The sequence below is a fragment of the Culex quinquefasciatus genome, chromosome 2 (assembly GCF_015732765.1).
Source record: "Culex quinquefasciatus strain JHB chromosome 2, VPISU_Cqui_1.0_pri_paternal, whole genome shotgun sequence".
NCBI classification, from domain to species: domain Eukaryota; kingdom Metazoa; phylum Arthropoda; class Insecta; order Diptera; family Culicidae; genus Culex; species Culex quinquefasciatus.
Window position 1 is genome coordinate 158,219,565 of NC_051862.1, and position 55,426 is coordinate 158,274,990.

General features: G+C 38.0%; 1 protein-coding gene across 1 annotated transcript; it reads left to right on the plus strand.

Moving 5' to 3' along the window:
* The first annotated feature begins 9,511 nt into the window (after positions 1-9,511).
* Positions 9,512-50,043, plus strand: LOC6041488 (protein piccolo). The gene is made up of 12 exons (XM_038252296.1): positions 9,512-10,188; positions 35,765-36,008; positions 38,254-38,743; positions 38,812-39,773; positions 39,828-39,972; positions 40,032-40,365; positions 40,562-40,633; positions 43,590-43,813; positions 43,916-44,065; positions 45,135-45,194; positions 45,260-45,394; positions 46,124-50,043. Exons 1-12 carry the CDS (start codon positions 9,986-9,988, stop codon positions 49,624-49,626), a joined length of 6,522 nt encoding a protein of 2,173 aa, XP_038108224.1. The 5' UTR covers positions 9,512-9,985; the 3' UTR covers positions 49,627-50,043.
* The last annotated feature ends 5,383 nt before the right edge of the window (positions 50,044-55,426 follow it).

The following is a 55,426-nucleotide window of genomic DNA, read 5'->3' on the forward strand; positions in this document are numbered from 1 at the left end:
ACGAAACAAGCCGAAAGATGCTAAATATGTCTATAATTTTGGTCAATTTGACAATAACTGCTATTACTTATCTATCTATATATATAAAAAATTTCGACGGTTTTGTTCGAACGCAAATCAGTTTAATACGGAGCGTAGGATCGAGGTGCTCTTTGTTGCATTGGGTTCGTATAAGCCCAAGGAAGGTTCTTACGCCAAAAAGTTACAACTTTGGCCACTCTGGAACCGATTCCGGACAATCTGCAGATTGTATGGGAAAAGTTACGTAAAATAAAATTTTGATCACAGGAGGCTGAATAAGCAAAAAAGCAAAAAACGTCATCAAACGAAAAAAAGGCAGAACGAAGTTTGTCGGGTAAGGCTTGTTTAAAAAAAAAAATCTGTAGCCTCTGCAGCTTCCTGCGTTTCTCAATTACACAAAAAAAATTACAAACAGTCAAATTAGGACCAATTTTATCAATATTGACAGGTTTTGAAAACTTTCAAAAATTTGACCAATCAAAAGTATAACAATTCTCAGGAAATTTATTTAAAAAAAACCAAAACATAATAAAAACATTAATTTTATTTGATTCGATTTTTTTATTTTTGACCCGCATAGGAAACACATCAATTTCAAGGAAATATTTATAGTTGTTTTCAAATTGATGTGTTTACCAAGCGAGTCATGCGTTAAATCTAATTTGATAGAGTTTTTTTTATATTAAACAGTAAAGTTTCCACCCTGTCCTAGAAGAAATAAAGGATACGGATCAAGTCTTTCCATATTTCACCGCTATCGATATCATATTTTTCACCCAATAAATTCTGAAATTTGATTTACTTCTGTGTGACCCATAGATCTTGAAAAATAAAAAGTGCAGCAAAGAACGAAAATTCTTTACATTTCACCTGTTCAGCTTTCGCTACCAGGTCAACGATTGCCCCATTTTTCCCCCCTCCGTTTGGTGTATTTTGAGTGATGCGCCGCCGGGGCTGATGTAACGGACACACCGCAAAAATTGTACACTCAAAACAAATCAATCTTGCGCTTAAATTGCGCGCGCCCATTGCGTAAGTGACGATGGAACCGATGGCAAAACGTTTGACATTTTGTTTGGCGCTTGGCCGCCCAGAAAACCTCCGGCTCCACTCCACTGACACGCTCCTGTCAGCGCCGGAGTTGTCAATGGACGACAACCTAGGAAAGAAAGAAAAAAGTTAGTTATACGAAACGATTACCATCGCGAGTATTTTGGCGATTTTATTCTATTTGGTTCGCACCAGCGCAGCTGCCGGTGCCGTTTTGCGTGCTCTCATTTAAAAATACTTACTCTGGTGAAAAATTTCCGCTTTCTTCCTGGTCTTTTGTCTTTTTTTCATTTTTCTATTTTTTATTTCGTCACACGCGGGACGATTTTGGCGTATTTTTTTTCTTTCCTGTATTTATTTGCCAGATTTATTAGTTTTTATTCTTTTGTGACTTTTCTCGATTTATACCCGTGCAATATGTTTCAGTGTGTCGCAGCACGTCAACTTTTGATACAATGAATGCACTCGCGCCACAAGTGGGCAGTGGGATGAAACCGCATGCGCGAGTGGGTGAGATTTGCGTGGGCGCGCGCGAACGAGATGTTTATTCGGAAATTATAATACCGCCTTGTTCCGCGAAATTTCAAACATTTAAATGAACGTTTGTGTGATTTGTGCTAATCATGGATTTTTTTTCTTTATATGGGATGAATGCATTTTTGTGATATTCGTCATTGCATCATTTCGCAAAAAGGTTGTTTTTGCTATAGATTCGTTGTAATGTAGAGCAAAGATTTGTGTTACTAGATAACAAAGGTATGCCATTCTGTTACTTATCTTTGAATTTTATCACTGGAAAATTCTACTTGCAAGTTGAAACAAGATGACAAGTATGAAAGCTAGTGTTTTTACTGTTGGCCTCTTTGGCTATATTCATTCATGTGAGTTGTAACACGTTTTTAAATTTTGATCTATAAAATTGTACGGGTTTAAACTAGGTTTGCCGTTGAAATATGTTTTATCTCACCAGGGATATTATGAACTAGTTTCCGTTTTTGGTAAGAATCCATTAAATTGAACACCAGCCATAATAATTTGAAAAGAAGAACTTTTTTGAATTATAATTTGGTTAGGTATCCAAATTATATGCCTTCCCGTTTGTAATCATAGTAGCCAATGCTAAAAACGCTTATATACTAAGAATTTTGAAAATGTGTACCTTTTGTCCAATAAAATGCAAATTTCTCGGCTTTGCGTGGACATAAACTGAATGTTGAAAAAAGGAAAATGTTTTTCGTTATATTGCCTCCAAGCTGCATACATTACTTTCGGTTGCAAAAATGTTTGGCTCATTTTTGGGAGTGATTTTTGATTTATTTTTTTACACTGAGAAATACACTTTCCTACAACGCCCTGCCACCCTGCCTTTTTTGTGGGACGCCCTAATCTGCATTAACGTGGTTCACGGATATATGAAAAAGACAAAAGTTTTAATTTCGAACGCATCAACCGGAATTTTCAAGCACTCAATCTAAAGTAGAATTGAATTTCAATCAATCTAATTTATACGTTTTTTTTTAATTTTTTACTCTTTTTTAATCCTCCAACGGATAAAATTTTCACGTATTAGAGATTTCTTATAGGTTTTGATCCGAGGATCAACTATGTAGAACAACGCAAAGCGCTAGGATTTGATCCCGAATAGATACATGTTATTTTTTTGGGCATATTTTGAAATGCATTGCCGAAAAAGGTAAACTCCATAAAACATCATGTATCTTTTCAGGATTGTTGGAAGTCAACCCTAAGTGCGGCCCTGGTGATTAGTTTAGTTTTAGCTTTAGGCGCAGTAGGCTTTGCTACGCGCATACTTTTATATAAACATCACCCACTCTGTGTTAACTCTCTTTCCCGAATAAACGCCAACTCGTCAAGGATCAATTCAAAGCACTTTGCGATGTTCTACAAAGTTGTTCTCTGGATTAAAACCTATAGGAAACTTAAGAATAGGAAAATTTAAGGTCTGGGTTTTGAGAAATTTTCTCTAAGAAGATGTAAACATTTAAAACTCTCCATAATACATTGAATAATGTTCCAAACTAACTTCAGATCAAAACAGGAGCAACTAAACCTTAATCAAACAAGCTCAAATTATCAGGCTAGTTTCTAAGGTCATAGTACTTTGAAATTCCGCAATATTGCAAAATTGAACACATTTGTCTTTTTCATATATCCGTGAATCACACTAATCTGCTTGTTTTAGTGCATTTTGATTCATAAAATCTTTCATTATGCATTTTTTTTTGTGACAAAAACCAAATTTAGATGTTTGATTGTATTTGTAATGAATCGACATGCAAAAAAAAACTGTAACAGACCGAGGATTGAACCCGCAACTTCTGAGTTGGTAATCCAGTACATACAAGTTCTTTTCTTTTGTATCTTTTGTTTGATTGTGTAGTAAGTCCAGAATGGCAATTTCTATGAGTGCAACTAAAAACTATTATCAAAAGTTGTGACTTGGTTGTGACAATAATAATCTTAATCGGCTATACGATTAAAGGCGATAAATTAATCAATATAATTGTCTAATCATTAGTCATCTGGTGTACACTTTTCCGCATGCAAAACATGCCAACTTTCCCTACCGCCAAACCAACGTTTCCTAATTCAGAGGGAAAACGCCACAACGGAAGAGACCACATGGCCAAAGGGTGCAACCAGGCCACTGGGTATGTTCGAACCGCCACCAGCAGGGGATTTATCAAATTCATTAGCCGACAGAAAAGTGGTAATTTTGCGCAACACACAGCCTCTCCTTACTTGCTTCCTGATTATTTCTCAATCATGCCCGCGACATCGCATCGATGCAAAACAAGTTTTCCGATTTGCTGTGCAGTTGCGGTTTTGCCACCACGGTCGATTCGTTGAGGCGGCCAAAAACTGGATTTTTGAATAATAGTCTCCTGCATCCGACGCTAAACGGTGACGGTGTACTGGCGACTAGTTTCTACTTTGGCCACATTAGGAAAGCAACTTTTCCCGAAGGTGGCTTAACGCGTTAGTTGGTTATGGTGATAAGTTTGATGGGTTTGGCCCCTCTGTCAATGGGCAGCCGGACTCTTCCTGCTTCGAGGAAAAGTGTCCGGACGTAAAATGGAACCAGCTCTGCGAAAACGACTGCGAAGACTACGTAGCAGGTTAATGTTTGCTCAATGTATCGCTTAGAGAGAGGTGTTTAGATAGAGATCTTGGTGCTGTCCAATCCGGGCTTGTCACACGAGATAAAATATGGCATTGTTGTTGATGCAGCTTTTTGCCCCGAGGCCATAACGCACTATGGAGGAAACGGTGGAAGTTACGCTGAAGATGATGTCGTAACACGTGACTCAAGTGAGGTTATGTCAGGAGCTTTCTTTCGATCCTATAAGGATCTAAGTTGAGTTTGTGGGGAAGATGGTCTTGCAGAAACGCAGTTCCATACAAACTCATAAGAAAATTATAGAAATATTATTTTAGAATAAATCCATGGAGAAATAGATCTGTCGATTGGAACGGCTTCGTGGAGCTTAATTTTATTGAGCTGAGTAATTGAAATGTTATGAATACGTATATTTCCTGTATTTAAGTAAATGTATCAGAAAATGATAAAAACATGATTACAGTTATTTTAATTTGAAAAGAGAACTTAATTTCAAGTTATTCATAATTGTAAAAAAAAAACGAAACTATTGGCACTACGCCCCCCGGGGCATGGCCTTCCTCTAACGTGGGATTTCTGCTCCAGCGCCTCTGACGAGACAGGAGAAACCGGGACCGACGTTTTACTTCACCATCCGATAGAAGCTCAGTGGATAAGGCGGGAATCGAACCCGCGTCTCATTGCATCATCGGGATCGGCAGCCGAAGCCGCTACCCCTGCGCCACGAGACCCACCCATTCATAATTGTGTAAATTCGAATTTGAATTTTAAAAAAGGATGTGTTTCTAGGGACATCAAAATAGGGCCATTTTAAGCCTAATAAGCGGTCGTGTTTGAATGATGCTGGATAACCTGGAGTGTTCTTTGAAATTTACTAAAACCAAGTACACCAACAAGTAGAGCAACTTTTTGTGAACATTTCTGTTTATTTTCACTTTTACTAAAAGTTATTCTATTCCATTTACAAGCATTTAAGAAAATATTTCCCAAATGTATTCTAATCAATCGAGAATGCATTGGGCTACACCCATTTTCCTATTTTCAGCTTAGTTCTTTTTTCTTCTAGCGCTCTTTTTAATCTGCTAAGGGCTGCCAAAATTGATAAAATTTCAAGCGAACACTCACGAAAAGTAGCATTTATAGATAAAATTTCCTGGCATCACTGGCTCACTCCAACAGGCGCTGCTGGTGGTGTTGGTGGCCACTCTTTGTTCTTTATTTGCCTTCGCTTCTCGCTCGGTTTTCTTCATCCTTCGATTGGAATGGGTAGTCAAAATTCAAACGTCAAAAGACTTGGCGCGTTTGTTTTTTTGATGGCACTTGCTAATTATTTACATGTTTCGGGATTATTTTTCAAGTGAGCGACTAACTAATGTCCAAAAGAACATGTTGCCGGTAGTTGGAAGCAATTTTATATCTTAAGCGCTTTGAAAACGTTAGCGCAAGTGAAAAGATATTGATGGCGACTTTCGTTAAGCAGTTAAGCTCTCATCTTGCGTGTCGATGTGTGTGCCACCAAAATGATGAGAAATGGTCTCGCAAATTCAAATTATGATCAAAAGTGCATTAAATTTGATCTTTTGGCCAGTAAATGGCATAAATTTGCGTGCTTACTTGGACGGTGCTGTTGCTGGTAGGTTTATAGCCTAGATAGTATTTTTGGAGCTTCAATCGAGCATCAAACTCTCCATATGACGATGATAGGTGTTTGATTTGAAAGGGTATATTTCCCCTACATGCTACCACACGGCTCGTTTTTTTTTTTAAATATTTTGTTACATGGTAGTTTTAAACAACAAACTAATTATATTAACAAATAAGAAGAATCGGAAAATATCAAAAACCAAAAATTTTTCAATGATGATCACTCCACCCTACTCTTTTATGCTCTATATTTTGATAAAGTAAGGTTTAAACCTTTTCAATGTACTGTTTTCCATTTCAGTACCTAAACTTAGAGTTGATGTCATGTCCCAAAAATAGAGTCACTGGGCCAATCGGTTGCAATTACCTCTAGCATGCATGAATGATAGCATCGCAGACGACGCACACCGGGTCGGTTGCATCGCCTCCTATACCATGTGGAGGCCACACGCCGCCCGTCCGTCCGTCCGTTTTTCGTTGAGTAAACCGAACGAAAGTAAAGGTACAATCAACCTTGGCATTAGGCGACGCTATTTTAGGGCCTAGATCTTCGAGACGTTGCCTTGTAGGTTCGTCGTCGTCGTCCGTCCGTCGGTGATAGCAAAGTGAATGACATTAAGCCACTACTTCCCTATTTTTCTTTTTCGAGCAAACAAGGAAATTGAACCCAGGGCTGGTCGATCGACAAGGATCCCAAACATTGTAAACGATAGCATTTGGCAGGAATGCGAAGAGGGGCGAGCAGTGAAAATAGGTTTGAAAGTGAATTAGCGATTTATAATTTTTGCAACAATTTTCAGACTGCTTCAACTACACAACTTCAGAACCTCCTGAGCCGTTGCACCACTTTTTGCATTCTTCAGTTAAATGCCTCGAAATTGCGGCTCTTCTGCGTTGTTTTGCCTGTTTTGCTTCAGTTTCGCACACCTTCTCTTCCGATCTTCGAAAACCGTGAAGAAGTCGTAAATTGGCGGTCGGAAGAGGAAAAAAAGGCATATTTCTCACACTGCAGCGACGCAGAGCACTGACCATCACCGTCGATGGGCCTTTCTGCGTGTGCATCTGCAGCGAGTTTTGCTGGTGGGCAGTTTAAACCTGATTCAGTCTCGCGTGAAAAACGCAGCGGTGGAATTAGGCCAAAGTGTAGAACGAATGAAAGAACGAAAAAATCAATTTTTAGGATAGCTTTAGTACTGTTTTTGCATTAACAAATATTTTTTGAAGTTTTTTTCACTGTTTTTTTACAATCATTAGTTTCCAAAACATCTGTTCATCGAAGTTTTTTTGCGGCGCTGTAAATCCTAATTTTATAAAAAAAAAAAAAATAAACAGGCTAAAACCCAAGATAATCAATGCAGAAAACATAATTTTAAGTTGTTTTCAGTTTATTAGACTTTAATTTATAATAAAATTTAAAATAAAATTAAAAAAAAACATAAGTTATGGAACGTCCATTATCGAAGGGGAGATTTCACCAAATTAATAACACCGATGTGGTTAGTTAGATTGTCCAAAACGTTCTGATTTTATTGTGATCGAAAAGTCCCCCAGAACCTCACACACGAGGTACTGAGGTTTTGCTTACAGAGCATTAATCGAGCTACTTGCTTTAATCGCGGCGAGGTAAACGAAGTTTAGATTTGTTCGCAGTTTGGGTTACTGTTGTCGGCTGTGCTGACGATGTTGATGGCGTCGATCAATTATGCGGAAAGCAATTTCCGTAACTCATATATTATTGCAATTTGATTTTTGGACCAATTTTGACATAAACTTTTTTTAAATATGCGCAAAAGCCTTTGTAGTGTCAGACAAAACTTTCAAACCTATAATTAAAAACTTGAATCTGAGAAAATTATCTATCTATTATCTATCTATATATCTATATATATAAAAAATTTCGACGGTTTTGTTCGAACGCGAATCAGTACAATACGGAGCGTCGGATCGAGGTGCTTTTTGTTGCATTGGGTTCGTATAAGCCCAAGGAAGGTTCTTTCGCCAAAAAGTGACAACTTTGGCCACTCTGGAACAGATTCCGGAAAATCTGCAGATTGTATGGGAAAAGTTACGTAAAATCAAATTGGCTGAAGAAGCAAACTAGCAAGAAACGTCAGGAAACCAAAAAGGGCAGGACGAAGTTTGCCGGGAAGAGCTTGTATATATATAAAAAATTTCGACGGTTTTGTTTGAACGCGAATCAGTTCAATACGGAGCGTCGGATGGTGCTCTTTGTTGCGTTGGGTTCGTGTAAGCCCAAGGAAGGTTTATATGCTAATTAATTGACACTTTGGCCGCTCTGGAACCGATTCCGGAGCATCGGCAAATTGTATGGAGAAAGTTACGTAAAATCTAATTTTGATCACAGGAGGCTGAATAAGCAAAAAAGCAAAAAACGTCAACAAACGAAAAAAAAGGCAGAACGAAGTTTGTCGGGTAAGGGTTGTAGTTTATAAATTTCTGTTATTGAATATGTAATAATTCAGAAGGGTAATTGTTTCACAAATTTTTAATTCTAAAATGTTGTCTTTTTGTAACTTTGTTGGGATATTTTTCGCAGTGTTACAATGTTCTAGAAAATTGTGGACTAGACAATAAAATATGTAATTGAAACTTTAAAACTTTCTAGAAGAACTAATGGTGCTATTTTACTCCTGACAAAAGTTAAAGCGAGTTAAAAATTGATCAAAAACGTGATTTTTTAGCCAAATCGTTCTTACTTGAACCGGTTTGGTAGATTGGATGTGAGAAACAACTTGATCTACAAATCTACTAAAAAAGCTTGCAAAATCATCACACAGTCCAGACTCGATTATTCGAAGGCCTCGGAAAAATTTCACTTCAGATAATCGAATCACGATTTTTTTGTTTTTGTCTCATTTTGGATTGTCGTGCCTCTAAACTACTCTTAAATGATTTAGAATTTTTAAATCCAAGATGGCAGCCAAAATGGCGGTGAAAAGATATTAAAAAATGCATTTAATTATTTTAAGACATTCAACAATTTAAATTTTAAATCGAATATGATGTAAAAAGTAAGAAAATAAAAGAATACCTACGAAAAAAACATGTTTTGGTTCATGGTTTGAGTATCCAAATTGCCATACAAATCTTCGGATGATCGAAACTTCGGATATTCGAATCTTCGAATAATGGAGTCTAAACTGTAATTCGAACTACTTACTTTTGATACCTAAAATGTTATGTTAACGACCAACAAAAATCTCAGTCAATTGAAAACCAAAAATGTAAAAATCAATGTCAAAAGAATCTTGCAAAAAATCAAACAAGTCATGTTTTCTGTTTAAATCGACTAGGATGGAACTTGGATTAAAGTGGCAGACAACTCTATAAATTTAAAGAAATTTAAAAATGTTTAAAAATCTCCTTCCATCCTTGCGCTTTTTGCCCACCCCGAGCTGATTTCTTCCAGTTCCCATCATGAGACGTAGCAGAGACCATTCCACAGGAGACCATCCCCACATACCATACCATGCTCCACCATGGTTCGAATCGCTCAGAGTTGCCCACAACCGAACATGAGCCCACCCTTGGCTATAAGCGCCTTACGACCGATCGGCGACCCGACGACGACGACGACGACGGTGGGATATTTCTCATAACGCCGTAGTCTGGGGCGCACAAGACGCTATTCCTCCCCAGTCAGTACGAACTGTAACGTCTCGTCGAACAGTCGTCGTCCAATAATTACACCACCTTCGCTTCGCGACGCGATCAGTAGGAACACTTTTCAGAACCTCGACCTCCCCTTCTCGGTGAACTTTGGTTCCGCTAAAAAGGAAGTTCGGACGCGTGTGTGATTATCGTCAGAAGTGCTCAAATTCCTTGACCGCATGACGTAGTCCTCCCCGGTTGATGTCTCAAAACATATTGATATATTAGCTGACTGTGCGTAAACCGCGCTCCCAACGCTGACGACTGGCTTGTTTTCGTTAGGAAGCTACAGGCCAAGCTGGCCGGGTTTGTTGATTTTAAGTGCAAAATGGTGCAGCATAAGTGATTTGTGACGTGAGAAGCGGCCGGAACAGTTAATGACTGTCGTCATTTGAGTTGCGAAAAAAAAATATACACACTTTCAACGAGAGACACCACAATTACAGAGCACGAAAAATGGCCACCAAAGCGATCCCCTCGAGTGAGCGATCCGCTGGGGGCAGCACCAGCACCGGTGGGCCCAATCCCCAGCTCAAGAGTCTCGTGTACTCCAAGTACCGTGAACTGCTGGGGTCCTACAATGGGAAAGCCAACGAGATACTGCAGTCCTATCCGGCGTACATGGTCAAAGAGGACAAAGGATTCGACTTTGTGGACAAGTAAGTTGGGAGGTCGGGTTTAGAGTCGCGATGAGTCATCATCGGTCGTGGGTTTTAGGTGGACCCGCGAAAGTGGCGATGACTTAATTGACCACGTAATAGCCGAAGCATATATGCTAATATGGGCACTCACCAACGCCGTTTATCTTTGGAAGCAGCGCGCGGCCAACGCGTGTGAATCATGGGGCCCAATCATTACGGACACTTGAGAAGTTCGATTGAACTCTGTGCGGTTGTTTTTGGAGAGGCTTTAGAAGGGTTTTTTATTTCATTCTTTATAAAGCAATTTTGCAATTTTCACATAGTATTATTTACTCCTAAATCCAGTAACTATTCAAGCCATTACAAAGAACTGTGTTTTCATACGTCCTCCTAAAATCTTGAAATAAATTTTCTTAATATGCATAAAGTTATTTACAACTTAGTTAGACTACTTTTATAATAAAAATATTTCAGGATTGGTTCCGTAAATGCAACAAATATGAAAGAACGTGTACCAACCATTCGTAGAACTTGTTGTCTTCTTTTTCCATTCTATTTTTTTGCATTTACGAACCCAATCATAATAAAATAGATTTGAAAAATAGTCATATCTTGATATAAATCCTTTTTAGCCAATAAGCCAGGAGAGTAGATCTCTAAATTTTTGCAAATTATTTCGCGTTTTTTTAAATTTGTACTTCAATATTCAGAAGAAAAAAAAAGTTATATTACCAAAAAAAAATCCCATTTCTTTATTTCTCTTGTTTTTTGCTAAAAATTAGATTCCCGAAATACGTATTTTGAAATTGAAAAAAAAAATCTGGGACTTAAAAAACACCTTTAGAGCTTAGTTTAGAGCCATTCCATGGTACACAATCTGGTTCCAGAAATATTTTTTTTGAAAAAAAAGATTTTTGAAAAAAAAATCAAAAAAGCATAAAAAAAAGAAAAAAAAATTTAGAGCTAAAATAAATTTCCAACCGAAAAGTACTATACCGAATTGTTGATAAAGGCACCGATTTTGTAATAATGTCACTTTTAGGCTATAATATTCGGAATTTTCAGTTTTTTTTATTTTTTTTAAATGCTTAACAAAGGGAAGCAACCTCTGACATTTTTTTTTCTTCGAAAATGTTCTAAAATTGTCTCTCTAGACCTTGAAAATCAAAAAATTAGTTTCTGAGATTAACCATCCTACCTAATTCGAATCGATGAAAAAGTGTCATTGGTTTGATTTTTTATGACAAAAAAAATAAAATTTTGAGATTTTCAATAAAAATGTTATCAAAATTTTGGTTAAAATATGAAATGACGAAAATTATCTATTTGTAGACCTTATCAAAAGTTATGCTTGGTTTTTAAATTTCAAAATTATTTTTATTGAAAAGGTCAGAAAATTACACAAAAGTTTTTTTAAGCATTGAAAATCGAACCAATCCAGATATTGTCAGTTGAAAATTACAGGATAGTTAGCTGACACTCATTTTCATTGATTTGAATTCTTGGTAAGGTGTATCTCAGAATTCTGATCTTTTCGAAAAAATGTTTTAATTTTTTTTTAAATCAAGACTAACATTTCAAAAGGGCAAAACATTCAATACTAGAAAAAAATGATTGAAAATGTTTGAACCAAGACAATTTTCAATTCAATTCAATTCGGTTTTATTAGTGAATAATCATGTTACAATTAGTTCATTCGCAGTACATAACAGAGTTTTGGAGTTCCTTGCAGCTGTGTGTTAAATCTCAATCCATTTTGGAACGATTATTGCTTATGACTAAGAGATTACCAAAAGTAAGAAAAAAATAGAAAAAAACTTACTGAAATTGCAAAGGAAAGGGGATAGAAATAGAAAAAGCTTAAACTAGATCACAGTATTTTTTATCTATTGTAGATGTGCTTAATCATTAGCTCCCCGAGGGCCAGAAATTGCTCCGCCTTGTTACGGCAGGTCCGGAACCGCGTCATCATCTCACCCGCTAGAGCAAAAAACTCCGGCAAGGTGAAGAGATCTTCTCCGGTAACCTCTTGCTGGGCCGCATCGCCGCTACCGGCAGCGACCACGCTGGCGAACGATCGCCCCCATCCAGGAGGGAACGCTGAGTTGTCCGCTGGAGTTTGAACCAAGACTAACATTTCAAAATGGCAAAACTTTCAATACTAGAAAAAATGTTTGAACTACAATTTTCTCCCAAAAAACACCTAAAACATAACAAAAATTAAAAAAAGCGAAATTCCGGAATATTTTTTTGTAAAAAAAAGTTAATTAAAAAATCGGCAATTTTTTTCATTGTGTCCATTTTTCTGAATAGTCTTCATCAATACTTACAATTTGCCGAAAACACCAAATCGATCAGAAATTTCCTCCAAAAGATACAGATTTTGCAATATATGCACGGAGAAAAATAGGTTCCCAAAATCGTGAACATGCGTTCATGAAATTGGGAACTATGAACAAAGTGTTTTATGGAATTAATAATTTCGAGAAAATATAGAATCCTACGATCCAATTGATCGCTGCAGACAAATATCCTCGCAGTGCAATTTTTATATGTTGTCTATGGTAACAAAAAGTTGTTGTTTTTTTCTCCCGATACAAAAACACAAACACAGGTATTTGTTTACGTCTTGCACTGCGGCTGTCATGCGCTAATATTTCTATTTGATTTGGTTTTGATATGCGCAATACGTTTAAAAAAAAGTACCATAAAATTTCAACTCTAAAAAAACTAAAAAAACACTGTTCCTAGTTCAATTTTTTGAAATTAAATATGTCTTTATTGAACATTCTTATAATAATTACATTTCTTTTACATTATAAGTGGTATGGCCTAATGCTCTTCATCTTTGTTGTATTTTTTGTTTTATTATTAACTGATCACATTTATTTATTTGCTTCAAATTGTTTTACATTATTGCATTGAATTGAATACATTTGGGTAAAAAAGAAAAAAAATCACTTTAACAGCTAATCCTAACCTAAAACTAAAAAAAAAATAGATCCATTGAAATATTCAAAATCACTAGAACGAGTAAACTACGAACTGTATTTTAAGATGAATGCTCCAAGAGTTCTTACTTGTTCCTGGCGAGTTTTGCAACCACGCAGTGTTGTTGTCATCTCGATGAAAATGTTCAAAAGTTCTTGTGGTGAAAACAGGTCACTACTGCCTTCACCCGTTGATGTTGGTTGGTTTTCCCTCGGTTGCTGACTGAAGCCTGGAGGTGTTGTATGCTCTGCAACTCTTTGCCGCTGATTCAACGGCAATGGCTGCAGATTTGGAACCACTCGAGTAGATCCTGCTCCTGGTGACGCCAAAGCAGGAAAATCCACGTCCGTGTATGCTGGTGGTGTTTTGCGACGATTTGGTTGGTGCCTCGTCGTCGCTTGCTGTCGAATTTTTACAAACTCAGCTCGTTTTGGGCAGCTTCGATTCTTGGTAGAATGGTCGCCGCCGCAATTGAAGCATTTCGCTTCGATGTTCTCGTTGATTGTTTCGCAAGCTTGAGTTTTGTGCTCACCTCCGCAGGTTGCACAACGACTCTTGATGAAACAGTTCCTTCCACCATGTCCAAACTGCAAGCAATTCGAACATTGCGTCACGTCACGGTGCACTGGACGATAACGTTCCCAAGTCACGATGATGTTGAAAATTGCCCGAACTGCTTTCAGCTCAGACGGCGTTGTCGATCCTTTCTCGAGATGAACCAGGTACAGTTGATCACGATACTTGATGTCCTTGTTGTGTCTCGTCATCTTGAAGACTTCGATCACGTTCAACTTAAGAGTTTTGAGCTCTTCTTTCAGCACACTCACATCCATGTCGTACAGGCCTCGGAGGACCTGTTTCATGGGGCGTTTACCTGGATCGTCATGGCTGTAGTATTCAATCTTTGTGTTGTTCAGGAAATCCCGAACGTAGTTGTAATCCTTTCTGGTAGGTAGCAGAATTTTGAGTCCATCAGCACACAAGCGAATGGAAGCTCGTAAAGCACCAGATTTGATAAACCCGGTCAGCCACTTTCGCACCGAATCCGATGACGATGTTTTCACAAAAATGGGTGGCAACTTTTCCCGTCGTTCAAATTCTTCCTTCTCGCTCACGTCCACAGGGAGGGTAGCGAACTGGTTTCCAGACAATTTTAGAGCGTCCTTGCTCAAACTGCCTGGCTTTGCAGGTAGCGCTTCGGCATTCTTTAGCTTCTTCAAATCTGCCGATCCTGCTGGTGAGGACCGCCTCTTTTTCTTGCCCTGAGGCATTTTTGCACTTTTTAAGCACTTTTCAGGAGCTAAAATCCAGGAGTACCTCACTGAATGATGGTCCACAAAGGAATGATGTTCCTAGTTCAGATTTTTATGAACGCTTGTATTTTTATGAACGCTTGAAAAAGTTCCATATTCTGGGCACCCTACTGAACATTCTTTGGTCCCCACAAAGTTTGAGCCAAAAAAAAACAAAAGAAAGCACAAATCAGCCGATTTCGTAGAGAATTGCTCATTTGGTTATTTAATAGACAATGTACCATTTAAATTTGACTAAAATGGAGACGCAGAACTCGAATTTCAATGTTATTTCCTAGAAAAAAATCGAAGAATAAATATAAATAAAACAGATTTTTTTGCGCCATAGATAAGAAAAAGATGTCTATAAAAACCTTTTTTCCAGCTTTTTTTTTACAAAGTTTTGAATGCCAATGTTTTTTCTCATAATTCCAGCAATCGCAATATTTGTATGGAGACTTGTAAACAAGGGTGAAATAACACTTCTTAAAGTTTAAAAAGTATCCAAGATATCTGAAGGAGGAAAAATCAAGAGAAGAACAACAAATTCTGTAAAGTTGATCTGCAATGTTCACCGTTCAAGCCCCCGCAAAACCATTCATAAACTGTATTGCGCCAAGGTATAGGGGAACTATACCCTTTCTCAGCCTATTTCTATTTCCGGCCTATCAGTACTTTGATCATGGATTACAGCTTTCATAAAGTGTTTTTAACTGTTCCAAAGTAATAAATAGTTCAAATAAAAGTGAGCAAGCAACTCTCCATTGTTGATACATCTAAAAATGTTGATTTAATAGCGGAAAACGGCAAAAGTGATGAGAATTGGTCGAACGGCTTTGAGTGATTAAAATGGGTATATTTCCCCTACTTGCTGTTAATTGGACAATAACAGAAAACGTCATTACTCGTAGTGCTTTCAAAGGTACTACTCCTGCCGCTCAGCCAGACCCCACACTCAGTCGTCATTGGGGACGGGCCCATAAAAGGCATTTCATCAACGCTGCTGGTCCTGCTGGCTGGCGCCACACGTCGCCCAGGCCTACGACGCGGAAATCGCTTATTTCCTAGAGGTGTTCTAATGCCCTCACAATAACTGTGCTTTATGGCTCGACCGACCAGCTGGAAGCAGGCACAGGGACATCCACAGACAACGCAAATCTTCCCTCCGTGTATGAAAGTGTCATCTGCAGGTGCTGCGAAGATCTGCGCATACAATGTAGCTCAGCTTGCTTCAAGATAAAGTCATTACGTTGTGCGGTTTAATAAATCTTGTTTGTACAATGAACGATCATCTCGGGCAGGCTCATTGAGATCGGCGCTAAGCTTACCTCGTTATACCTGATTTCCCTTTCGTACAGAGCGCACTGGTACAGTTTGAGGGCAGCCCGGTGCCTCTCGAGTTGACGAGAGTCATCTTCTGTTCGTTCAGATGTGATCCAAGAACGTGCGATTATTTTATGACCGGTATTACGAGCTTACGCCAATCAGCGGAGAGTGGCAGCGCAGTGTGTGACACCAGTAGACTATATAATGCGTTCGCGGGATTTACCCATTTCTGCGTGTCATTCAGTGAGGAAGAAGTTTTAAACCTATTCAAGAAGATCAAATAAAACTGCCGCCACTCGTCTGGGTTGTTGGTGAAGACTTTATCATTAAATGCGATTTTTTTTTTGCGGCTTTGAATAACTTAAGAAATGTTCGAAACTTACTTCGAAATGTTAAAAGCAACCACAAATCATCTAATTGACACACGAGTCATCCACCAAGTTAAGTGACCTTTTACCGATCATCTTTCGAAAGCCTGACTCACAGCGTCTTTCGTAATCTCGGTCCAGCCCTGAAACGCATGGTCCGGTTCCGCAGCCGATACTGTTCCGGTTATCGAATCACAATCTGATGGGTCGAACTGATTTCACCTTTTTGTGGGCCAAACTTATAAAATCAAAGCCCCCTTCATAATCTGCGCACTTTCGCTGTCCGTTTTTGTGATCGCAACTCCCTTTCGCCAATCGCGCTGTCAATCATCGCACGTGAACTGAACAGCCTTCCTCCCGTTGGAACGTTCCAGTCGAACGAAACACTCTCCGTGGTGGGTCAATAAATCTACAGCGGTTGACCGGCCGGCCTAACCGTGTGAGGTGGAGGGAAGGGAGGCAGTAGACTAAAGTGTAAACAGGTTCCATACTTGGGTCATGAGTCACAGGGCAGTATGCCTTTTTTTTTTGGTCTTGTTCGATACGTAGGAATGTTCTATATTGCAACGGCGGCAGCCAGCGAATCGAGAAGAGAGAAAGAATCTTCATTGTGGGTTTGGGGGCATGACGGCATCGTGAGTAATAATTTACTGAGCTGTATACAGATTGGAGGCAAGAATGTGTATCAAATCGTTAAGAAGCTTGAGAGGATTTTTCACACTTTCAGCATTTCAAGTATTTCTTAATTAAGCGGTTTGTATAATCGAATAGTGAGCATTAAAGATTCTTATTTTTTAATTTCAAAATAATTTCTATTGGACAGATCAGAAAATTTGATAAAAGTTCATTTTTTTATATTGAAAATCGAACCAATAGTTTTCGAGATAACGTAGATTGAAAAAGTGGATCTAATTTAATGACCCTGCGAAAAACTTATTTTTTACAAAATATTTATAAACTTTGCTTCTTTTAGTGCCCTAAAACATATCTAGCATTTTTGAAAATGAATAAATTCTTGAAAAATTACAGACTTCGGAAATTTAAGTTTTGATGACAAAATGTCAAATAAAAAATAAAAAAAATTGTTTCCCATGACAACTGGGGCGAATCGAGACTATAATTTGAGTAGGAACAGCAGTTTTAAAAGCATGCACAGCAAAAAATCCGATGGTAAAATCGCATGCAAAAGCATGCACATCACCTTGGTCAAAATAAACACTTAATATTACACACTGCATGTACGATTTTTGCAAACACAAAAAAAAAGTTGCAACCGACGGGATTCAAACCCAGCACCAACAGTAAGGACTGACGCCTTAGCCCACTCGGCCATCAGAACGATGTAAAGCTGTAAGGATAAACGCATACGGTATGTAAAAAAAGTATTTACACCCCTTGGGCACTATGCACATTTTGTGATGAAACATGTAAAAAATTTAAAGTTTGACAGGAACCTAGTACTACGTTTTGTTCAGAAACTCATGCCAAACATTTTGCTACAAAAAGCTCATGAAAAGATGATTTCTATAAAAAGTTATATAACAAATACTATTACGAAAATAAAAAAGGTGCAAAAAAAGTATGTACACCTTTCGTAAAATTAACATAAATAATGTTATTTGTTGACAATTCACCATAAATCCAGTCTCCCAACTCCAAATAGGCATCCTTGACTGATTCAAAAAAGAATTTGGATTGAATATAAAGTTTACTAACTACTTAGTATAAAAGTTTATATAACTCTGGAAATTCTATATAAAACTTATCTAAACTTAATTTTGCAAACTTTTAATTCAACTAAATGTCAATATATTACCATATAATTGCTAAATAAACATTTTGGAGTGGGTATAACACCGTTTTGGGGGTATTTGTATCGATAGAATAGATTTTTCGTTGGAATTTCGTACCAACCCGGAATTACGTCGTAGGAATATCCGCTTGCATCCGAACCGGTCCACGATTCACAAGTCAACCTATGTGGAATCGGAAAGGGCATAAAATTTCCGATCTTTTGATACCCAAACATCTAAGTTTTCCTTAAAACCTACGTTTTTAAATACCTGGGCAAAAAGTAAGTTTGATCCACGAGAACAAAAATTACAAAATTCCATACATTTTTGGCAGGTTGCTCAAACGAAACCATAACAACGTTTTTGCTTAGGTATTTAAAAACGTAGGTTTTAAAGAAAACCTAGATGTTTGGGTATCAAAAGATCGGAAATTTTATGCCCTTTCCGATTCCACATAGGTTGACTTGTGAATCGTGGACCGGTTCGGATGCAAGCGGATATTCCTACGACGTAATTCCGGGTTGGTACGAAATTCCAACGAAAAATCTATTCTATCGATACAAATACCCCCAAAACGGTGTTATACCCACTCCAAAATGTTTATTTAGCAATTATATGGTAATATATTGACATTTAGTTGAATTAAAAGTTTGCAAATTTAAGTTTAGAAAAGTTTTATATAGAATTTCCAGAGTTATATAAACTTTTATACTAAGTAGTTAGTAAACTTTATATTCAATCCAAATTCTTTTTTGAATCAGTCAAGGATGCCTATTTGGAGTTGGGAGACTGGATTCATGGTGATTTGTCAACAAATAACATTATTTATGTTAATTTTTCGAAAGGTGTACAAACTTTTTTTGCACCTCTTTTATTTTCGTAATAGTATTTGTTATATAACTTTTTATAGAAATCATCTTTTCATGAGCTTTTTGTAGCAAAATGTTTGGCATGAGTTTCTGAACAAAACGTAGTACTAGGTTCCTGTCAAACTTTAAATTTTTTACATGTTTCATCACAAAATGTGCATAGTGCCCAAGGGGTGTAAATACTTTTTTTACATACTGTATATGAGCTTGACATTTCGGTCAAGTAGGTTTCCCATACTAATGGGCTACATATTTCAGGGTGTAAAATCACATAAGATTGCAGAAGATAATGCAATATTCATTTTACACCCAGGGCTTTTACACGCAGATGGATTACTACTTTTTTAGTTGTGTGGAATTCCAAAACCAATTAAAAAATATTCAAATATTGTATAGTAACAAAAACTTTTTAAAAATATAAGGAAAACTCTCCCTAGAATAAGATGTTTTTGCAAATTGAAGTTTTTTTTATTTGGAAATTTTGTGTGTACTTTTTTTTTGGCCAAATAAGCCATTTTTTATATAATTATGGCATCTGTCCATAAAAAAAGTTATAAGAATATTCGAAAATATAAGGAAAACTCTTCCTAGAATAAGATTTTTTTGCAAATTGAAGTTTTTTATTTATTTGGAAATTTTGTGTGTACTTTTTCTTCGGCCAAATAAGCCATTTTGTACATAATTTTAGCATCTGTGCATAAAAAAAGGTTAAAATATTCAAAAATCTGGAAATCGGAATTTCTAATTCATTGGGTGTAATCATCAAAGTTGAAAAAAATAGTTACGCTCTAATAAAAACAATAGCAAAATAATCATTTAAAAAAACTTATTTTTGGATATGTTTTCGATGACAAAAAATGGCATATTTTGAGCAATGGCACATTTGATTGGGCGAAATTTGCTGGCCCATTTTTTAAGAGAAAAAAATCCAAATTTATGGAAAACGTACACTGAAATAAAAAAAAGGACCAAAATTCTAAACTCTAGGAATTTTGCCTTCCAAGCAGCAATTGGGTTTTTTGGATTACTAAATAAGGAGAGGAGGCAAAATTCCAAGAATTTAGGAATTTGGTACTTTTTTTATTTGAGTATAGAAAAACTTACAAAAAAAACTTATTCAATTTTATTTAAAGAAGTAGAACTTTACAAAAAAAAATATATTGTACACCGTTTTCAAGTTGAAGCAATATATTTTTTTTTAACGTGAATTTTATAACCTGTAGAAGTTATGACCAAGCTTGACCACTATGGAAAAAATCGAAAAGATTTAAAAAAATTCCACAAATTTGTTCCAAAGATTGGACCAAAGGTTGCTGAGGTACAGCCTCTAAAGAAAAGCAAACAGGAAAAACTGACATTTGAAAAGGCATTGAAACGCTTAGTTTTGACCATATTAAATGTTAGAGTTGATTTACGAATTTTAAAAATATGTATTTTTTTGCAAGAACAGAAAATTTAACTTAAGTCTTATATTTTAATATTGAATATCGGACGCATATTTGGTGAGTTATCGTCACCTAAAAATTCAACGCTATTTTGGTAATATGTAAAAAAAACTTCATTGTTCCTGTTTGCTCTTCTTTCAGCGGTTGTGTTGGTCCAATCTTCAATGTCTTTGAAGCAAATTTGTAGGAAATTTTATGATCTCTTCGAAAAAAAAACCGGAGATGGTCAAGCTTGGTCATGACTTCTATAGAGGAAAAATGTCACGATTTTGACTAAAAATAAACTAATTTGATTTTCATAAAAAAATTAAATCAAAAAAAGTGTTTGACTTTTTTTCTACGTTTTTAAAAAATTATGATTTTTATGGACGAACTCATGATGCCAAATTACTTTTGTGGTACCGTCATCAGGGGTGACATTGGGTCTGGGGGGTGAGATTGGGTCATACAAATTTCAGCATTTTTGTTTGACCCAATCTCACCCCCCAGACCCAATGTCACCCCTGATAACGGTAATAAAAAAGTACACACAAATTTTCATACAAATAAAAAAAGCGTTGAAAATGATTGCAGCTTTTTATTTCGAATCGAATGGTTCAACAATTGTGACTTTTCGATTCGAGAATACTCTAAGACGTTATCCAACGTCAAAAGCTAACACGTGAAGAATCGCTTTAATCTCAATGATTTGCTCAACACCCAACTAAAATATTAAGTTCTCCTCTGTATAGTGTTCGCACTCACAAAGATCAGTAGTAATCTAAATAGTGGTCGTAAATCTCCCGCGACCGGGACCACGGACACAGCTCAACCTGTTGCCATATGGGCCGCCGGACTACGACAACCACCCTTTTCTCTGTATGCGGTTTGAAAAGGGCCTCCCAACGTAAAAGAGAGATGCACCATTTCAAACTTAAATTTAGCCCTGCTTACTCATGGGAAAAGTATTTTTAGTATACACGAATATTAAACACACACACACGCTCAATATTGAAATCCGGGCGCGCGCGGGCGGAGGTTGACCATAAAACACGTTGTTGCTGTTGTTTTTATTGTGGGATGTTTTTGTTTTTGTACGGTTCGATGGAATCGCGATCATCATCGTCGCGGCGTACATCAGCTCTATAAAACCCAAGCGTGGATAAATTTATTAAGTTTGAACTTGAACCTGCCCAATATGGTGCATGCAGAGCGGGTTTAATGGCAGCGATTGTTGCGGTTGATGAAACTGATTCATTCGCAGTACAGGTTTGGTAATTGCAATAATTGACCGCCCAATCTCACCGTACTCAGGATGTGGATGTATTCGTTGTGGCCCTTAAACCAGCTGCGTATTTTGTTGAACCGACAGTGAATCAGCCGGTGTAATTTACATAATCCCTCGTAGCTGACAACAAGTCACGAATGGTACGTACGAAGACCTTCACGCTGCGCAGAAAGGTCGCCGCGTCACTGCTACACTTTGTACAGCATCACTTCCGACGAATCTTGTCAGGGCCATGGCGAGCTGGCGACAGAACGTCCACTTGAGCAGTTGTCACGCAAATTATAGTAAATACAAGTTCTGCAAACATTTAGAACAACTTGGTCGAACCACGCGGTCAGTCGACTCGTTTATCTTAACAAACACGTGTTTAGCTGCGTAACGGTTCTCGCGAAATTCGCTAAGATCCATGCGAAACACGCGTGAACTTGAAAATTTTGTTTTCAAAAATAAAAACCATTCTTCACGCACACCTTTGCCCACAATACGTGCGTGGTGTCAGTTTAACGGTTGTTGTTATGAACTGGCGACTCCCACCAGGGTTACCAGGTCAAAATTTGAAAAATCTGGCAAAGTATCGAATAAAATCTGGCAAAATCTGGCAGACGGAAATCTAACAATTCGGAGTGGTGAAGGGGAGGGAGGGTATAAATCAATCCAAAAGTTTGTAGAATTCAGATGGTTTTACTGGTTGTATGGGCGTCAATATTTTTAAAAGATAGGCCCTGTTTATATACAACAACTTTCCAGAAGACACCATTTACCTAGGATGCACTTAAAACGAGTTAGAAATAAGTGTCCTACTCATATTAGGTAAATGTACTGCCAGTGTTGTCAGGAAATATAATTATTTTCTTATTTTCTTTCTTATTTTCCAATCGGACTTTTGAAAACGCTATATCTTTTTTCAGAAGAGAGATAGAACCATACTTTCTTCCAGAAAGTTTTAGAGGACAATCAGGGCTACACTCCTACGGTATTGGTTTTAAAATTGAGTGAAACCTGAAAATTATAAAAATCAAAATACCAGGGTGGCCACTCAAGTCGGGAAATCGGAAAAGTCGGGAAAAAGTCGGGAATTTATGATTTTTTGTCAAAAAGTCGGGAAAAGTCGGGAATTTTGAGCATACTTGTTTGAAAATTATTTTTTAACTCTTGAATTATTTTGTAATATTTTGTACAATTTTCAAATTGAATTCACTCATTTCTGCTTTAGTAACTTACTTTAAATTCAAGGTTCTTTTCACTATTTCAATAAATTTGAGGCATTCAAAATCTTAATGAATATTGGAGTCTTTGACACAGATTTTCATAATATTTTTTATGAATCAAATGATCGCTATTAATTTTTGTTCATCAAACAAGAGGTAAAGTTAATGAAAAACTGATATAAAAATAGAGCCTTAGAATTATGATTCTATTTAATTTTGTCACATAATTCAATATTTGAAAACAGATTCTAACTTGAGTTTGGCAATGGTTTTTTTGTAAATATTTTTAATTGTTTAACTAAATTCATTTAGTAATTTAAAATTTGTTTTTTTCCGAATGTTCTCATTGAACTTTTTTTTGTGAGTATGGGTAAATTACCTACCATAGATAAAGCTTATTTTCAGTTTTCGGAAAACTTAAATATCGAATAAAATCCAAAATTGAAAAACTTTTTTCGTTTTGAAAACATAAATAATATATTGAAATTGCAAAAAAAAATAACAATAATCCAAGAAATTTTCAGTTATTGCAATTTAAAAAAAATTGTCTTAAACATTTTGCTTAAAATAAGTGGGAAAATATAAAATCATATCAAACTGAATTATCATTGAAAAAAAAAACAGTTAAATACTGACCACTAGATAAATTAACATAAATTCAATATCAAAAATTACAAAATTAAAAAGGGAACTTGGCAAAAACGTTTTTTTATGCATTCCTTGACATTTTTCTAAATCCTTTGAATGAATAATAACAGCAGTCATGTTTTAAGCATTCTTTGTTTTAAAATAATGATGAAGTTTAAAAAAAAATTGGAACGCTATTTTAAGTTCAGTTATATTTAACTTTGTGTCATTTCCAGTTGAAACGAAGTATCAAAAACTATACGTTTGCCAATTTAAAAAATAACGTGGAAGTTATAAGTATTGTTGAACTTTCGATTATTTTTTCAAAGATTAATTGTTTGTGTTTCTACTCTGAATCATAAATAATGAAATTCAATTTTTGAAGTTTTTTTTATTTGTTGTTTAGTTTCTGTATTTACAAAAAATGCCTATGTTTTTTTTGCCTATGTTTGGATTTTTTTTTAAATCCATTGAGATTTTTTTTCGGTGGTTAATATTGACTGTTCTTATAGAAAGTTTTTTGTGTGAAATCATTCTTTAGATAAGAAATGCCTATTATTTGAGCATTCTGGAAAAGTCTGAAAAAAAAGTCTGGAAAAAGTCGGGAATTTGAAAATGAAATTTGAGTGGTCACCCTGAAATACTAAATCCCATACTAAATCCCATACAAAATTGAATCGCTTTGCGCAAAGTGTGGGCTGAACCAATCGCTCCCAAATTTTGGGGGTTGTTCAGGGACCCAAAAGGGACCGAAAAAACTTTGTTCTGAAAAATCGATCATGTCGAGCCATCCTAATAGGCACAAAAATTATAAGTTACATTATCTCTAAGGAAAACACAATCAATTTTATTTTATTTGCAATAAAATTCATTCATTTTAATCAAAAAGTTGTACAAAAATGGCTTAAAGTAAAAAATCTGCCAAAATCTGTCAATATCTGGCACAGAGAAGGGCGAATCTTTATTCTGGCAGACACTTGAAAAATCTGGCATTCCCAGATTTATCTGGCAACCTGGCAACCCTGACTCCCACCACTCACTCAACACTTATTCGCAGAATTTGACCGTCAAAAAAATGCTCCTGAACAGGCCTCTACACCAAAAACATCACGCAGCGTGAACGTGTAGTAATATGTTTTGGTTTGCAATATGTACTTATTTGAGTAGTTAACGTAAATGTTATCGCCTAAATTCAGCCTCGTTGTCATCGGCACAATAAAATAACAATAATTTTTTTATCATTCTTCATTTAATTTATTTAGGATGAGTACTCATAATCTGCTGATAATTAGAATAGGGTTTCCCACTAACGTTTTTACACATCTTTACACTCAACGATAATAAATTATGTTAAGCCAATACAATTTTATATGCAGAAAGTCACTTTTTCTGTTATGGAAATTTTTGAGCATGTTAGCCATTTTTGAAACTCATGTCAAAATCAGAGGATCGTACAGGGCAACTTCTTGCATTAAACATGATGTAGGGCAAAAGGAACAATGGAGCACCCGCAGTCGAGCAGTTTTTGACAGTTTGCTCCATAAGAAATAGGGGAAGGTGGGGCAAGACGACCATATGGGGCAAGAGGAACAATCGCTCGTACGGCCGTAATTTTTACAATTTTGATTATTTTCAGTATGAGGAATTGTTGCTAGCAATGCAATTAGCTGATTCTACTACCACATAACCGCCAAAACGACGTAAACGCCAAGGGGCATAAGATTTAATGAAGTTTTTTTCAAAACCTTTGTTTTCTTATAATATTTGGATGGTACAAAATAAGGCTCAGGGTTCGTTTTAAGGCTCATTTTATCAAAATGCAATTTTTACTAGATCAGTAGTGTCCCTACCAATGACTTGCACCTACTACAAAGTATGATTTAACGTTTAGTTATTTTTGTTGAGAGCTTTTAAAAAATCTTGTTCAAGTGGGGCAAGTGTACCAAATGGATTTTTTGTATGGAAAAAAATACGAATTGCTGCAAGAACATATTTTATTGAGAAATATATAAATAAAAGTACTTAAAAACTGATAAACAATTGTAAAAAAAATGTCAATTCAAAATATAATGATATTATGAAAATTTCCTTTTTTTCATCTAAGTAATATTTTTTTTCGGATAAACGATCAAATTTTTAGTAAAATATTATTATTCAATCTAAAAATGAAAGAAACGTTTCAAATACATTCTAATCTGATGTATCTAAGTGATAACAGTTTAATTGTTAGCAAATTAACATGTTTTTTCATGCATTGTTCCTCTTGCCCCAACGGGTTGTTCGTCTTGCCCCACTAGTTGAGAAGAACGTACGGAAAATCAAAATTTTTAAAATCATTTTTTTATATTAAAAAACAGATTTTTTTAAAAATTTGTTCTATCAAAGTCTTAGTCAAGACCTGGAATAAGATGATTATAAAAAAACATTGTAGAAAAAAAGCAAAAAATGCTCCATAGAGTTATCTACGTGCACTTGTATTGCGTGTACGTACACGAAAAAGATTGAGGTTAAATTTTGTACCAACTAGCAAAACAAATGGCGTGCTAGTGTGCGTGAGAGCGGGCTTAGATAACTCTATTGCCCATGTAACCTACACACACAAAAGTAATTGTTCCTCTTGCCCCATGTGGTCGTCTTGCATTTTCCACTCCACTTTCCCCTACATAAAATAGAAGTTTTGAGCTTTCTGGATCGACGTCAAAAAACGACAAAAAAAGAGTACAGGGAAAAAATAAGCAATTTTTTTTACTTTTTATGACTTAACTTAAATTAAAAAAAAAGAAGAATTACAAAAGGATTGTTTGCGCTAAAATTTAGGATCAATCAAAATCTGGTACTACTTGTCGATACTATTTTGGAGATTGACACTTATCTTAACGGCAAATAACTCGGTAAATCGATAAATGAACGTGTTGTGCTGACATTTTTTTTTTGTAATTTGTTGCATAAACTGAATGAGTCAGCAGTTTTTAAAGCATTTAAATGTTTTAAAATAGGAAATCGATGTACTAATACAGTTAATAATAGTTGGTCTGTATCAGTCCTACCAAGTAACCACAAGCACTTAATTGCAGTATTAATTCAGTACTAAATCAGCACTGGAATGTTTTGAAGTAGTAAATAAGCTTTGCGAATGCCTCAAAGTAGCAGGAACTTTGCAGCATTACAATTGGCATTAAACACTATTTACGACCTTGAAAATAAGCTTCAAAGCATTTGATGTTTATAAACAAAGTAACCCATCGGTATGCGAAACCTGCCTCAATGGCCTTCAATGGCATGCTGTTATTGACGTTAATCCTTCTCCCGTCATACCGTTCTGATAAGCGTGTGGGCTAAGGCGCAGCACTATGGGGTTTCAGGCGGCCATAAATCGAAAAACCGATATACTCTAATTATTTTTTTGGTATTTTTTTTTCGAAAATAAACATTCTAACTAAGAAAAATCCGGAGTTTGAAAGTTGTAGGTTCAAAATTCACTGAATTGCAAACCTTCAAAGGCGAAAATGGTAAGAAAAAACATGTTTTTTGACAAAAAAAATATTATTTTTCATAGTTGTACTGTGTAGCTGTTTATGTATTTTTTCCTGCATCATTATATATATTCAGAAAGGTAATTGATTTAACTTTTCAATAATATTTTACAAAACACACTTTTACAGGCTAAAAAAAATTATAAAAATAAAAAAGATGGATTTTTATTCAAAATTTAGTTTTTTCAACTTTGTTAATGGAGTACTTTTTTTGTGTGCATTTGTGCAATCTGAAAATTTTGTAGCTTAAAATTTGAACCATGTCCTAACTTGTCTCCAAATTTCAAAGTGCACTTATGTGCACTTTTTGAGTTATGCCATTTTGAACATTTTGATTCATGCAAGGAAATTAATGATTTCGCGTATACGCTTGGTTAAAATCACATTATTTACCTGCGGAGGCAGAAATGACGTACCTGTTATGTATGTTTTGAAATTGATTTGATATTCATGACTTTGTTGGTACTTAGGTACGTTTAATAAAATTAGAAATTCCTATTCTAAATATTTTACAGAAACGATTCGTCGAATATCCATATCAGTTCGTTGTTGTGTTCTTTTGAAAGTATGGATAATAATACCGTAGTGTCCCTGTACGATATAACGAAGCACTATTCTGAAAACGTGAGAACTGCTTTCAGTATATTTGTAAGAATTACAACATTGCAGAACCATCACATGATCAACTCAGGGAAAAACCACAGAGGAAAAACTACGCACGTTGTTCTGTAGCTTCAAAACGAGGTATACAAAAGCCCATAGAAGAAGTTCATATTTTAAGTAATCTAACGACAATCGGTTACATAGTGATTTTGATTTAGAAGAATTTATCGTGGAAAACGTGAATTTTGCAAGTGGATCAACCAAAAACGTGGACGAGAATCCATACAATGTTCCATAAAATAAACCGTCTAAAATTCTAAAACACCGCAAAAATCAAATTTTAATTGGAGGGGGAGGGGGTGTCTTCAAAGAGAGGTGGATTTTAACTCAAGAAAAAGGGGAGGGAGATTGAACGTAAATCTGAAACTTTAACATAGCATAAACCGCCATTCCGTGCATCAAATAGACAGAGCAAGAATATTAAAATTCACCACTTTAATGCATGTGGCCTCAAATATATGAAAAGATCGAAAATTAAACTTTTTTTTTGGAAAAATATCAAATTTTATTTGTTTTCATTATACTAAGTACAAACAACACAAAAAAGTCACAGAAAAGCAAAAAAATATTTTTGGCCGCTCGCTTATATGGAAATACCCCATAGTGCGCAGGTCCCCCTGTGAGTACCAGTTTTAATTTTGTGTGCACTGGGTTCAAAAAACACTGATTGAAAGGTTCCTTTTGTTTTTTTTTTTTTATTTAAATAAAAAACTGCAGCCTGTAATAATGCTCAATTTTTCAAAACATATAGCACAAAAGACATTATCAAAAGTGTAAATTTTATGACTTTTCTCACAATCAAAAAGCTAACAAGTTGCAAAAAGAAGATTTTTTCAGCACGAGTCGACATTTATCAACCGAGGTTTACCGAGTTGGATACATACGACGAGTGCTGAAAAAATCAAATTTAGCAATTGCGAGTTGCTTACAAAAATTTTTGCAACGCTTTTTGAATGGAATTTTATGTTAAACATCCATGTGTTAGGTAAATTCAACGTTTAAAACAAAAAAAACATTGAAAAATGTTTCTTTTGGATTCTAGTGCTGAAAAGTTCAACTTTTCATCACTCATTTCAGTGCTGAAAGTAGAATTTTTCAGCAGTGAAATTGAAAGATATTTATTTTCCATTTTGTTATTCTTGGTAGAAAAAAGTAGGCTGTTTCGTCGCTCAATAATAAAAGGAAAAGCAAGTCATTTCACGACGGAATTACAAAAAAAATATATTTTCAATACATTGACAAAGTCTCATAAAATAAGTACAGACATCTACTGCCCCTGATCGCATAAATGTCCCATATGCATTTTAAACATATGCATCTTGAGTTATTGATGGTGTTTCGTTCAACATCATATGCTCTTTCAGAAAAGCCTACAACATCCAGTAATTTGTTCTAGAAATCAGGAGGAATTCCAGTTTTTTCTCGAAAACTTAACACGTAGCCTTATGTGTGGGACAAACTTCAAATGCGATTTTCTCAGCTTGCTGTTTTTGCGTATGGGGCATTTATGCGAATATGTGCAGTCAAGAAGATTTAAATTAGTTTTTAAAAAGGATTTTAGACGAATTTTTAGAAAGAGGTTCGTTCAGAGATGAGGTTGGGTTTTAGAGGATAAAAAAAAAAGACTTTTGTGAAATTTTATGTTCCTAAAAAAACTCGATCAAGCCTTGCATTTTATAAACTAAAAACACTTATTGAAAACATTTTGAAATGTCCAAAAATTTTGCACTTTTTAAAAAGAATTAATCATTGTGATCATCTGGATCTGTCTCGAATATATGTTTAAATTCGCAAACACTATTCTGTACAATGCAACTCCTTTGAGGAGAACATTATAAATGACGTGTGGCGACAATGCACGGAGTTTTGTGATTTGTGGAAAACATCTCTAATTGGAAATCAATTTTAGGGATATGAAAAAAAACACATAGAGAAGCACTATTTGTGATAATTTTCTTAACTTATCACTTAAACGAAGAGTTATCAGTAAATCATAACAATTGCTTTTTTTGAAATACATTTTTAGGTGATTTAAGGAAAATCAAAGATATTATTTGATATGACGTTATAACGATAGAAGACATATTCATTTGAAAAATAAACTGCAAACTGCTTATGACTAATTGGATATATTTTTTTCTTAAAAATAGTTGGTAGATCTAGTAGCGTGCCCAGCTCCTCGAGGAAGGTGGGGCAATTATATGGACGTTTTGAAAATTTCGTCGTTTATGGACGCCCCCTGACTAAAATTAGAACAAATTTCTGAGGATGGTGGGGCAGTTGCCGCTAGTGGCAGTGCACGCTAGTGGGTAGATCTAAATCAATCAAAAAAAGTTCAATTATTTCACTGCATTATATATTAGGGTGGGTACGTTTTTCAAAAAGTTCTCGGATCAAGTTTTAGTATGGTCCCCCTTGTAGGGCATGCCCATAGGGACTTTCATACCAAATATCAGCTCATTTGGTTGTAAACTGGTTGCGCGCATCAGGGTTAAAGTTTACATGGGAATTACTATGGGAAATTGGAACTTTTGTTCAAACGCTCCTACAGGTCTGGGAAAATCACGCGCCAACTTCTGGTATGGTCAGGCCTATGAATGGTCTGGAGAACACTTTTCCCGAAGAGAGCATATCGATTCGTTGTCCTAGACCTGGCGCATCGGCAAACAATCCGACGTCTCCGGAATCAACGGTTTTCCTGAAAAAGCATCACATTTTCCTTAGCATGCTATGAAAGCTTGAGGCACACGGCGACGCCATACGTCAGGCAGCTACCACGTGGGTGAGAAACGGCTGGAATATTCAATTGCAAACCTTCTTTTAACTAGAAAATGATCATTTCGAGCGATCCTGATATTATTTAGTCGAATTCAGAATCTTTGCATAGCTAATTTGTATTTTTTTGCAAATATTTTAACCACGTGGTAGCTGCCTGACATATGGCGTCGCCGTGTGCATCAAGCTTTCATAGCATGCTAAGGAAAATGTGATGCTTTTTCAGGAAAAACCCTTGATTCCGGAGACGTCGGATTGTTTGCCGATGCGCCAGGTCTAGGGACAACGAATCCATATGCTCTCTTCGGGAAAAGTGTTCTCCAGACCATTCTCCTTAGGCCTGACCATACCAGAAGTTGCGCGCCTGATTTTCCCAGACCTGTAGGAGCGTTTGAACAAAAGTTCCAATTTCCATAGTAATTCCCATGTAAACTTTAACCCTGATGCGCGCAACCAGTTTACAACCAAATGAGCTGATATTTGGAATGAAAGTCCCTATGGGCATGCCCTACAAGGGGGACCATACTAAAACGTGATCCGAGAACTTTTTGAAAAACGTACCCACCCTATTATATATCTTTACCCGTCACTTAAAGTACATGCACCAGAAATACTTTGACCGAATTTTCAAACAAACAAATTTCGCAACAAAACGCGTTGTTTAGTACTTCATAAATTTAATCCCCTCGAGAGAAAATAATGGCTTCCTTATTCCTTGATGCAAAATCCTGTTTCTCAGATAATGTGGTTTGAACCCAGGAAGCAGCGAAAAAAAAAAATACATTATGAAAGTGGTGCATTCACCGATTCGCGGCGCGAAATGCTATTTTTACAAAACGAGTTGCAACCATCCGGTTGATCTGGTCAAGAAATGTGTCAAAACATTAGCGTGCAGCACGAGGTTTCGTACAAAGAACACACTTTGCCAGACGTAAACGAACGCGCGTTGTAGACAATTTAAGAGCCTGGTAAAAATTCGTGTTTTTTTGCGACACCCACACGCGGGACACAACGGGAGATGCATCGTGCCGTTTTTTTTACTTTTTTTTTTCTTCAGAAAGGTATATCCTGCAAAATATCAGAAACCGATTGAAACCGAAACGTGAAAGTGACGGCGCTGTCGCGGTGGCGCCTTTTATTGTTTTGGTTGTAAATTTTTCAGGAAAATTTGACCATACACTTAAATTTGGACTGACCTCGCCCACCCACACGTATTTCGAAACAAACACACGCGTAGCCTACTTAGCGCAATGACTGTTGATAGAGTAGAGTGTTTGGCACTTAATGGATTCTCAATGAAACAGTTATGATGATGAATGAGCTTTCGTTTCGAGCGGACAAATGTGTTGACAGGCCAGGGCCAGCGAGGCAGCATTGGAGCATTTTCCGGAAGTGAACCACTTACGAGGGTGGGTTCGTAACTTGATCTGGCGCACCGTGGCAGTATTTTTGAATCGAAGGATGTCCAATTCTTGAGTGAAAGTCGATTTGTTGATTTGGCAATGGGGTTCATGACCGCGAAAAAACAGATGCTAAAAATGCCAATGAAAAGTTAGAAAAGAAAATTTCAAAACACGCACAGGGGAAAAAAATGAAAATTATAGAACCGCGAGGAAATTTTTCGCACAACGTCGTTTAGTCTGCAAAGTGTGTGGCGCGGCCGTGGATTTACGATTCGTGCGGATTGTCTAGTTTTTCCTCCTCCTCCTGACTGGGGAAGGTTTGGTTGGTGGGAGAGCTTTGGGGGTGGCCAATTTGTGTTGTCTTTTCGCCGATTTTTGCCACCGAGATGTGATCGCGGGAGTGTTTGGTGGCGAGATTCGGAGCTGCGGATTGCATCATCGGTATTTTTAGCATTTTATTCAGAGAAAGTCCCAAACTCAGGATGCCGGCACTGGATGTATTTTTTTTAATGTAGTTTACACGATTATTTTTTTTTGTTTTTCCAAATTTTACTTCCTCTCAAACACGCCGAATTTCGCGGAATGGAAATAAAATCGATCGGAGTGCCAAATGGGCGCGTTCAGAGGTTGGCTGAAAGGAAAACAATTAGAGGCTTTCGTGGAAAAATGTGTTTTGCTTTATATTTGCTGTAAACATTTTAAGCAAAACTTCGACTACATTACAGTTTAGACACACTTTCGGTATTTGATTGTTTTTGTGATCATCCGAAATTTAAGATTTTTGGGATCCTGAAACAAATTAAAAAAAAAATACAAATCACCTATACTTGCTGGACTTTGATATGGAAATTCTTAATATATTTTTAAATGTAACTCCGGTTTAAAATCATTAATTATTCGTAAAAGGTTCATAAACCATCTTTTTGCCTTTCTTACTAAAGAAAGGTATAGGTTTTACTTTATGGCTGGACGTCATTTTCATATTCGAAAATACGTCGATTCAGCATGAATTTTAATCGGAAAAATCGTTAAAAAATCACACTGCATCGATTTTCGACGCTCTATCGATTCACCATGACAGAACTCGTCTATCTCCAACCCTCAACCCTCGAATTTTGAGAAAATAAATTCCGTGGAGGTCGAGTGATGTTCGTATGGGGTAAAATTTTGCAAAATTTTTTGTCGCGTCGTTCTCAGCTCCCATATATCCGATTTCGATTCTTCTGAATGCAGATGAAAGCTAGTGTGCTGAACCTGGGCGAGTTGCCGCGCAAATTTCGAAATATCCATCTGTTTTCGGATGCGGCCAGACTTTTCAACAAAATACACAGTTTTCAAATGAAAATATGGTCAATTTTTTTCATTTTCATATCTTTTATTTATCTCAAAAATTGCATTTTTCGAGCTCTACAACCTCCCAAATTTTCATCCAGATTCATAATATGGTTCTGGAGTTAAGGCCGTTTGATTGACCTACCATAAGAAAAAAAATTCCTAAAAAAAAGGTAAAAGCCTACCTGGTGACCTTCGCCAACATTTTTTATTTCTAATTTTATTCGAAATTTCGTTCTACATTCATAGTACAGACCATGAGTGAGCATCTGAAACAAATTCAACATCTATCGGCAATCCCGATCAATTTTTAGAACGATTTACTTTTTGCCTTTCTTACTAAAGACAGGTATAGGTTTTACATTAAGGCTGGACGTCATTTCCATCTTCGTAAATATGTCGATTCAGCATGAATTTTAATCGGAAAAATCGTGAAAAAATCACACTGCATCGATTTTCGACGCTTCGTCGCCAAGTCGTCAAGTTGAGCTTCGAATACTGGCGCGAGAATGCTGGCGCATTTATTTTGTGGCTCGACTTATACTCGTTTTGTAGTAGCTTGTCTACCGATGTTTCCTACAACATGTAAGATATCGTAGCTTTTCGATTTCTTTTGCCCTGTCCGTTTTTGCATAACTGTCCAATGTTTATGCAAAAAAATTTGTGACATAGGACATTCATCCGGCTACAATCAACTTTTTTCCCGTGCGCTCCTAAAATCGCCTAAATGTAAACTTCATTTTCGTAAGTTTATTTAACAGGGTTCATTGGATTCCAATAGGAGCTTTCTAAGCTTTTCATCGTTTATATCGTTTTCAAAGTTTTCAATGCTGGCGACGCCAATGGCTTCCTACCTAAGGTTCTCGCAATTGAGTTTGTAGTGGTGCGGTTGTTAAAAATAGCTATCTCTGACTCTGTCACTTTCGTAGAAGCTAAAGCTGAAAACCAAAACCGCGGTGTGCGTTGTCACTGGAGCATGGGAAGCTTGCTATGATCCCGTTTGTCATAAACGCTTGTTTGATTACAAACGTACAAACATTTTGTACGATTGAAAATATTCTTTTGGTGAAAATCATATCATTTATAATACATTACTTTCATCATAAGACTTTCTTTTGTGCTGACGTTATAAATAAACAAAGTCGATGTTATAAATTGAAAAAAGTTCTACCATTGTTATATTCTTTAGTAAGAAAGGCTCTATCTCACCCCAGGTGGGATTAAATCGGGTTTTTATATTTTTTTAATAGTGGGAGAGGTGGTAATATGTACTCTCTAAGCAAAATTCATGTTTTCTCAAATGTTAGACCTCTTTAAAAAATCACAGATGGCATCAATATAATGGTGTGTTTCATAGAACAGATTTAGGATAAAAAAAATCGGCAGGTCTGATATTTGGTACCATGAAAAAAGAGCTCAACAACTTTTAGAAGATTTTTTTCGATTTTAATGGATATTTCTTCCATTAAATTTCTTATGAATATGTCTTGAGAGACTTTAAATTACATATTTGAGAAATATTTGTCCTCCATCAGATTTTTAGCCTCATTTCAAATCACCCCAAAATCAAAGCCGGAAGAAACAATTGACGATCCAATTAAAACCTTTTCTTTGTACAACTTTTCATAAAAGCATAACAAAATACTGCCTGAATCAAATACATTCCAATTCCTTTAAAAATATCTCAAAATAAAAGGTGACTTTCTCCAAATTTCTGAATTTAATTCCCTTCTACATGATTGTTAATTTGTTAATTATGACAACTAAAAAATCGTGTTGCCATAAAGTTATTATTTTACGTAAATATAACAAGTCAGACTCATTATACGAAGTCTCGATTCTCCGAGGATTTTTTTTATTTTCTTACTTTTAACATCTAATTCAAGTTCTGGAACTCATTTTAGTCGAAATTGAATAATTCTCGATTAAATTTTCAAAAGGTCCTATCTGCATAGGAAACCCATGAGGGATAGGTTGTTTTGAAAATTTAATCTAGAATTGATTGCCTATTGAATTACATAACGCATTTTTTTATATTTCATCACCGCCATTTTGGACGCAATCTTGGACCTAAAAATTTTAAATTTCTTTAGCGTAGTCATACTTAATTTTTATGTGTTTCGATTATCCGAAGAAAAATGTTTCCGAGGCCTTCGAATAATCGAGCCTGGACTGTACAATAAAAAAATAAAAGACTTAAAATATTTTTTAAAAAAGTTACTGTAATTTTTCAATTTTTTTACTAAAAACGTTGAAAACAGCTCGAAATGTACCATGTATGTCAATGCCATTCAAATCTAACCCTGCTCGATGCGTAAAACACGCAAAATTTCGCTGCGTGTCGTCGCCACAGAAAATAGAATTGTGAACATTTCAAAAATATGTCAAAATTCAGGAAGCAAAAATACGCACCGCGTGACTTCATTACTGTGCACTCGCTCTATTGTCGATCCCCCCGAAATATAGGTCACGGATGCGCGCCGTAATCTGGGGCGTTTTGAACCAGCACAAAAAAAAACACTAATGATCGATTCCCACGCGCATCTGAAGCGCAGCTGGTGCGCGCCCCCCCAGCCAAAAACATCATCGCCGACCAGTCGTCCCCGATAATTTTTGATTTATTTATCTAGAGTCGCGCTAAGAATAGCCTAGAGCGGTTACTAAACGGACGTTTTCTCCCTCTTCTTTCCCTTCCCTCACAGTTACGGTGGCCCACCGCAGTCCACGATCGGCAGCTCGGCCCGCCGGATACAGGCCCAGTTGCCGGCGGAACCACCGGCCTGCGTGCAGAACGCCATGATGCGCCGCGACAAGCAACCCTTCACGTACACACCCGGTGGCATCGACCTGTCCCAGATCAAATCGCCCCGTATGGCCAAGCGGATATCGCGGAACGCCCAGTCGGAGGGCGTCTCGAACCAGCCCAAGGTGTCGCCACTAGCACAGGTTGGTTTGCGTTTGAGAGTGTCACGCTGTCGATCAATATCAGGGTTTTGGAAATCGACGGAATTCTTTCTTGCATCATGAAGCAGTGTTGTAGGTAGATGTCGTCCCTTCAAGATCAAGCGTAAAAACTTTTACCAGGCCTCTGAATATTTGAGGACCCAATTATTTATGAATATAATGCAGCTTTTCTATCGACCCTACTATTTTTAGGACCTTCATTTGGACATTCTCTTGCTATTTCACTAGTAAAAGTAGTACTTTTTCTTTTTTTTTAACAAAAACCCTCATTTTAAGACTATTTTATCCAGAGCAGCAAAACACACCCTCAAATTGCCTGTTCCATAATTGTGGGATGTTATTGTGCCTCCCACAATTTTAGCCTAACATTTCAAAAGGGCGCATAACTTTTGTAAACAATAGTGTATCCCTTTCACTCTAATGACAGTTTACATAAGGTGTGAAAGGGACACACTCTTGTCTAAAAAAGTGTTGTGCCCTAATGAAATGGCAAGCACGAATTGTGGAACACCTGAATTTAACTTATATTTTCACAAAAAAAGTTATCAGACCATGTATGAAACATCACTAAGCTTGAGTTTCATTGGTTTCAGTGTGTGAAGTCATTATTTTGTTAAAGATATGTGCTCCTGGAGAGAACCAAAGTTTGTTGGATTCCAAGGGTCAATGTTTTTCTTTTAAAAAAATAATATAAAACGTAAAAATTTACAATCGTTCGATACATCAATCGAAAGATCACAAGAAAAGCTTTCACATGAAAGTAAAAGCAAATCGTTATGTTCAACTATTGATTTTCTATGAATTTTTGAACATTGGCCGATCTGGAAACCGTTCCGAATATGTGGGATGACTGTACACGATGTATTTCGTAGAACAAACTTAAGATACATTTTTTGTCTGATATTTGGCACCATGAAAAAAGGGCCGATATTTTGCGAGTTCTTCGAAATATTACTTTGGGGGATTTAGAGCTATTCTTGAATCTTATAGCAGGGATGGAATAATCGCAAAAAAAATCAATTTCGTTAGCGAACTTTCTTCATCCGCAAATGAGAGAGGAGGCAAATCGCTCCCGAAATTCTTCAAGATAATCAAGCTGCTGATGATTTTTTTTTTTTTTTTGATTTCCCCCACCACTTAAAAATATTTATTTTACTTTGTTTACACACATTACCCATCTACAAAATGTGACAGGTTGTTTTTCGACGTGTAACGTTACACTTGCAAGTGTAGTGATGAAAAAGAGGTTCCGCCGAATAATCAAGATGATGATTTTTTTTAGATTCCTTTTACCGATCTTTCGTGCGCGAGAGAGGAGAGCCATGCTCCCTTCGGATTTTTTCTCTCGATGAACGCCCAATGATTTTCTTTTGATGATGATTATTCCATCGCTGAGCACTGGTATCTAAAAGTAATTTTTTTCGATATTTTTTGTTTTTTTTAATAATTTTGTTTTTTTAAGCTATTTGCTAAAATCACCGAAAATCTATAAAAAATGCTTCCATCATTGCCATGAATTTTCGTACAAACCCACTGAGAATTTCGGCTCGAGCCTCGACTCGATTTAGGCTCGATCTCGAGCCAGATCGACTCGAGGCTCGAGCCAAAATTCTCAGTGGGAAGATACACAGTAAATAATTGTGTAAATTTGTAAGGTTGAATATTACCTCTCTTATGATGTAATTTTACCTCGATTTAGACCGAAAAAGTCACATTACAACAGAAAAGAGGTAAAATTACATATTTTTGCTGACATAAAAGATGTACTCCTTCCTAGATGTAATATTACCATGTTTTTTTTATTGTACATACGTTTTATGTCGCTATCAATATTTTGACAAAATTCCTTCTACAAGTTGTTTAGAATAGTGCGTTATACCTGCTGATACTTTTTGGTAACGATTATTCCATTCCTTGCAAAGTTATGGAAATCGTCATTAATCAATGATTGCCAACTAGGACGTCAATGATTGTACCACAAAATTATATAAATTTTGAAACACAATTGATTTAGATCAAAATTAAATTGAATTCAATGATTACAAACAGTTGCAAACTTTTTATGGAGACTTTTATGAGAGTACCAATTCTGCAAAGAGGCTTATTAAATCACAGGAAAGACCTCTACAAAGGTTAACATTATACAAATAGAAATTAATTCCGGTTTTCCGAGAAAATTGATCAGGACATTAATTATGGGGATCCCTTTAAAATTCTTTTTCTCCAGAATAACTCCAACAGTAGCAGTAACGGCAACAGCCAACCAGCAGTATCACCCGCCGCAACGTTAGGGGCCGCCGCCATGGGCATGCCGTTCCAAGTATTTCCCACCGGGCCACCGGCACCGCCGCCACCACCTCCCCCCAACATGGCCAAGCGGCCCAGTGCACCGGTGCACAGCACAACAAACGGTAACAGTGTAACGGCACCTCCTCCACCGCCCCCGCCGGTGTTACCGCCACCGGCCAGCAAAGTTTCTCCAAAGCCACAAAGCTTCGAGCCACCTCCGATGGGATGCCGGCCGGAGATCAAAATTCCGCCCAATCCAATTGCGAACCTGCGGAAGGCTCCAAGGCCCCAGCCGAAGAATGACTTCTGGATCCAGGAGTACCGCAACGAGAAACTCAACGATCCGGTCGATCGGCCAAGTCTGCAGATTTCACAACCGCCGCAACTACCACCAGTACAGTACAGCAGCCGAGATGCCGACGATGAAGGTATGGAGGTTGCACGTGCGCACCTGAATGTTCTAGTGTCACTAATCCTCATTATTTCACCATTCCAGTCGCTAAGAATACTCAGAATCGCACACACGAACTTACCGTTAGGGATCAATCACCCAAGAAGCGATCACCAAGCCCATCCAATCTAACTAAACCGCTCGAAAACGGTTCACGGGTGTCCTCCATCAAGACACCGCCAGTCTATAGTCAGAGCCCAGTTCCAGCCAGTCTCCCACCACCCATCACACCAACCAAAGTGTCCCAAACATCACAAGACACGCCGACGAAAAGTACACTACAACAAGACCAGTCTTCTAAACCACGACAAAACTCTTCACCATCACCACCCAAAACGGCACCATCGTCACCCAACACTCCCAACAACAACAACAACAACTCAAACAACAGCAACCGTACATCACCGGTGAAGCCACCCACCGCGCAGAAACCTGCCCCACAAGCCTTAGGGTCCCTCTATATCCCTCCAGTTCATGAAGTGTTTGCGCACAGCAAGCAAGCCCTTCTCAATCAAGCTAGCCCACCATGGATGTCATCACGCCAAAACAGTGCTAAAGAACAACCCGAATGGGTGCACAAGGAGGACTCTGAGTCTCTCGGGTCCAAACAGCCCCAAGTGTCCAAGTCTAACGAATCTACCGCTAAATCAGCGGATCCTATCGCCACAGCTCCCGCGAGTCCGGCCAAACCTGCCCCCCAACAGAAACCACAACCTCAACAACAACAACAGCAACAACCTTCACCACCACCACCTCCACAACCCACCACTCCCGTGAGCCGGCCCCAACCGGTCGAGGCTCCTGCTCCCCAATATCAGCAACAACAACAACAGCAGCCGCCGACAATCTCACAGACACACTACATCCAACTGCAAAATCCTGCGGCGAATCGCCAACCGCAACTCCAGCAACAGCAGCCGGCGATGCCGGCTAACCGGAGCTATCCTCAGACTCCGGTTTACGCGCAGAATCAGGTGTACACTCCCCAACCGGCGCCGTCCCAAAAGGTTCGTGCAACGAGTCCGTTTTCTTGTCAAATTTTTGACGTGTTTCCTTTCCAGGAACGTATCATACCGATCCAGATGGAGGCCTCGCCCGTCAAGGCGCCGGTATCGGCACCCGCTTTTGCACCGCCACCCTACTACAGCCCAGGACCGCAGTACAACAACGTACAGTCACCCCTTACCGTGGGTTATCCGCACAGTGGTAAGAATCTATCAACCCGGTAGTCACAACAACCCACTACCAAACCGACCCTCTTCCAGGTTTCACAACACCGACGGCGATGTTCACCAACCCGAACCACTTCGTCAACCAGGGCTACAACAACATCACCTACCCGCCGACGTCTCCGCAGATCTACCAGCAACACCACTATCAACAACCGCCTTCAACGCCCCAGCAACAACAACAACAACAGCATGCCCACATGATGCATCAACAGCAGCAGCAACAACGCATGCAACAGCAGACCCCAACCCAGCAACAACAGTCGTCGGGAGGTGTCCGGATCATCCCGATCAAGGTTGAAGGCGGCGAAGCTGCTGCTGCGACCAACGTTCGGGGACCGCTCTCGCAGACGCCAGCGATCATTCAAAGGTAACCGAACCGAACCTGCGCGGAGTTGACCCCTGCTTGCAACACGCCGCTTCCCACCCCTTTTGATGCGCTCTAAAACATCCTGAAAATCTAAGCTCTGACCACCGCCCAGTTCAACAACTCGTCTAACCAGTGTTTTCTCTCTTATTCTTCCTCTATTTACTATTTACAACACGCAATTACCCCGAATGTACAGCGGTGACCATAGATATATCATTCACGACATCCCACTAGAAGCTAAGCTTCGTTTTCTTAAAAATAGACTCAGGTATACCGACTACCGGCGAGAAGAAGGCGGGCACAAACACGCGCGCGATCTTTCTCTTCTTGTTCTTTGTTTTTATTGCTGTTTTTCTTTATTTTTCACTGTTGATGGTTACTTTTTATCTGTTTTTCATTTTCGTTAAATTTTGCCGTTTCCGCGTTCACTTTCTTCGCATTCACTGTTCGCTGTGTTACTTTTTTTTTGTACTGTTCCTTCATGCGCCACATTTTTGGTATATGTTTGTCTATTTTGATTCTCAAAGCTGCAAATTTTGGTCGACCATGTTCATGTTTTCAATGCATTTCGGCACCTTGTTTAGCGGTTGTGGGTATTTTTAGTCAAAATATTCCGTAATTGTTCGATCAGCGTTGGGAATTTTTCGTTACAAAACTCCTTAATTAACTTTTAACCGAAACTTCGAATAATCCTAGATTAAATTTTCAAAACAACCTATCCCTCATGGGTTTCCTATGCAGATAGGACCTTTTGAAAATTTAATCGAGAATCGAAAAATGAGCAACATTTTTTTCGTATTTTTTTATATTTTCGCTTTTATCGTCAAAATCGAGCTCTGCGACCCCGCTTTAGTCAAATTTGAGTGGTTGATTACTCGATATATTATCAAATGTATTTTCTCAATATACAAGTTGGATTACATTTTCCAAATCTGATAAAAAAAAGCATTTTTTGGAGTAATATTTTGCCCCAAAACAAGATAACAGAAAAAAGACATTATTCAACAATTCGAGGTGAAATTTTCCGAGGTCTTCTGAAAGTCTAGTCTGAACTGTAAAACAAGGGTCCTAATTTTCGGTTCAAAGATCAGAAATCACTCACTCAACGCCGAACATCTTTGCCGACTGAAGCGCGCAACCATTCGTGAGCGAACACGACTCTCCAGCTGCCAGTGTTTTGGCCAATCGCTTCACTTAGTGATACATACAAATACTTTGTGAATTTCTTTGCCTACACAGCAAAAAATCCAATGGTAAAATCGCATGCAAAAGCATGCACATCACCTTCGTCAAAATAAACACTTAATATTACACACTTAATGTACAACTTTTGCAAACACAAAAAAAAGTTGCAACCGACGGGATTCAAACCAAGCACCAACTGAAGGACTGGCGCCTTAGTCCACTCGGCCATCAGACCGATTAAAAGCTGTAAGGATAAATGCATATATGAGCATAACATTTCGGTCAAGTAGGTTTCCCATACTGATGTGCTACATATTTCAGAGGGTAAAATTACATAAAATTGCATAAAATAATGCAATATTTATTTTACACCCAGGCCTTTTACACGCAGCTGGATTACTACTTTTTTAGCTGTGTACCCCGTCCGTCGACCCGAGTCACATACGAATATGTTCAGAGAGAAGAGAATCTAACAAAATACCAGCGCGGCGCGCTCTTTTGGCCTGCACCACTACAGTTTGTCAAAAAATTGTATTTGACAGCAAAATTGCAAAACATTGTTGATAACATTGATTTTGCATTTTAATAAATATGACCAAAACAAAGCCGATCGCAGACTATCAAATCTCAATCAGCCTCTCTGAGCCATTTGCTGTACAACCCGATTGGAGTGAGAGCGTGAGAGGGAAAGCAAAGTGAGTATTATGTAGCGATTGGTGTGGAAGTGACAAACGGTAGAAAACGGTCAGAGCAGTTTTTCGTCGCGTTCGATTTGTGATCACGAGTGAATGAGTCTTTTTAGAGCAATCAGAACCTTTGCTGTAAAAGCCAAATCAGAGATTTTTTTTTTTGGTTTTTTGAAATAAAAGTTACGCCGTTGCAAGTATTTTTCGAAGTTTATGGCGTCAATCTGTTTAAATTTCAATGTAAACAGTGATACTTTTGTAAAATGTTCGATTAAACACTATTCCTTCATGAAAAATTTAGTTTTTTTTATAGAGAAATTAGATTGACAATTTCGGGAACTATCCCCCAAAATGCTTCGGAAATCTTTCAACTTTTAAACCAGATAACTTTCTCTTCTGGAGTTTTTTTCAAGGCCGTTGCGAATATTTTTTTTTTAATTTATGTCCCTCGGCTCTGACCAAAATCGAGGGGGGGGGGGGCAAAAAAAAATAAAAAAATATGAAAATTGAAATTACAAGCCTAGGTTTCAACATTTGGATGAAAAAAGTGTTTTAAAAATATCGAGGTATTGACGGATTTTAAATGTTTAAATGAAAATTTTAAATGTTTTCAAAAGAGTTCAAACATGCTAAATATGATTATAAACACGGGAAATTCATTTTAACTGGTTTTCAGTTGATTAAACTTTAGTTTTCATTAAAATTTTGAAGTTTTTTCGAAAAAAAACGTTTTTAAATTCATCCCCTCATGTGTGAGCGAGAGCAGGGTATCACAGTCAGACGGACTTAGCGAAAACGAAAGACGAGCTCAGTCAACTGTCAAAAAAAATGTCGATTGATCACTAGCGTTACTCGCGAGCACAAATCGAACGCGACGCAAATTTACTTCGACCTACCGTTTGCAATTACCACACCAATCTCATTTCTCTTTTGCTCTCCATCTCACTCTGACCGCTTGGTATGCAATTGATTCAGACTCTTAAGGTGAAACGGGAAGACTGTCCTTATTCGAGTTTATGGAAGCACCTTGAGGGAGCTTTCTTTTATTACGTAATACAATTTTATTTTGTATGCGACATAAAAAAGTATATTTTATTCTTGCGCTTCATTCATTCATCGACATCGTGTTAAAATTTGGCACAGTTGATTGTTGAAAGTATTTTCATTGCTTGCCTCATTTTTTCCAGGATCTGCAACAATCTGTTTCATTTGTGAAAATTGTTACTTTTAATGCAACGTGAATCACGTTCATAAATCATAACGTGATAATTAATCAATAATTATTACGCATTTTCCAGTAAAGATTCAGCACGCTCTAATACTGTGTCCTTTCACCACCCCGTTCCAATCTAGTGACCCACGCAGCAGCAGCAACCCGCAGGTGTGCAACGGCAGCACCACGCCGAACCAGTCCCGCTCGTTCCGGGTGCTGCAGCAAATCACCGACACCATGGACCAGGAGGGCCAGGAAGCAAAGCCGGCCACACCCAAGCCCGGCGACGAGGCCGAGGGCCAACTGCGCCGGATGCAGCTCAGCAACGACGACAAAGCGCTCATGAACCGAGTCAAAAGCCAAGGTGAGTGTTGATTTAGAGTGCCACGTTAGTGCTAGGCGTTGCATTTTGTTTGAACACAAGTGACTGACTGACTTTCGTATAACCCCCGGAACGCGCGCACAGTCGACGGAGAGGTGTTTCTCCATAACGAGGAAGATCCTCGCTACCGGGGTGCGACCATACCGTCCAAGGCGTTTCGGTATCTGCAAAACATGACCGACGGCGCCGGGGCAAGTGCCGGTGGAAGTCAGCCGTCGAACTCGAGCAACACTGGTACGCGAAATGCTGGCGGAGTTTCCTTTCTTTTCACTTTTCGTTTGGCTGGTTCTTTATTATTTTGTTTTTTTGCATAAGGTGTTCGCTTCTGTTTGGTTCAGTTCAGTTTTTTGTTGGATCTGGTAGTTTGTTCAAAGGTGGAAGATTTTCCGGGAAAAGTTTGTAGATAAAAGAAATTGTTTTAAATTTGAATTTTTCAAAGTGTTGGAGAAACTGTCTCAAAATTTGATATTTGACTGAAAATTTAGAGGTATTTTTTCGTGACCGAAGAAGCCATTTTTCCTCAATTGTTCGTTCAAACAGTTTTGGCAGCTTTACACAAAAATGCTGCCAAAATATTGAAAATCTATATCTAGCGAAAGAATTTTTACTTTGGAATAAATGAAAAAAATACTTTGAATACTTTTTGAAAACTCTTCAAAAATACGAAAAAAAACTGTGGATTCTTAGCTCATATCATATTCTCAATTTAGGTCATGCAGTCATGTTGAAAAAACGATTTAAATCAAGAATATGCACGGAGAAAAAAGAGTTCCCAAGATCGTGAACAAGCGTTCATGAAAATGGGAACCACGAACAAAGTGTTCAAATTTCATGGTACGTTTTTCAAAATCGTACCATGGGATTTGAACACTTTGTTCGAGGTTCCAAAAACACAAAATTGTACTAAGATTTGTATGGACGAACAAATGATGCAAAATGGCTTCTTACCCCATAGACAAAATTCTTGCAAAGATTTTTTTCAATCTGGATGCAAAAATAGCTTGTTTGAAGTTCCAGGGAACTGCTTATTGTCTATTTATTTAGTATTGCATGTTTATAATTTGGAATAATTTAAATTGGTCTTTTTTTTTTTTTTGAATTTGGTAAAATGTTTGAATTTGGCACAAAACTTAAGGGAGATATTTTTTTATTAGTCAAAAAGTACGGAAACAATACTAATGCAATTATGTGAGCACTTGTTACGTTTCAGCGTTGATGCTATAATGCTATAAGATATAATTTGCGCAAATTTCAAAACCAAACCTCACATTGGCAAACTATCTAAAAGTTCCCTTCATTATAGGCTCAACGAACCGTACTAATCAAATGTTTGTGCGAAACCCTGGGAACACCAGTGAATCAGGTTGGTTCCGAAAACGTTGACAAAGTAACCCCAATCTAACGATTGTCCTCTCTCCAACCCCGCAGAGGAAGGATCGGCCCAGCAGTACGTCTCGCCCAGCGAGCAGCGGGTGGAGGAACCGAAAAAATACACCGGAAGTGCTATTCCGAGCCGATCGTTCAAAATGCTACAGGCCATGACGCAGTCGTCGGACGCTCCCGGTAAGTTACTTGGCGACTTTTTTTTAGTTCCACAGTCCGACACACAATCAAGTAGGAAACAGACAATCTCTCTCAATTACGTGGAGGAGGTTGAACAATTTTCCCTTTTTTGGTTTTCTTTCATAACTTCCCCGGGTGGACAAGTGGTGGGGCCCAATCGGGGACCAGTTTGATGTCCACTTTATTCTAGTATCATCATCTACATTTAATAACTGTACTAGCACAACATTTTCCTTAAAACACCAGAGATGGAAAGTGTTTCTATATTATTTATACAAAACATCTAACCTAGTAACTTGAATCTTGGTATTGAATTGAGATAAGGTTTCCTCTCACAGCTAATGACTGACGATAACCTGATAAACAACTATTATTTCAACTAGTAATGATTGATCAATTTACCATTAGGCTTGTGTTGAAAAAGTTGCTACCTTGATGTTTAGCATATCTGTACTGAGTATATCGAGAGAGATTCGATCTCTCGCAGAAAAAAAAAAACTATACATTCGTGATGTTGTGTACTTTCATTCCGTGTCCATCATCGTAAATTGACCGTTTTCGGCCGAGCTTCTTCCATAGCGAACGTTGAAAACCCTCAAACCATCATACCATTCTCGTTGTCGCTCTCAATCGTGATCGTTCCCTCATTCATTCATCTCGAACCAATTGGTGCATAGTTCCATAATCACGATGATTTTCTCTTTTTTCATTTATCGTTTCTTTCAACAGCCGATTCAAATTCCTCTGACCTTGAAGGTAATCAAAATTTACCATGCAACGGCGACATCCGATACTCACCCTACCCGTATCCCTTGCAACCACACTACTGCTGTAATCCCAACTGGCACTATTACGATCCTAACAATCCCCAATACTATCCCACCCATCATCCACCACCGCCACCACCACCACCCCCTCATCATGCACCCGGGTACTACTACCCACAACCTCCGCCCCCGCCACCGCCGCCACCCCACGGTCATTACGACCGCGGAAGTGCCGCTGCTGCGTACTACGCGGGTTACATGTCACCCCATCACTTCTACTACCCCCCACAAGAACCATGCTCACCCTGCACACCTCCACCATACTATCAACTCAGCCAGCAGCCACAGATCGCTTACTGCGAGAACGTCGTTCCGGAATCCCCAACCCACACTTACGTCATTACAACACCTCCGCCACGCATTGTGGTCACTCCGACACCCGAAGACTCCTCGGACGCCGACTCCATTCTGAACGAGTTCAACGCCATTGCCCATCCCCTAACGCGCTCCCAAAGTAGCCTAAAGCGCCTCTCGGAACGGCTTGCCGACTTTAGCACTTCACCGGACACAGATCAAAAGGTCGTGCGCTGTTCACCGATCAGCAGTCCCCTCAACGAGCGGTACCGTACGTACGAGGAGAGCACCTCCTCGGCACCTTCCTCTCAGTCTGAGTGCTCAGACTCGGAAGAGGAAGCTCACAAGAAGCAAGATCGTGCGGCGACAAGCCCGAAGGCTCCCCAGCAAAACGGAACAAACGGTCACCACTCCGACAATGAGGAGGACGAAAGCAGCGAAAGTGAAGACGAAGAAACCGTCGGCTACGACACTAACCCGCCGGAGCATCTACCGCACCAGTTGAGCGTAATCTTCGAGGAGGAAAGCAACTACTCGGGCTCGGCGAACCCAAGCCGTAGGGCTAGCGTATGCAGCAACAGCTCAACCCTGAGCGACTGTTCGTCAACGTTGGCCAACGACCTCGATGACGACGGCGGTCACGATCAGGCGCTCAAGAGCGGACACGGCAACCAAACCGACGACGATATCGATCACCTGGACGATGAAGAGTCACAGGAGTCGCAGGTGTCCGTGAAACCAGCGGCAGAAACCAACGGGCACAAAAGCGACGACGAAGATGAAACCGATGAAGAAAGCACGGAAGAGGAAAGCGAGGAAGAGTCGACAGACGAAGAGAACAAACAGGGTGTTAAAAAGCTCTCGAACCAGCAAAACAAAGAATCTTCCGAGGAAGAAGAGTGCAGTGAAACGGACGAAAGCGAACAAGAGTCGGATCGCGAACCGAGCAAGAAACAGCAGCTCGTGAAGCCGATCGTGGAAACCGTAGAGAACGGAGATCACACCGACGTAACGGTTACCATTACCATCCCTTCGATGAGCAGCAAATCGGTAAACGAAGGCAGCGTCAGCAAGCCGAAGCAAAGCGAAGATTCGAAGCCAAACTTCACCGTCGACTACGAGGAAGACTCGCACGTGTCGGTTTCCGTTTCACTGCCACTCAAGCTAAGACCAGCGCAAGTGGTCGAGCAGCCAGCTCCCGAACAGGAGAAACCCAAAGAGGACGAAACGCAGCAAGAGGACGACGAGGAGATCGATTTCTGGAGCCAAATTGGCGAAGAAGATGAAATGAGCCGACCGAGAAGTTCGTACTCGCGAGAATTTTGGAGCAGTCGCGAGGTCAGCATCGAGCGTGATGACGAGGAAGCGACGACCGCAGACGATGGAGACGTCGACTTTTGGAACAACGAAAATGGTCCGACGGAAGCGCTCGATCTGTGGAAGGCCGATCCGGCCATTGGAAGCTTCCTGGACCGCGAGAAGAATGAGATTTCGAGTGATTCGATACACTTTTGGCACAGCGAAAACGAAAGAATGTTCAGCGATCTGTATAAGGGTAAACGACGTGAGGAAGAAGCGGCGAGAGCAGATGAGAACAACAACGCAAGCAGCTGGAACAAGGTAGAGCCGAGTGTGGAGCCGCCGACTAAGAGCGGGAAAGAGAATGTAAGCGAGGTGAAGGTTGAAGACGTTGAAGCTGACAGTGACAGCTCGGAGGAAGAAAGTGAGGATGATAGTGAGGAGTATGAGACGACAAACACGTCGAAGGAAGAATCAGAAGCCGAGGAGAATGAGCCGAAAGGAGTGGAACAGAGGCCGCCGGTTGAGGAGCCGCGTATGCCTGAGATTGTCTTGAAGAAGGTACAGGCAACGGAGAAGGTAGACCACAAGTGTAACGAGATTCTGTCGGTGATCAAAACGATCGCCAAGGAGGACGATAAGACACTTTCGGTGCGCGATAGAATCTCGATATTTGAGCAAACGGCGAGCAGTCCGGTGCCGGGCAAGCAGACGAAAACGAACGAATCAAACCATCACCTGAGACCTCCCTCGGGCATGAAGCTATCCTGCGACGAGTCGGAAGCGGAAGACGACTCTGGCGTTACATCGGACATGAGCAAACACATATCGGAGGTGGAAACAGACTCGGAATGTTTCCCGGAGATGCGGAAGATGACACGTTACCAACGAGCAGCGACACATTCCAGGTTATTTAAGCTTTTGCAGGACGAAAGTAATAACGGTGATAGCGAAGACGAAGATGGCGCAGAAGACGCGATAACATCTGAAGAATGCAGCAAAACCATGCCCAACGGACACACTTATCAGAACGGATCGGAAAGCCCTCGACCCTCGGATATGACTAAATACAAAGGATCCTCGTACGAGGACAGCACTAGTTTAGTAGCTCCCAACACTGCCACCGATCGCAGAGATCGCCTTTCACTGCCAATCCGCCATCAGTCCTCCTCGGGCATCGAGAGCTTATCGTCCTCGACCTCATCTGCATCTCCTGTATCAGGAGTTACCAATGATAAGCTAGCGGAAGAACTAGTACAAAGCTTACTGATGAAGAAAAAGGGTAGACTGTTTCGTAACTTGCCGCTCGAAAAGCTGCACGCGGCCGCACTCAAGATCCTCCAGGAAGATCTGGAATCCAACGATACCATCAGTTCCACCGAAGATAACATCATGACGGTGGACTCGACACCGGCCCTAACTCCGCAGGAGTTCAAATCGGAGTGCCCCAACTCCTACTCCGAGTATTACGACACCTGGAGCGAGCTGAACGACGGCAGCCAACACGAGGCCAACATCCCCTCGAAGCATCCCACCGGCAGCCGGAAGTCCGTCAACGGGTGGTCTCCGCGGTGTCCCCGCGTGCTGAGCAACAAAAGCATATCCCGGCTGGCGGAAGTTCGCGAGACCGAAACCCCCGAACTGCCATCACCTGTCGGCACCACAATCTCCCGATCACGCCCACCATCACGTGCATCCAATCAGTCACCCTTTCCCGCACTGTCCGCCGGGCTGATCGAGGAAAGTCAGCTTCCCAGGTCCGGGTCGAGAAGCAGCGCCAGCTACAAGCATTTCAAGCTAAATAACCTTTGATTTCTGGCATCCCAGAGAGTTAAACCCTCAAGAGCTCAGAGCCGCACATAATCCCCATAGAGAAAAGAAAAAGAAGATGCAAAATTCGCAGTGCCGCTGGAGCACGATTACCGCGACGAATGTTCTATGTTGTTTGCAAGAGATTGTATTTGAAGCATAGTTGAGCATTTTGCGAACTGTATATTTATGAGAAATACAATAAGAAAGTTCAATTCACAAGAAAATGGTAGCAGAAAGCATTCATTACCTAAAGCATATCATCAAGATTTCAGAAAAGCAGGTATATTCAAAATTACTTCGTTTTTATTTACTTGATTGGCTGTAATATCATCTCACATCTATGTTTAATCGATTTCACCAGGGGTAGTATTTAAAGTAATATTTTTTCACGAGACAAATGAAAAACCGTGGAAGGTGGGTTCCACGCCCTGCGCAAAATTGAACTCAAAATTTCACTCTGTAGTGTGTCTTCTTCTTTTTTGTTTCAAAGCTCGAAATTCCCGCAACAAAAAAAAACATATTTACAGCCATCGCAGTGATAATTGCCCAGTCCTTTGTTCAAATATTACCTTAAATACTACTCGTCATGCCAAAAAAAAGTCAAATTTAGGTCACAAATGAAGAGAGCTAAAATCCTAAATTTATCTTTTTCGTTTGTTTTTATTTTTCTCCAAAAAAAAAGCAACAAGAGACAAACTTTCGAAGCTTCTTTGTATTGTTGATTTTTTTATTCTTTCTTAGAAACCAGCAACGGAGAGTTTGTTCATTACACTAGTTGTAATATTTATGTTTTTTTCTTTCTTTTATTTCCTTACGAACACAACACCACCGAGTAGTGCTTGACATTAATAACCAAAATTACTAAGAAAATTGCATCGAATTGTGCATTCGTCCAACACAGAAAAAAATAGAGTAAACTCCACCTTTGGCGTAACGTTTTGAATACTTAAAAAGAAGAAGAGCATACCGTTTTGATATATTTTTAATTCCTCAATTTCAAGGCGCAGTAACTTTTTTGAACTTCCTTCCGACCTGCATTCAACACAAGAGAGTTATGTTAAATTGATTACATCATGAACTAAGTTTGAACAAACGTTTGACTTTCGGTCCTCTTGTTCGACCCGAGTAGAACCATTTTTTAGTTTGAAAATAAAAACATATGCCCAGTGCTCATAATGTTTAATTATCAATCATTAAAATACTAAAACAAATGAGTTAAAGGTGAAGTTTTCCTCTAATGATTCACACTAAAAAACACACACACATACATTTGTGCAATAGAACATAAATTTGTCCACCAGCTTAACTTGAAAATCAATACTAACTGATTAAACCATCCCTAGTTCGATCGAAAATCATTGCCTTACAATATAGATAATCAAGAAAGAAAGAGTACAAAATGCAAAACATCGAAAGATCAAAGAATGCATCAACCGTTCTCATTGTTCTTTCTGTTTTTTCAGAAGCGGATGTACCGATAAAATAACTTGTGTCTAGCTGTATATTATGTGTAGTGAAAACAAAAACGAAATATTTACGCAAACAACATGTAGTAACCACATAGAAAAAAAACTGAACATTTATTCACACAATAAACACAATATAGTGAGTAAAATATGACGGAATTGTTTGCTAACCGCAAATCATGCTGCTTTTGTTCTAGTTTGCATTAATCGCTACATAAAATAAGGGTTCTAAACAACATTTGTTACAATTTGGAGCTTTATCAATAAATTAAGCATTCTAAGGAATTCCAATATCAAATGTTTTGCCAAAAGATTCATTTAAATCTATCATTTTTTATTGAACAAAATGTCATATTAATTTTTTTGTCAATAATTATATTTAATTGAATGTATTAAATTCATAATTAGGGGAAATGAACCCAATTTAAGCCGAATATGCTTTTGCTTATCTTGGCACATTCTAAAAACCAGCTTAACAAAGATTTTCCAGTTATGAATGAAATTGTAGCTCATTCCATGCTTCGCAATAGATGGCTAAGTCTTTAAAAAAAAGATATCTCTAACAGGAATAATCAGAAGAATATCTTTTAGTTTTTTGTTTAACTTAAACCACTATAAAACCCACAAAAATTTTGACGAGTTTTCTGTAAGGCTTGAAAGAATCCAATTAAACATGAAAATTACACAAATAAAACATCAAAATCAGTAAGGCGCTGATAATGAAACGTATTTAATTCGATTGTGTAAAGGAGGTTTTAGATTTTGACAAACAAATAAACAAACTCGCTCTTTTTCAAGTTTGACAGTTTTTCCAAATTCGCAAAAATTTGTTTGCGGCAAACTCCAAAAAAAGTCAATTGTATGCAAGCTGATTACGGGAGCGAATTAGAGACCGAAGTGAATTTGACGTATCCAAATGAGCATTTGCCTTTGCGCTAAGCAAAACATGCCAGTGTTGCCGATATAAAAACATACGTTGCCAGATCGATTTTGCAAAGTCTGACAAGTCTCCCTAATAAGGGTCTCTAGAGCAAATGACCCATAGGGTTAAAGTTCCCCTAATAAAATAAACAACAACAACAACATGCAGGCTGAAATTTCTGCAAACAAATGCAGGAAAACTGCCAAACTGTCAAAAAGTACGAGTTTGTTTATTCATTTGTGATAGTCTAATACCTTCTTAAATTTGCCTAATTATTGATGTAATTTTACCTAAATTTATGTTTTGAATTACATGAAAGAGCCTTTCTCTAGCTTTGATAAAATCACGAATTAGTTTAAAAACACCAGCGGTCACGTACACACTCTGTAAGGACATTTGTAAGAAATACCAAAACTCGCGACTTCCGAAACGTTAATTTTTTATTTGGATTAAAATTTGTCCAACGGTCAGCAATTTTCAGAACTAATTTTCTTAACGATTTTGTGTCTTTGGCACAGTAAGGTTGAGTCTATTAAGAAAAAAGATTTCTTCTTCTCTTAGATTTTTTTCAGAGATGGACATTGTTTTTGAAATTAAAAAATAATAATCTGGAGAATTCAGCCGGAAAACGGGTATCGTTTTCAGGCTGCACTTTTAAGTTTCTTTTTTATTTGGAAATAGTGTCCATTCTGAAAAAAATATTGTCTAAAAGATTGCAACGATCTCAGCAAGCATCATTTTTGAACATTGTTGATTCAATCTTAGCTTGCTGAGATATAGCCTTGCAAAGATTGAACATTTAGAAAAAAAAATATATCTTTTAACTTTTTCTGTCAAAACCTCAACCATTCCTAAACTTTTCTTATCTTAAAAAAAGTTAAGCTTGATTTTTGATTGTCAAAGATTTTTTTTAATTTTCACGAATGATTTTGGAATGTTTACAGTATATACAGGGTGTTTGGTTCATGGATGCGGATACTTGCTGGTCCCCTAGAGGACCCCGAAACATGAAAAAAAGTCTTCTACGGCATGGTCGAATTCTCAACCTAAACCGAGTTAAGTAGAATTTACTGTTTTGAGGAGTTTCTACACTAAAATCGATTTATCTCATGATTGTGATCACGAAAAGCTTCGCTTCTGATTTCATGCGAAAGCTGAGTAAATTTCACGAAAAAAAATGATTTTTGAAATTTTTTAAACTTTACTTAAGTCTGCCTACAGAGCCTTTACATTTTTTTCTTGCCCTGGTGTTGTTAGTTTTTTGCATTTATTTTGCGTAAATGGCAGGTAAATGGTTTGTTTTATGTATCAAAACGATGCTCCTAGATCCCCTCTACAAATCTCTCTAAATAACCATTTCCCAATTTCTTTTCCTAAAGCCGCTATTTTAATTTTATTGGTGAAAAAAATCGAAGCCAGAAAACTAGACATGGTATCTTAATAAATCAAACCGACGCCTGTCAGAGCATCGCGCAAAGCATACTTGATCGACGCGCGCGCGGCCGCATGTTTGCTGGAAGGAGGGTGACAGTAAGAAAACAAACCACGTGTGCCCATTGCATTGTGGAAAAAAGTTCGTTGCAGAATTGTTACAATACCGGAGGTATTTTGTCTCGCGTTCTTTTTGCAAACGGTAAAAACAAAAGTTAAGGGACGGCTATTTAAGGGAAAGAAGGTGCTAGTTTTTAAAATGAGTAAAAATGCAATAAGTGTGGCATAGGGTCTCGTTGAAGGATTTCCACTGTTGTTTAGTGTGCGGATCGTTTGACCCACACAGGCGGTACAGCAATAAATAATTAAGCTGATTAAATCAAACATTTAAAACAAGCCCATGGACAATGCAAGTAAAAGTTTAGTTAGCAGGAAGTAGATACTTAGTTTTTTTAGAGTTCTACTTTTTTTACATTACAAAAAGGATAAGTTGAATTGTTTAAATCCAAGATGTATCTAAGTTATTTCTTGCGTGTGTAGGACAATAGCATACATTTCTATCAAGCACCAAATGTTGGCATATCAACAACCTTTTGTTTAATTAAAACTTTTGAAAAGCATTTTTTATTGAATAGCTCTATCAAGACCTAATTCGGAATGTGATCATAATTTGATAAAAATGTAAAATCAACCAATTTAATAGAAAGAGTTTCTTTCCTCTGTGCTTTAATCATAACATGTTGAAAATCGTTTTATGATAGATTTTTGATTATTAACGTGAATTGATATTTTTCAATCATTTTCAAACATTGCAATTGGTTTTAAAGTAAATAAAAAATGCACGCTTAGAATAACAAAACTTCTTAAGAAAACTTATAAAAACTTTTGCATGAATAAACACAGATTTAGTCATTTAAGGAAGTGCTTACTTATTTTATTTATTTAAGAAAGTGATTAATAAATTGATTTATTTAAGATAACCTACCATGCTATGCATGAATTCTTATCGAAATAAAAATTCTTTCCTTAAAATCTTTTGCCATCCAAAAATGGATTTGAAATGTTTTTGGTAAATAAAAATAATTCTTCCTCGGTTTCCTTGTAGGGGAACTCCATTGAATAATATCGGAGCAGACATTCACAAAAAAAACAACTACCGTTATCAGGGGTGACAGAAGAAGTCTCCAAGCGAATAACGAAAAAAAACCGAACATTTCAAACATGATTTTGAAGATTTTTGAAATTCCCCCTAAAGAAATTACTTATAATTTTGAAGAAAAAAAACTAAGTCAGAATTGGTCATTTTGGTATGGTATGTTTTTACAGAATTTTATCAATTTCTTCTGAAACTATGAAAAAGTTTCGATCAATTTTGACAAAGTCAAAAAAGTGCGCTGAAATGATTTGATTTTTAAATTTTCATTTAACAAAAATGGAATCATTGAAATGTCACTAAGTCGGGATAAAAAAACACTTTGATTGCATGGGACCCGTGAATTTAATTTTTGTACTTTAAAAAAATTTAAAATTTCAAATTCGAGCATCGTCATGCACACGGGATATGTCTTGCGAATCTTCACCCCAAATTGGAGCTAATTCGGTCAATCACATCTCGAGATATTATGGCACCCGTAAATCAACTCGGTGTTCAGAGAAAAACGCTCGCAAAGTTTGACAGTTCGCTTTGCGCATGGCTAAATGTTCCACTAAGGAAATTTGTATAATCGTTGCGATTTCACTTAGGTGACATAACCAAATACTTGATTTACAATTCAATTGATAGTTTCGTTGATTTTTTTGGTGATCCTGAAAATAAAAGAAACTGTCTTTTAATTTACATTTATTTTTCAATCATAGAAGTTGTAGTAAATGGAAAAACGGAAATGGCATCACAATGCACCACATGCAACAGCAAAATCTACCCACCTGATGATTCCATGTTGTTCTTAGTGATATTCTTCACCACATCGAATACATTTGT

What these genes read in the sequence shown, in the direction of transcription:
- LOC6041488 (XM_038252296.1), top strand. Translation starts at nt 9,986, where the DNA reads ATGGCCACCAAAGCGATCCCCTCGAGTGAGCGATCCGCTGGGGGCAGC. An exon ending in ACGCCAGCGATCATTCAAAG is followed by an intron (nt 40,366 to 40,561) that starts GTAACCGAACCG and finishes CCGAATGTACAG; the next exon opens with CGGTGACCATAGATATATCA. An exon ending in GTCGAACTCGAGCAACACTG is followed by an intron (nt 44,066 to 45,134) that starts GTACGCGAAATG and finishes CCTTCATTATAG; the next exon opens with GCTCAACGAACCGTACTAAT.